The sequence below is a fragment of the Rhinolophus sinicus genome, linkage group LG03, assembly GCF_036562045.2.
Source record: "Rhinolophus sinicus isolate RSC01 linkage group LG03, ASM3656204v1, whole genome shotgun sequence".
Lineage (NCBI taxonomy): Eukaryota > Metazoa > Chordata > Mammalia > Chiroptera > Rhinolophidae > Rhinolophus > Rhinolophus sinicus.
Genome location: NC_133753.1, coordinates 48,524,841 through 48,596,929, shown reverse-complemented (window position 1 = coordinate 48,596,929; position 72,089 = coordinate 48,524,841).

Sequence of the window (72,089 nt, the reverse complement as noted above, 5' to 3'; positions counted from 1 at the left end):
TTGCTGCCAAGCAAAGGTCTGATGCCTCGGACGATGGTGATCTCCTATCCTTTAATTCCTATAATTACCATTCATTTGGCGATTACTGTCCAATTTTTGACAGTTCTACTTCACATTAAGTTTTTGGTTCATTTACATAATTGGGTCTTTAATTATTCCCTCCCAAATAGATTTTGTAAACTTCTTGAAGTCAAGGACTCAGTTAATATATCGTTGAATGAAATACTTAATGCACATTAGTCATCTACAGGGAACTGGGGGCGATACAGAGATAGTAGAGCACAAAACTATCATTAGTTCATCACTATGGAATGAAATAAAATACAGTGATAGTTGAGGAAGTCAAACCTGGGGGCCCCCACAGCAGTCTGAATGCCAAGCACAGTGCCAGGGTAGAGTGCGCCTTCTCTTAGGCAGAGCAATTACTGCTGCACGTCACGTTGGCTGGGCATCACCTCATTCCCAAAATACGTCGGAGCTGATAAGGAGCTGAGGTCAATTCAATAATCCAATGAGGATTCTTGCAAAATAGGGGTGACTGATTCGAAGAAATACATGTCTACTTAACAGCAGTCAATGGCATATAAAGCCAAAGAATGAATGAATTCCCAAAGCTTGAAAGCAAAATACTCGTATTTCAGAATCATTCTGAATAGTCCTGGCAGATTCTCAAAGTATAGTGGCTGCAAAACACTCATTTGGTATTTTAAGCATATTTTGTATGCTTAAATTTGTAAAATTGTGTAAAAGTTGAGGAAAAGATGCTGTTGTTAGTCAGGAAGTATACATGTGGAACATAAGTATTAAATCAGTATGTGTACCGTTTCCAAGAACTATGAGTAAGCAAAACATTTCTTGACTTCAACTGGATGTCAATTTTACCTAAATATATGCAGGGGATATTAATACTATACTTGTGTTTACTTTAACAACCACCAGGCCTGTGTGAAAATCAGCTTCACAGCCAAATAAAGTGACAAAAATGACAACTCCAAGAACATAGAAACCGCTTTTCAAGTCGTGCTTGTATTTTCTGTGTAATCTCCAGAAAAGAAGTCTTATACACTTGTACGCTGGCTGCCTACCCACTTTGCAAGTCCCCACGTAACACTTCAGGGAGGGGGCTTACTAAAATGCAAACATTCAAGTCAGAAAAATGCCTCTAGCATTCAAAACGTGTCCAGTGTTATAGCTATTACTAAGAAGTGGATAAGTCTCAGCCATAACTCAGAGCTCCACATTTCTGAGCAGAACTGCGACGTTTCAGAGCACCCACTCACACACTCCCCAAGTGGACAAAAGGATTGTTGGAGCTAGTCTCCTTATGAGTTCAGCTTCTATATGACTAAGTGATTTCACTGTGGCAAATGACTGGCTGATGATAACAAGGTAGGCCTGCCATCTCTGTGTCACCTCCAGGTCCTCATGCAATTGGGAGCTCAGTGGCAAATGTAAAGATACTAAAGACATGACCTGTACTTTATATTTGAGAAGAAAATTCACAAAGCACAAGAATTAAATGATAATTAAGGAAAACAAGAAAAACTGTTGAAATTATATGACACTTATTTAAGGATACCGCAGACAATAACTTCAAAGGGAATCCAGAGGATAGAGATTGCACTGTGGATGGGGTCACGAGGAGAAGCTTTAGGAAAAGTTGGGTCTTTAATTGGGAGTCCACTTAGCTTAACGTTTAAGAAAAAGGGTTCTGGAGCAACATACTCTGCTTTTCAAACCTGCTTCAAATCAAAGAGCTGTGTGTCCTCAAGACTATTATTTGTTCCTTCTAAGTTTCAGTTTTCTCACCTGTGAAATGGGAATCATAAGAGCATCTACCTTGACTCAGGGTTGACTCAGATAATGAGTGTGAAGCAGTGTCTGATATATGATAAGGGCTCAATTACTTATTAGCACAAAAAAATAAACAAGCAAAACAACTTGACCTTGAAAGATAGATTGTTCAGAAGTGGACAAAAGAGGGATGGATAATAATGCAGATGATGCTTGGTGGGAAACAGCTGAAGGCCGTCTGTTTCCTTACATCACTCACCTAAGGTCCTGGTTATTTACTATAAACCTCCAGGATGTAGGGGAATTTTGGAGAACAGTAATATCCATTTGGCCTTCTTGGAAACTGACAGGGAGGAAACCACATCTTTGTTTCCTGATTTTTCATTGAACACATTTTGAGCCTCGCACACCACCATCAGAAATCCCAAAATGAAAGGTCAAAATAACTTCCTGACCCAGAAAAGGGAGGGCAACACTGAATTTTCATGAAACCATGCTTAAGAGGCACTCTGACACTCAAAAGAGTTGTGTCCCTAACACATCATTGAGAAAGAGCTTTTCAATTAAGTGAAAACTTGAGCCGATCTAAATGTTTGGAATAGTGTAGACAGCCCACCCTCAGCCTACTCGTCCCCTGTACTTACACCAGCCCCACCCCGCATTATTTTCATATTATTTCATTTTCATATTGTTCAGGAACTAATGGGCTGAAATTTTGGCTCCACTGATGAGATGTTTGGCATTATAGAGCCGGAGCCAAGAAGTAGAAAACAACTCACTCAAGAAACACTCTAGCCAAGAAAGGGCAATAAATGGGCCATTTCACTATCATCCGTAATGACTCCCAAATCCCACATTTCTACATATGATCTGGCAATTACGGCTACAGATTGAGAATTGTAAAGCAATTTCTGCTGTTCCAGGTGCAAGCATAGTTGTTTAACTGCTGTTTCTAACTTAGGAAGAGGGAGTTTATTGGGCTTCTTCTCTATGGCCTCCCAAAATCCAGCTGCAAAATCTAGACTCCCTTGCAAAACAATTTTACACCTAAGTATAAAGATTCAAGAAAATATTTAGAGAAACAAAAAGAAAGCTAACTATTGAATAGCAGCTTTCAACGGAGGCAGGAAAGGGCCAGCCATGATGTCCTTCGGCTCCATGTTTCTGGAGGACACCTTTGGCTGTAGCACCAGATTGCCAGGTTGGCAGAAGTTCTCGGCAAGTGCTGCGCCTTTGCCTTCAGGGTGAGACCTGTCACACTTTTTCTTCTCTCACACCATGGGGTGGGAGGCCTGTCAGAGAATCTACAATCAACTCAAAAGTCAATTTTTATAATCACTTCTGTGCCGAATGGCCCACTTTCCCACTTGTGCTTGGGGACTTCATCATATTAAGAAAAGGAAGCAAAAGAAGCACGTTCTATTCAGCAACCAGATACATCTTGAGGCAATCTCTGTGAGAGAAGAGGGGCTCACAGACCAGCTTGCAACTCCCTAGCAACCACTATGACAAGTTCTTACAGGTCACCTTCAAGGAGAATACAAGGATAAGTGTCTCTCTTTTTAATCATGAGGTACAATTTTTAATACATAAAAGGTACATTGATACAGCACTACCACATTCCCATCTTAACAAATGCATTTTTAGTACAAAGCAACAATTAGACCAGGGTCAGGCCAACTCTTCAACCATAGTCAGTCAATCCAGTCCCTCATCATATCTCGCATGGACGATTGTATCCCTTACCCATCTGTCTCACCGTTTACCAGCATCTCATTATTCAGTTCACACCAATACCAGAGCTATCTAAGAGAAAATGTGAACATTTTAGTCTATATGTTTAAAAATTCTAGTAGTACCCCATAGCTCCGAGAGGAAAGCTAAACATGGTTTCATGAAAGACTCTACCCTCTATTGAGGCCGTATAACCCTGCCCTTTCTCCTTACCTACTCCACCTCAACAATCTTACAACAGCGATTTTTAAATTTTTTTATTAAAGTATAGTTGACACACAATATTATATTAGTTTCAGGTGTACAACATAATGATTCAACGTTTATATATCTTATGTGATCACCACAATAAATCTAGTAACCATCTGTCACCAAAATTATTATGACACTATTGACTATATTCCCCATGTTGCACATTACATCCTGTGACATTTATTTTATGGCTGGAAATTTGTACCTCTTATTCCCCTTCACCTTTTTCATCCTTCCCCTCTGACAACCATCATTTTGTTCTCTGTACTGATGAGTCTGTTTGTTTTGGTTTGTTTGTTAGGATTTTTTTTTTCTTTAGATTCCACATATAAATGAAACTGTATGATATTTCTCTTCCTCTTTCTGACTTATTTCACTTAGCATAATACCCTCTAGGACCACCCATGTTGTCACAAATGGCAAGATTTCACTCTTTTTTATGGCTATGTAATATCTCGTTGTATATACATACCACATCTTCTTTAGCCACACAATTATTTATGGACAACTAGGTTGCTTCCATAGCTTGGCTGTTGTAAATAATACTGCAATGCACATAAGGGTACATACTGACAATTAAGTTCGCGAACTTGTTGCAACGATGTTGCTAACCTTTTTTGATATCAGAGGGATTATTCACTATGAATTTTTACCAACTAGACAAACAGTTAACCAAGTTTACTATGTGGAAGTGCTGAAAAGGCTGCGTGAAAAAGTTAGACGACCTGAATTTTCGCCAAAAATTCATGGCTCTTGCATCACGACAATGCACCAGATCACACAGCACTGTCTGTGAGGGAGCTTTTAGCCAGTAAACAAATAACTGTATTGGAACACTCTCCCTACTCACCTGATCTGGTCCCCAATGACTTCTTTCTTTACCTGAAGATAAAGGAAATATTGAAAGGAAGACATTTTGATGACATTCAGGACATCAAGGGTAATACAACAACTCTGATGGCCATTCCAGAAAAAGAGTTCCAAAATTGCTTTTAAGGTGGACTCAGCACTGGCTTTGGTGCATAGCTTCCCAAGTGGAGTACTTTGAATGTGACCATAGTGACGTTCAGCAATGAGGTATGTAGCACTTTTTCTAGGATGAGTTCACGATCTTTATTGTCAGATCTCTTATACCTTTTTGAATTATTGTTTTTGTTTTCTTCAGATAAATACCCAGAAGTGTAATCACTGGGTCATATGGTAGTTCTATTTTTAATCTTTTGAGGAACCTCCATACTGTTTTCCATAGTGGCTGCACCAATTTAAAATCCCATCAACAATGCACAAGGATGTGTCACCACATCCTCGACAACACTTGTTATTTGTTGACTTTTTGGAAACAGCCATTCTAACAGGTGTGAGATGATATCTCATTGTGGTTTTAATTTGCACTTCCCTGATGATTAATGATATTGAACATCTTTTAATATGTTTCATGGCAGCTAGTTTGAACTTATAATTCTGGAAGATTCTTGACTCTTTAACACAGTTAGGTTTTTATAGATTCCATAACCCCTATTCTGCCTAGAGAGTTGGTATGCCTTTTCCAAAGATCACCTCCTTTGTGAAGCCTTCTCTGATGTGCGTTAGACCTAGAAGGACACTTTCTTCTTACTTTGTGCTCCTGGAGCTCTCATTACCCGTTTCTATCACAGGGGTCACCATGTACGACTTAAAAGACTGGCAATTCCGTAAAGGGAAAGAATGGATTTTACTCCCTTTTCTATCCCTGGCATATACTGAGCACTCTACAAATGGACAGTAGAAGAATGAAGGAGAGACAGTACATACTTGCTGTTTAAGAGGCCCTGGGCTTGTTTCTTCATTTTTCCCAGGGTCTACACTCATGTCATGGTCTCATGGATATGTGCCACTGACCCAAGCAGCTGGGCTGACAACTGGACTCAAGGTGCCACTGCCCCATCATTGAGATATCCAGAACATAGCTCCTTGAGGGTAGGGATTTGAGCCTAGAATGGTGCCTGGTTTATAGTAAGTGCTCACCACGTGGGAGAACAAAGGAAAATCAAGTGAGGACCAGTATTGTCTCTGTGTTGGGGAAATCATACGTAGGCTCAAGCTGAACTTCCCAACTAGGTATGTGTTTGCATATAGCATCACGTCACCGCTCAGATGTGGTGGCTCTGCTTCTAGATTTTGAAAGTGACCTACTTCTCCTAAAATATTTACCTGGTGTCCCTCTCAAGCTTCATCATCTGTGAAAATCCCCCTGTGTCAGACTGGTCCTTCCTTTTCTTAATCTCTCCCAGCATACCTTTTGCCAGTTAATTATAATCAGTTCTTTGTGTGTTTAAATCTTGTTTTCCCACCAGAGGAGGTGCCAATTTGGATACATCACTTTTTTTTGCATCCCATAGTGAGCAGCCCCAGTACCAAGCATAGTAGGTGCTTAAATAATTCTTACTAGATTGAAAGGTTGAGGATTTACAAGTCCTGGGGGGATTAAATGTGTGTGTGGTAACATAGCAGTTAGCAATAGAATTCCTCTTAGAAAGGAACTAACTACGCTGAGTAAAACACATTATTGGGCCATTTGAGAGTGAAACTGCAATGCCTCCAGAACAAAGTCGGAAGGAAGAAGCAGGACTGGAAGACAAGGGCAGAACAGGAAACTAATTGTTCTGCATGGAGAGTGGGAGGATTTGCTTTTACTGCTGAGAGAAAATGGGGAGTGGGAAAGGAGGAAGAGGCCCCAAGCAAGTGGGTAGAGCCTGGATCCCAGGTTGGTCAGGATGGCCTTTCAAGTACCAGCATGTGTTAATCAAGTCTTTCTGGTTTCCCTCCCACTAAATAAATGTTTTAGGTCTGTCTCCCACACAGAGGCCTGGTGCAAGGAATTTATTTGTGTGATTGTTCACTGATGGAAATCAATGAAAAGGTCGAGTACTGTATCCAGACCGTCACAGGCCAGAGCTGGATCCGCACATGTGAGCTATCAACTGAGGGAATTAACCTGAAGCAAGAGCTGAGAGGCAGGGAGGCAGGCAAAGCCATGAGCCTTCTCCTCTTCCTACCCTCATTCCCCAGATACTCACTACATGTGGGGTGAGGTTCAAACGAGCTTTAATAGGCTCTCACAGGGCAGATACTGAAGTTGACATGTGCATTGCACGTAGATTCTGGTCCATAAAGACCTATGGCTGCAATCAATATGGATGAGGACACTGAGGCCCAGAGGGTGGAGGCGACTAGGCCAAGATGGCTCAGCGCTTTGGTGAAGGAGCTGGGACGAGAGCTCGGGCTTTCTCCGGACATTATTCCATCTTCTACTCTGCGCGGTGCCTCTGTCCTTAAATTGACCATGGGGACCTAGAAACAGTGTCTGTCCAAGACTGTGGCATTTGCTGGACTTATAATTGGAGAAATTTAGGTTACTGTCCATGCCAGCAAAGGCTATTGTTTATCTAAAGGCTGGGATCACATCTGTGCTGATTGGCCATCCGGGAGAGCCATCTGTCATTCGGGGGAATCCTAAGGGGATCTGGCACAGGTGGGGAAGGTCCTGGGAATGGGCCGAATCAGGGGTGCTGCTAGTAGCCTCCAGGCCTCAATTACCGAGAGCCTCTTCACCTTGTGCCGTCTTTACATGTCTGTTTGAGGAGCCCAGGAAAGAGTTCCTCTCGGCTGCTGGGATCTCACATTTGCAGTTATGGAACACAGAGGATTTGTTTCCACCTGTCTCAGGATGCAGACCTGGGAGAGGTATCCCAAGGGAAGGTCCTCTCTTGGTGGCTGCTTTCTTTGTCCGTGTCCTTAATTCCCAGGTCATCAGAACGGCATAGTGGGGTCTGTGGATTTCATTTTGTTCTCCCTACCCATCGAGGGTTTTTTCCTGCCATTGACATTGCCCTGTAGGTACAGACAGATATAATGAAGCTGAAACTGTGGCTGAAACAAAGAGATGCTGCAAGTCAAGGCAGCCACAGCCTTAACCATTAGCTTACAGCCACCAGGTTTGAGCTGTCCCCAAAGAGTAAGAACCAGAGAGGTCACCGGCAGCTTCTCCACAGTGGTCTGAGAGGTCTGAGGAGAGGAACTGCCTGCCCTGAGTTGATTACAACAGCAACCCAGGGCAGAGAGAAAGAGCAATGAAAATGCTATGCATATACTGCAGACCGCTTTTGTCTCTTCTAACCACAAGCTCTAAACATTTGATAACAAGATCAAAACCGTAAATGTCTTTATCCCTGCTATTGTGTGAAAGATGGCTTCAAGAAAAGGGTTAAGGAGATTTGGTGGAGGTCAGCAAGCAAATCAGTAAATCCTAGAAATGATTCCGTCTCTCTGCTCTTCTCCAACTACTACCCCGCACTGTTTTCCGTTGCTGTTTAAACGTGAAGCTGTGTGAGCAAACAGCAAATGTCCCAGGTCCTTTCTTGTGAGAATGCAAACACAGGCTAAAAGCCATTTCCAGTTTTTGACTGGATAGAAATAACTTTTAGGCATTTTCTCTCCCCCCCACCTTTTTTTTAAATGATTGCCATGGTAAAGCTTTGAAGGGGGAGTGGGGATGTTTCTGAACCAGAATAGCTGCCCTGGGAGTAATTGATTTTTTTGTAGCAAGAAGCAGTCTGTGACTGACCTGTATCTCTTAGCTGCTTAATGACCTATTGCCAAGAAAATTTGGAGTTGGAAGAGTGTCGGAAGTACATGTTTGCTGACTTTTAGAAGATTGAGAAATTTAAAATGACCAAGGAAACCTACTCAAGGCTGCCCTTTGATTCTAATAGTGATAAAGGTCTTTATTCCAATGTCACCTATTTCATGAAGTCTTTCCTGGACACCTTCCCTCTCCCATTCCATATCCATTTCCTAACTTTGTTTTTTCTCTCTCCTTAACATTTATTACTACTTAACACATTATATATTCTACTTATTTATCACTGCCTAACATAGTGTATACTTATTTATCTTGTTCTTGACTTCCCCCTACTAGAATCTAAGCTTCATTATGGTGGAGATTTTTCTTGTTTTGTCCACTGTTTATCCCCAGGGCCTAGAACAGTGCCAGGCACAAGGACCTGCTCAAGTATGATTTATTGAATAAATGAATGAAAGAAAGAAGATCCAAGTGATAAATGACCAGAATGCTTACAAAAGAGGGATTGACCTCAAAGGCAGGGGAAATAAAAGCTAAGAAAAAATGAATGGGACTATACCAAACTAAAAAGCTCTTGAATAGCAAAAGAAACCATCAACAAAACAAAGAGGCAACCAACCGAATGTGAGAAGATATGTGCAAACAGTGCCTCCCATAAGGGGCTAATATCCAAAATAGATAAGGAACTCATACAGCTCAACAACAAAAAGACAAACAACCCAATTTAAAAAAATGGGCAAAGGACATGAACAGAAACTTCACTCAAAGAGACATACAAGTGATCAAAAGATATATGAAAAATTGCTCAACTTCACTAGCTATTAGAGAAATGAAAATCAAAACCACAATGAGATATCACCTCACACCTGTCAGCATAGCTATCATCAACAAGACAAATAATAACAAGTGTTGGAGAGTCTGTAGATAAAAAGGAACCTTCCTACACTGTTGGTAGGAATGCAGATTGGTGCAGCCGCTAAAGAAGGCAGTGTGGGGATTCCTCAAAAAATTAAGAATAGAATTACCATATGACCCAGCAACCCCTCTCCTGGGTATATATCCCCAAAATCTGAAAACATTCATCCATAAAGATATATGTGCTCCAATGTTCATTGCAGCTTTATCTACGGTGTCCAAAATATGGAAACAACCAAAGTGTCCTTTGATAGATGATTGGATAAAGAAGATGTGGTATATATACACACATGGAATACTATTTGGCGGTAAGAAAAAATGAAATAATGCCATTTGTGACAACATGAATGGACCTTGAGATTATTATGCTAAACAAAATAAGTCAGACAGAAAAAGTTAAGAACCATATGATTTTACTCTTATGTGGGATATAAAACTGAAAGCAACAAAGGAACACGACAAACAAACAAAGAAACAAAAACTCATAGACACAGACAACAGTTTAGTGGTTACCAGAGGGTAAGGGGGAGGGAAGGTGGTAGAAGAGGATAAAAGGGGTCAAATACATGATGATGGAAGGAGAACTGACTCTGGGTGGTTAACACACAATACATTATATAGATGATGTATTATAGAATTGTACACTTGAAACCTATATAATTTTACTAACCATTGTCACTCCAATAAATTTAATAGATAAAAAAATACTTTATATCAAAAAAATTTTTAATGCTGCTTACCTTTTCTTCTTCTCTTCAAAAATAGTACATTCATTTTGGTGCTACATATTAATAGGAACACTGATAACTTTGTGAAGACTGCTTTTCTAGGTGTTCTTTCTTTTTTTACCTCAAAAGTGATATATAATTTTTCTGACTATAAAATAATATGCACTCATGTTAAAATTCAAACACTAAAGAAGTGAGGTAGGAAGTGAAAGAAACCCCATAACTAATACCCTTCCAGCAAAAGATAACCACTGTTCATAGTTTGGTATATAGCCCTCAGCCTTTTTCTCTGTTTTTATATAAACAAGTCATTTATTATTCATATGAAACTAAAGTGATTCATAATGGGCATATTTCTATGCCAATAAGTATAGGCACAGCTCATTCATTTTTATAGTTGTATTTTGTTATAATGGAGAAGGGCAAGAGAAGTAAGAAGATTCCTGTCAAACAGTGTGAGGAATGCTCACTTACAAAAGTTAACCTGATTTCTTTTCTCTAGAACTGCTTGGAGCCTTTAATTATACACAGCGAGTATCCAAGAGGCTGATGTAGTAAGTAGCATGTGCCAATTATTAAATTACTGTGTCTCAGCTCTAAACCCATCCCTAACACTCGGTTTGCAGTGCTGGGACTACAACTCAGCAAACCTCTTTTCTGCTTTGCCACCTGGCCCTCTGAGATACTCTGCCACTAGGGGGCGCTGGGAAGAGTCAGGGAGGTTAGAGGAGGAAGTTCCTCTTTGTTTCCAGCCCGTTTCACTCCTTTAAGTGGCACCCTACCGGCACCCTACCAGCAATTCTTCGAGTTGGCAGCAGCAAGTACTTCTTGTAGCAGCCGCTGAATTCAGTTTGTTCTTTTTCCAACACTTGGAGCACCAGACTCACTGTACAGGAGATGCCAGCACCATCTGGCTAGCACCCACTCCTCAGAAGTCTGGATCTCTGACCTCCTCCCCCTCTGAGCTCAGAGACTAGCGACGGCCAAGCACCACCTCCTCTTCAGAGGTCTAAGTTTCAGCAAGTTGGTGCCCTTTCTACAAGCTTCTAGGATCTAATAAAACCCGCCCTATTAACACCTTGTATATTTAATAACCAGCCATAGGGGTATCACTGCTTCCTGCAGTTGCTACCTCTGTGATAACTAAGTAACTGAAAAGACAGAAGACTAACTTAATTTTATATCTATATTTATCCATTATATATATATACACACACACACACACACACACACACACACACACATATCTTTATATTAATGTCTTTCTGTTCAAATAATTGGTAGGTTCTGTCTCCTGACTGACCTCTGACTGGTATATGATGTTTATGGAGTTCATTCAACTCTGTCCCTTTCTTCAAGGGACAGTTTAGGGCTCCAGCCTTCTACCAAAGAGTCTTGGAGAAAGGCGGCTCTGAGCAGTCCTAGTAAGTTTTAGAGACATGACAGTTAAGAAAGGCTCAAATAGACTTGGTGAACCTCCCTGTAGAAATAAGGGACTTTACAGTAAAGGTAGAACTAAAATGCTACCAATTTTAACGTGCTACCATCATTTTTCAGCCACCAGATCTGGCATTAATAAAAAGACTTTGAAGAATCACCAAGATGCATATTGAAAGTTAACCCTAAGGGTTTTCGTTCAAGCCAAGGCTTGCAGATTTTGAACATTTAATCTTCATTTGAGTTCATTTGATCATTTCTTAAAGTCTTTTAGTCATTTCAGCTTACTCATTTATCATGTTCTTTTTCTCTTAGATTTGTGGATTGGGACACCTTTTCTTTAAAATACAGTACTCAACCCATCAAGCCATGAATATTCTCTTTTGAGAATATTCGTTTATGAAACGAATTAAATTCCCTTTCCTACAATAGTATTGATTCTTCCTGCCAAATTGTCCTTTAAAATACCCTTCACACTCATCTTTTCCTATTCCTTTCAGCAGCCACCAGTTTTACCTGTGTTCCTCCTCTCCTGCCTGGTTTGCTACAAGAACCTTTCCACGATTCTTTCAGCCTCCAGCTGCTCACTATTCCAGTTCATGCTCCATGTCATTACCTGACTGATGCACTGTGTTCAGTAATTCTTATGGCCCTTCAAAGGTCCCCGACTGCCTACATCTCTAACTTCTTAGCATTATGTTCAAGTTCTTCTCAATTTGACTTCGGCAGTTTGATCTCCAGCAACTCACTTTCTTGAAGCTAGTGCCCCAGTCAAACATGCTTACGCATTGTCCTTAAGTATTGCCCCATCAAGAATGCCCTACCTGATCTTACTCCCATCCAAATGTTATCAGATCTGCAAGGCCTAACTCAATGCCCTTCTCTAAGCCATCATTCCTTACCACTTCCGTATGCTGGTCTCTTCCTTCCCTGAACTCCTAGAACCTTTAGTGTTTTTACCCTTAATAGTACAAGCTACCATTAATCGAGCACCCACTCAATGACAGTACTTTCCTGAGTATGATCACTAATCCTCTTTATAACTCTCATCCTATTTTGGATGAAGAGATTGAGGCTCAGACTGGTTAATAGGTTCCTCAGGTCATGTAGTTTATAAAAAGGTGGTGTCAAAAGTAGGAGCTTCTTTCTGTAATGCGACTGAGCTGTTATCTATTGATCTTCAAGTCAGAAGACCCAGGTTTACCCCAGGTTCAGTCACTAACTGGCACTCAAATATTGCATGGATCACTTAACTTTTATTGACTCTATTTTCTCATCTCCAAGGCCCCTTCCATCACTAACATTAAGAGAGCCCGTTCACAAAGGGTCATGAATCCCATTATGCTCTTCTAGATGAGAGAAAAGACTGCAGACAATCCAGATTGGTGTTTGTATTGGGCTTTTTACTCCCAAGAAAGTTGAAATGTGGTGGGGTCGGGACACTAAGCAATTACTCTTTACAGGATGCTTGGAGGCATCTTGTCATATTGAATTAAGCATTTATCTTTATTTAGAAACTCTGGAAATTTTACAGGAAGGGTTAGGAGAAAGTTTAAATTCTCAACCTGCCAGAGAATCACAGATGAACAAAAGCTGTGAAGAGTTCCTTTCCTCCCCTCCCCCCTGACCCCCCCCATAACAGAGGGGTTTACCTTTCCACTTTATGTGCCTTATGGCAGAGCAGGTACACATCTCTTTTTTCAGAGGAGATTTTGTTCATCTACTGCCAAAGCAACCTGTGCTCAACCCCATGGAGAGTGCCGGGTAGCTGGAGAGCTGCAGCTTTTGTTCGAACATATGTCCTGACCCTTGAGCCCACAGGGTGAAATTACACAGCACCGACAGAGAGCTGTGCACACGGAAATAGGAAGCCAACAAAAAGACAGGGATGTTCAAATCTCACAATCACGGTTCAGTTGAATTCCTCAATATACCTGATGTGCATTGTGGAAAGAATGTGGACTCAGGAGTCAAGCAAACTGAATTTACAACCTGGCTCTTGTAGTCACCTCTCTGAATTTTGGTTTCTTCTTTTGTAAAATGAGGGTCAACTGCTTGCCATCCTGTATTGTTTTTAGAACTAGAGGAAACGATGAACGTAAAGCACCTACTCCAAGTAGATACTCAGCAAAGGTTACTTTCTCTCCCTGCCTGTACCTTAAATAGTTAACCAAATGCCAGCCACTAAACTATATTTCTAAATTCAAATTGAGGTGAGAGGCGGGAGGAATTTGGATGGCGTGTCTAAGAAAAAGCCCACACGAACACTCTCTATCCTACTTTGTATGTTTTCTCCTAATTTGAATATCCCATTTGTCAATCTTGCAAGAATGAAAAAAAAAAATCACTCATTGTTTGGGGGATTTCATGCTTTCCCTCCATCCTGCTTCTTGAGGTAAATCCTAAAACAGTCAGCGCAGCATTTCTCAACGCTGCTACCTCCAATCCCAGGAAGCCGGTTCTTCCAGCGCGCTTTTAAGTGCTCGCATGACTAATAAAGTGTGACATGGCTGAGATTTGCTAGGCTCCTCTTCAGGAGCATACATTCTAGCTGACAAAATATGGCTAAATTTAGCTGACTTTAGACAACAAGCGTCTTCCAAACAAAGAGGGCCTCAAAGGCAAAAATGAGCCATGACATGTCTCTGTCCTAACATGGATTTGCCCAGCCTCTCATCCGCGCCCTAGCCCTTGGCACAGAGACTCGTGGGCTTAGAAGCAGTGTCTGAATCCTGCCGATGGTGATAAGGTGGGCACTACGTAAGGTGTTTCTTTTGAGGCCTCTGACCCAAGGGTCCTTACCAAGGTGGGGAATAGCTGGGTGTGGCAGCTGCAAACCGAGAAGAATAATCTCAGTATTTGAGGCTTCTGTAGCATTGTCTGTGTGCTAATCTATGCTCTAACCACTGCGGTCTGCAGCCTCCAATCATAACACATCAGGCCTTAAAGAGAGCCTAGAGACTAACTTAACACCCCTATTTTGTGCATGGGACAACTAAGGCCCAGAAAGGGGAAGCAACTTGCCCAGGGTTGCACAGCCAATGGGTGGCCCCTTGAAAGCAGTAAGGCCGTGATCCTAAATCTCTGTCAACTTAAAAATGCTTCAAAGGGAAGAAAGTGTGGGAATCTGCTGGGACATATGGGAGGCACTTTGTGGAGGAGAATCATATGTTGCTGAAGCATTCTAAGAGCTAAAACTGTCTCCTTCCCAGTCCAAAGTTTGTGTAGCTGGATCCAAAACATTGTGAATGCATTTGGCGTAGATTACAAAGAAGACACTGACCTTGCTGTGGCAGGCAGGGGCACAGAGTGTGACAGGGGACATTCCCCGAGTTCAGCCAGAGACCCAACAGCGGCCAAGTAAGGACACCAATCGATTGTAGGCTCAGACTCAGAAGCTCAAAGGAAGAGAGCCATAGTCCCTGGGGGTGTCAACTATGGAGCACAGAAAGGAAATAGAATGGAGGCTTCCAGCCCATTGCTAGAATTCCAGATGTAAGCACATCTGCACGCAGGGCATTACCCGTTGGCACTTGCATCATTCCAAGCCCCTTCTGTGCTCTGCCAGTGTCTCAGGGAATGATGGCTGGGAACTGGATTTCCTCAACTCCTCTATTTCAGCAGGGTTGCTGCCATGGTTAAGGTTCTGCCTGTGAGATGTACTTAAATGAGTGTTGGAAGAGAAGGAAAGTTCTTTCTCCTCTGGCAGTGCTGGTGAACATATGGCTTTGGCCACATGTTATCAGTGGTATCCCTGCTCCCCTGACTGTCAGGGGTTGCGGGGCAGCTGTGACCATTGCCCATGGTGGTTTTCTGCAGTTTCTTGACCACTGGGAGGTGGTAATGACTTCTTGATTCTCAGAATCACAGCTTTGGTGATAAAGCTGGAAGCCAACGGCTGCCCCCTGGCTTTAACTTATGCAGCCAGTCCTTCTAAAACTTTCAAAAGCACTTAATTCTGTGTTTTAAGTCCTTTTCTCTTTGAAATATTTAGAGTGGTTTCTGTCCTCTCAACTAAAAACTGATTACCATACATTTAGTTACAATAAAAAATAATTTATTGAACACTTCCCAGGTGCCAGTATCATGTCATTCAATCTTCACTATCATACTGTAATAGTCTCATTTTACAGATGAAAAAAGAGAGGAATAGGTAAATAGGGTGACTTGCTTGGTTTCACCAAGTTAGCAAATGGCGAGCCAACATTGAACCCAGGCTATACGAATCCAGAATTTATACTCTTAGCCACTTTGCAGAACCGACCCCTTCACTGTGGAATTACTGTGCCTCAGAAGAGTCACACTTAAGGCCAGCATCCGGGAAAAGTTGAATCTCAAAGGAAAGAGAAAGGAATCAGGGTTCAAAGAGAGAGGTTATGAGAGCCATTCTTTCCCCTCCCCTCTTTTCCTGTCTTTTGTAGCTGATGAAATTCCACAAACATGTGCCAGACTGCCATGTACCTGACCCGCTACCTCCTGTGCCCTCTCTCCATAACTCCTTACCATAACCTGTGTGACAGGGAGTATTGCCTCATTTTGCGGATGAGGCCAGCTCACATCTCTTCTCTGAAGCCTTCTTTACTTGAGCACCCAATGGCTGAGCACCCAATGGCTGACCCAGTCGGAAGGGATGCTTCCTTTGTTCGACTGCCACTTGTGGCTGGCATCTCAATCCAATTTGAATTAGGATGAGTTGCATGTATGTGCATCTCTCCCCCTGGTTTGGAAGTGCCAGTTGTCAGGTGACACCTTTTATCCACACCACAGTAAGCCCCTGAAGAAGACCCCTGGCTCTTTAATGGGATCTCCATTTCAGTAGGACTCTGACCATTACCATTTGGTTTCACAATCCCCTTAGCTCCTCTTCAGGGCCTCATTTCCTATTACCTTGTCTGCTTCTGTAAGTTACTGTGCATGGCTGCTGACCACAACTCTGATTCGGCTCACTTAGCTCCTTTCACCTGACACCTGGCAATTGTCTGGTAAACACTAAATGAATCTGGAGCTATACTGGCAGATTGCCCTCACAATTCTCAAAGGTCTGACTTATCTTTTTCAGAAATATTTCTACCACTCACGTGGTGTGTTACTCCTCAAACCTCCCTCTGACTGCCAGACAGCCGTTAGGTTTCTCACCAACAGCACGGTGACCCATACATAGTAGAGATTCAGGAAATGTTAGTTCAATTGAAACAAAAGTTAATGTCCAGAATTTGGAAGAACCCCCAGAAATGATTTACCAAGATTGACAGATACCAAATAAGAAAGGTGTCATCTGCCATCTCAGAAGTAGGAGACAGGTTAAAGAAGATGAGGACCACCTAAAAGGTATTTGAGAAGGTGTTTGTCTATTTGATTAGGGAATTCAGACAAAACAGATTAGATAGGATCTAAAAGAAAGAAGGAAGATGCAGGAAAAAAAAAAGAAAAGAAAAAAACTGGAGGTAAGAACCACAAGGGGCTTTATGAAGCTGAAAGGCACACCCAGGGAAACAATTGTCAGGGGACGAATGTCAAGGAAAGGCTTTGTAGGGGAAAGAGAGTCATGGCGTGGTGGGGAGGGGCCGGGGACAGGAGAGGAGACAGCAAGCTTTCAGAAGATGGAATATAAAATAGGGAAGCAGGTCAAAAGTTTAGGAAACAGATTAAAAGGGAACAGAGATGAATAAAAAAGAAGAAAGATGATAGGAAGAGGGGAAGAAAGACAACTACAGATGCTACCAGACATTAAAAATGGCCAGGAAGATCACTGAAAAATCCTTCCTATGTGTAAAACGAGTTACATGCATACCGGGAGATGACTGTCACTGCTCTGAATTTTCAGGAACACCTCTGGCACTCACATGATATATTGGTCAAGCTATGCTAGGTAAGTGTCAATAACAAACAGCCTCCACGTCGCATTGGCTTATAACAATGAAGATTGACTTCTTGTTCACACTATAGGTCCACTGTGGTTCGATGATGCTCTACATCGTCCTCACTGAGGAACCCAGACCAAGGGGAGGGCAGGGTCCATCTCCCTGAGTCCATGAATACTAAGACAGGAAGAGAGAACACAGAAAATCATCCACTGACTCTTCGAGCTTCTGCTTGGGGATGAAGCATGTCATGTCCACTCACATTTCATGGGTCACCAGCAAGTCACATGTCTGTGACTAATATCAAAGGAGGGGGGAGTGTCATCCTACTGTGTACCAAAAAGAACTGGGACTATTTGATCAACAAAATTAATGACTGATGTGGTAAATTCCCAGGTTCTCTATTTCCAGCCTGGTATGTTCATAACCAGAATTTAAAGAGCCATAAAGTGGCAGAGCAAGAAGGGACCTGGCAAAGTATCTAGCCTAGGCTTCTGAATTTACTGGTAGGAAAACTGAACCTGAAGGAGATGAAGTGATTGATCAAAAACTACATTCCTGGTAGAATAGCCAGGTTCCTGATTCCCAGCATTCCACGCTGCCTGTACCACACCAAGGCATTTCTATTAGCCTAATATATATATATACTCATATGAACTACCAGATTCATTTCATTTTGGAACAGGTTTTTAATTACTTCTATAAGAAAAGCAAGGGTTTCTTGCCAAATATCTTGGTGCTGCCAAGTTATTTGTACCTCCAATAATGAATCCCAAACATATAAATAAATAGAAGGCAATTAAGAGTTTGAAATAAGAATTTGGGTAGTATTAGAAGGAAATGTTTGACCCTACACGTTTTGTATTTCTGTGAAACATAGAATTAGTTTTGGTCATTAGAAGAGGTATGCATAACTGTATATGTACACACACATATACACACACATACACTTGCATCTACGAGGTTAGACAATTAAGTTCGCGAACTCACCCTAGAAAATGTGCTATAGACCTCATTGCTGAATATCACTATGGTCACCTTCAAAGTACTCCCCTTGGGAAGCTATGCACTGACTCCAGTGCCTAGTGTACCCTTCAAAGCACTTTTGGAACTCTTTCTGGAATGGCCATCAGAGCTGTCATCATATTACCCTTGATGTCCTGAATGTCATCAAAATGTCTTCCTTTCAATATTTCCTTTATCTTCGGGTAAAGAAAGAAGTCACTGGCGGCTAGATCAGGTGAGTAGGGAGGGTATTCCAATACAGTTATTTGGTTACTGGCTATAAACTCCCTCACAGACAGTGCTGTGTGAGCTGGTGCATTGTCGTGATGCAAGAGCCATGAATTGTTGGTGAAAAGTTCAGGTCATCTAACTTTTTCACGCAGCCTTTCAGCACTTCCAAATAGTAAATTGGTTAATTATTTGTCCAGCTGGTACACATTCATAATGAATAATCCCTCTGATATCAAAAAAAGGTTAACTACAAGTTCACGAAGTTAATTGTCACAGCTCGCATGTAGAATATTTCCCAAAGGATGCCCAAGGAAGTAGTAACGATGGGAGGGGATCTGCAATCAAGAGACTTTCATTTTCCCATCTGCTCTATTGTATCATTTGGATTTTTCTACCATGTGTGTATTACTTTTTCAATAAAAATAGTTAATAAACAATAAAAGGAGTAAGATTTTTTAAAGTAACAGATGTCAAAAACTGCTAATGGGACTCTGCAGTATCTTTCACAGTAACATGAAGTAGAACAAGATGAGGAAAAAGACTAAGACAGAAGCAAGTGACAGCACTTACCAGCAGGCAGTACATTTTTTAGCAACTTGCAATACATTTTTGTCAGAAAAGCATAATTTAAATATCATTAGGCTGAGATCGTCAAGATCTGGGTTCAAGTCCCTCAAATGCACCGTGGTGTTTTGCTATTGCTTTGAGAGGAAACCACTTGAACTTCTCTGTGGTCCATATTTCCTATCTGTTAACAGCCCAGGATATGGGTTTCCACTATCGAGATCTACCTGTGCCCTGGCAACCTGGGTTTTATTGAAGAGTCAGCACATGCATGGAAATATCAAGGCCTTGGAAACAGACATGCTTTGGTTTGCATTCTACACCACCCACCTATTAACTGTGAGACCTTGAGCACATTACTTAATCTCTTTTCATTTTTGATAAGGCTGTGTAAATGTCTACCTTTAGAACTGCTGTAAAGATGAACTAAATGGCAATATAGAAAACTCCTGGTACTTGACGGCACTCAAAAATTTTAAATTCCTTTCTGAAACCATCTCAACAAACCAACTGAGATGATTCCACAGTTGAGAAGGATGTAAACTACCCATTTTTGGCAATTAATTCATTCCTTTATCGAGTCTATATTGACAGTAAACAAGCTTGGAACAACTCAGATAGAAGTGACAACCTTCTGGTGATCAGAATCTTTTATCCATGACACATCTGGTGCTTGTTCCTAGTCAATTCTTCTCTATAGTGTTATCTCAGCAAGGAATAGGCATCTTAACAAAGCAGCCAATCACAATATTAGCAATCATTTTACAGTTTATAAAGTGCTTTCATACGTACTATTCCATTAAATCCCCGAAACAAGTTGTGACTCATTCATCCATTTATTCAGTTATCTATTTGATAAATATTTATTGATCAGCTATTATGTGCCTGGCACAGCACAAGGTGCCAGAAATATATTGACAGACAAATAGAGCTACATTACCTGCCCTCAGAAATCCTACCATTTAATGAAAGGAGACACATTAACCAAATAGTCACACAGATAAATGACATATTACATCTGTGCTGAATGCTTTTCAGGTTGTGAGGACAGTATGTGCAAAGACCCTGTGACAGAGAGGGAATGGATCATACTATCAGGAAAAAGATTCTAAGGTAACACAGGTATAGCATGAAGTGACTGTAAGAAGACCCTGGGGGTGATTTGGGGTGAAGTAGGCTTTGCAGGGCCATGGAGAGATGTCCTTAGGAACTACAGACAATTAACATTTGCCAGGGGCTAAATTCAAAGAGTAGCGCTGACAAAGTGCACTAAAGAATATGCTGGCTGTAACCAGGTAGAGAAGTCGGTGGGGAACTGGCAGACATAGGTTAAATCATCTGTGCTTCCTAAGTGAAATTCAAAAGGCCCGAAGGAGTCATCCTGTTTGTGTCTCCTAAAAGTTCTCTGAGGGAAGAGAAAGGCAGCAAGAAAGGAAGGGTGGAGTTCATGAGCCTTATTTCAAACGTGGATCTAATGAGGCTACACAATGCTCGGAAGAAGATCGGTGACTTAGTGGCTTTTCTTTAATGAGAAATTCATGGGGAGAGGAGAGGGGGCTCTAGAAGAGGGTAAATGGGATCTAATATATGGTGATGGAAAGAGAACTGACTCTGGGTGGTGAACACACAATGTGAGATATACATAATGCATTACAGAACTGTACACCTGAAATCTATGTAACTTTACTAACAATTGTCACCCCAATAAACTTTAAAGAAAAAAATACACAACAACAAAAAAGAAATTCATGGTTTTAATACTTTCCTTAGTAGCCATATCTTTTCTCAGTTCTTTCTCCTAACCCACAGATGCCTACATTTATTATTGTTGATGGATTTTGGAAACTGTCCCAGCTCCCAGAAACCAGACAGTAAACTTAAGTGTGTCTGCAATTTTGTCAAGCATCTAGACATATGGGGTAGTCCACAAATTCAAGACCACTGAAATCTCTTTCAACATTTTCTCAGAGAGACTAAGCTATAAGTCTTGAGATAGTCATTAGAATACACAGTGGTTCTCAACTGTTAAAAAAGAGATAATGGGCCCAAAATGGAGTCACTTGTGTTAAAGCCCCACATCAGCAATCCAAGACTTAATATCTCACCTAATTACAGTTTCAAAGTTCCCCAGAAATATGACCTTTAAATCAGCCAACCTGGGATTTCCTGGTTAGCACGAGGAAGGAATCCATGGACAGAGCTCTTATTTAACCTTAGGAGGGTGATGGTGCCTGGAACAATGCATTCCTTACTAATCATTTCCCTTCCCCTCCTCCTTTCTGCCTTAAAAGCCCTTCCTGTAGACAGGAACTCCTGTCTACATGCTAGATGGGATGCTGCCCGATTCGTTAATCATTCCATAAAGCCAATCAGATAATTGAATTGTTCTTGGTTGATTTTTTGTCATTTAACACAACATGGTTACACATTAGAATCAGCTGATGACAGTTAGAAACAAAACGAAACAAAACTATGACTGGATTCCACCTAAGACCAACCAAGTCAGAACCTCTGAAGAGAAGACCAAGCTTCGGTGCATCCTTGGAGCCCGCAGGTTGTTCTGCTGGGCAGGCAGGGCGGAGAACCACTGCCACAAAGACAGCACATCTTGTTGGTTATGTGACTTTGGGAAAATCACCCCGTCTCTGGACCTCAGTGTTTTTATCTGTACGCTTGAGGAGCTCTTCCAGATGACCTCTGGCAGGCGTGGCAGTCTAGAACTCTAACCCCACTGTAGGAAGGCTGGCTGCATCCGTAGCGAGTCCCATCCCTGATTGGGTTCTGCTGTTTCCTACCTCGAGTGCCTCCCCCGACTTGGGACATGGCATCATGGAAAGAGCACTGGGCCAGGAGTCAGGAGGCCAGTTTTCCAGTCCACACACACAAAGTATTAGCTGACCAACTCAGAAAACATCGCTTGAACTCTTTAGACCTCATTTTGCCACATCTCTGTACCCAAGCAGGAAGCTGGACAGGGCGAATGCCTCCAGGCCCTTCCAGGTCTAACAGTCTGTGAGAGTCCCAGTCTCCATGAGTGAACTACATTTAAAGAAATGCAAATAAAAGCAGGCAGACCAGTGTTCCCTGGGGTGACTATTCTATGGGCTCTGAAGCTTTGCAATGATGTCATAGTGCAGTGGTCCTTCTGTACACGGTGCCGCGCTGACCCATGGCATGGGGTTTCAGTAGCAACCCCTGCCCAGCAACACTGAAGCAAACTGGGAGCAGCCAGAGCTACAGAACCCATTTTCATCTGCCCACCATTCTCCAAGGGGCTGGTGGCTACGGCTTCATAGAAGAAAAAAGAGTTGTTACTGCTGTTGGTAACACAAAGTCACCATCAGCAAGGAGAGGACAAGAGGAAGATCCCACATCAGTGGGAAGGTATGGCCCCATCTGATTGCCATCTGTTAGAATTTATGTGCTGAGGACTTCGCAACTCCCTTCTCTCACCTAAGCTCCATAGTCAACTGTCCCCAATAGCTGTGTAAAACAGGCATGACCATCTCATAACATTCAGTGTTAACCAAGATACATCCCTCTCTGCCTTGTACATTGAGACCAGTAAAAATCACATGCTGAAATATCTCACATGTTCCTCCTCCATCTCTAAGCCTTTCCCCATCGATTACACAAGCCTCCTAACTGCTCGTCTTGCTATAATAAGTACTCCCCCTCAATCTATCCTGGCTTAATGACTGCCTTAGGACATAGTTTAAATGTCACCCTGCCCTGAAAGAAATCACCCATTATTTCTTTTCATAACCCTCTTTTGTGTCTTCACAGCATTAACCACAGTCTGTTATTTCTTCTTCATTTGTGTTTTCACTTCCCTGCTGTCTGTCCTTCCACTGGAAAATCGGTGCCACAAGGATAAGGTGCTGGTCTATTTTGCTCATGTGAGGCCTCAACACTTAGCATAGTGCCTGGCACATGGTAAGCCCTCTATGAAGATTTGTTGAGGAGAAGGGAAAGAAAGGGAAGGGGAGGGGAGGGGAAGCAGGGGGAGAGAAGGGGAAGGGAGGGGAAAGAGGGGGGAGGGAGGAAGAAAGGAAGAGAGAGAGAGAGAGAGAGAGAGAGAGAGAGAGAGAGAGAGAGAGAGAGAGAGGCTTCTGTCAGCCAACATTACCGAGGCCTCCTAAGTACCAGGCACCAAGCTAGGCACCAGAACCTCCCAAATCAAATACGACATGGCCATGACCTGAAGGATCTCAATGGGCAGGGACAAGACATCCTTTCTGGTTCCTCTGCCTAGTTTAACTTAAACCTGATCACTGTTGATAAATGAAAATCCTATCCAAGTCGGCTTGCCTAAAGGCCAACTCAAGCAGCTCTGCAGAGACAAGGGACCTTCCTAGTGCCTTTCCCAGGCATAATGTCCGACGGGAGAGCAGCAGACGGCATGGTCATCAGGAGAACCTGGCCTAACCGCCAAGAGGCAGGAGGGAAGGTCCCACTGTGGAGGGGCCTCCAAAGCCCCTGGTACCAGACAACCTGGGCTACAGTCATTGACACAGAAGTATGCCCATTTCACAGCCCTGCGCAGAGTGCCCCTACATTCTCAGAAATACCTGCGATATCCCTTATAAAAGATCACTTGGATTTCCTGGATGGCTTGTCCCAATGGCCCAGAACACTGGCAGAAGTCCCAACTGTTTACAGGTTTAGGATTTTTCTACTTTTGGAAAAAATGCCTCCAAGTGTGCAGAGCACAGGGGACAGATGGACTGTCCCTCCAGCCTGTGACCCGCTCAGCTGTAATTGGAAGAGAAATAAGCTTCTAGCATAGCATTCCCTGTGAGCCTGAAAAGCAATATTCATGCTCCTTACCCAGGATGGCCTTTACGAAGGTCAGCATCTGCTTCCACAGTTATTCTCTCTCCCTGATCTCTTGCTAAGACAGAGACACATATCCCCAGGATGACCTAACCTCGCTCAGGGCTGAGCAGGGATCCTTCTGAGATTTAGAGAGTCTTTTATGAGCTTTTGGCTTGGTCTCCCTTTTTGGTTTTAAAACCAAATTACATCTATTACATTCCTCAATAGAAAGGCTCCGCTGGCCAGCAGGGAATAATAAATTTTATAAATTACCCAATTAATCGCAACAGCAAACAATTAAGCTGGTGGGGACAGTCAGCACTCTACCTTCTTTCTGGAGGAATGTTTTAAGCCGTACATAATGCTCTTGCTAGTTTTATTATTGATGTTGTTGTTAATGTTGCTTAAACTTCTTATCGGCCCCTAAAGATCGGCATTAACTGGGCTAATTCATAGTGAAATAAGTGATTTGAAATACATGGCCCTGAAAAGTCTATACTAGTAAAATTGCTCAAGTTTGTTTTATTCAGCTGGTGATATGTTTTTTCTGAAGGAAGATGACGTTGAATATCCTGAGGCACAATTATGAGCACCTATATTACTTACAGGATATCCTACGAACATAGTGCTAAACACTTCACAGGCGTTACCGCCTCTGGGGTCACAACCCTTCAAAACCTGGGACTCAGAGGATCTGAGACACACCTGTTCTGCCACCACAGCACCCTGCTCACCCGCACCCTCTGCTTCAGCTTTGCTTTAAGAACTGGAATTTGGAGGCCTGCTCTCATTTATCTGGGGATCAAACATCCATTCATCCTCAATGCCTATTCACTGCTTTGGAGGGTCAAGTGAAGCCCTGAACGGTGAGAATAGAAATCATAGTACTTACTTTTCGGCAGGGCTTAGATGTGCCAGGAGTTTTTACTCATATTTTCAATAATCATTACAAGGCTATATTACATGTTACATACAATCATACTCCTTTGAAAATTGCAAAGCTCAGGTTCAAAAAGCTTATTTAACTTGCTTGGGGCTGCAGAGTGGACCCAAACAGGCAATGGAGAATTTGACATTTGGGAAGATGTACTATGTGAAACAGGCCAAAGCAATTGGTTCCGGACTCAGGCTGCTCTTGATGAAAGGACACAGAGACCAGACACTGGCCAAGTGTATCAGAGTCAAGGGTTAGTTCTCTCTTTTAAGAGGCAGCCCTCTCCATAAATGCAGGTGATCTTGGCCTCATAAGATATATAAAATATTCCTTACTAAATATCAACTAATAAGGATCTCTCTAGAAGAATAGGAATCTTCAATATCTAAAAGAATGAATACTTAATAATTAGAAGTAAATAATGGAATAATGAAATAATTAAATTCTGGCCAACACTTATTTGCTTATTAACATTTTATTTCAAACAAGCATTGAGTGTATAGTGGGCTTGCAAATAGCAATAACTGTGCTGATAATTGTAATAACTGCCATTTATTAGCCAGCATTTTTATATATTATCTCATTTGACCCTTAACACAATCCAGTAAGTAAATATCCTCATCCCTGAGGCATCGTATACAAGTTGCCTATCTCAATATTCATTCTGTCCTTCCTTTTAGAAATCGAAACTTGATTTCCAACTGGATAGATTTTTTGCCCCGTCAGTTAAATGTGTTTTTCCAAGATAATGTTACATATATGTGTGGCTACTTAACTCAATTTGGCCAATGAAATGTCTAAGTAGTCATATGAGCCTTCTAGGAAATTTCCTTAGAGAGAGGGGACACACCTCCTTTTTGCCTCCTTCCTCTACCGTGCTTTTTAGAACATGCACGTGATGGCTGGAGCTCTACCTTCTATTTTGAACCATGTGGGTAATGGTTACTTCCTAAGCATGATCAAGTGGAGAGCTGTAAAGATTTGGAATCCCTCCCACCAGTAGACAACTAGATAAAGAAGTTGTGGGCCATAAAGAAGAATGAAATCTTACCATTTGCAACAACATGGATGGACCTAGAGGGCATTATACTAAGTGAAATACGTCAGACTGAGAAAGACAAATACCATATGATCTCACTTACATGTGGAATCCAAAGATCAAAATAAATGAATAAACAAACAAAGATGTGGATTCCCTGACCATTTTGTGGAGTTACTGTGCCATTGCTGAACCACCTACTCTGAACATCTTTTGTGTGTGTGTGTGTGTGTGTGTGTGTGTGTGTGTAAACATCATCTAAGCAGCATAATTTCAACAAAACCTATTCCTAACTGATATAATTCCATTTTGCCAATGATGAAAAAGAGGCTTAGAGAGGTTAAGAGACTACTTCTACTTCTGTGATAGATATGATACTAGATATGTAACATAAATCTATTTCACATTTGTCCTAGGAACAATGTCCTTGGACATTGCTGTTAGATTGGGGTCATATGGCTGAGTTCTGGCCAATGGAATACCAGTGAAAGTGATACATACCATTTCCAGGCAAGACTATAAAATCCCCTGCATTATCCTCCATGCTTCCTCTTCCGTTTGGTAGTGATCATCCATGCTAAAGACGTATAGAAGGACTATATAACTATATAACTGTGGGAAGCAGAATCTCCGGCCATCCCTACAGACCCACATGTGAAGACATAATAGAGAAATAAACCTTAGGCTGTTGAGGCACTGAGACTGTCTGCTTGTTACTGCGGTTGGTATTGATGATCCTTACTAATTAAATTTCATTCCACTAATAAGTAAAGGAGCCAGAATTTGATCTCTGGGGTTATATGCCTCTAAAAACTATGCCATGGTCCCTGTCTTGAAGGATTTCACAGTGTGTCATGGGAAGATGGATGAGTACATCGTTAGGTTCAATGGAGAGTTAGAATCCCATAACAGGAGTCTATGTAGTACACAGTGTGGCATGGAGATAGTGGTCAATTCTGAAAGTTTGAAAAAGTCTTGGCCAGGAATAGGAAAAGTGACATTACAGCAGAAGCTTAAAGCAAAGCCTCTGTCCTCCATTACCTTATAACCAGGCTAGGGAAGCAAAATAACTGCAAATGAAAGAGAAGGAATAGTGGGAGGCAGGGCAATGATTAAGAGAGAGAGAGAGACTAAAAGTCACCGATTCCGAGAGCTTGTCAAGAGCTAAGAAGAGAGTTGAGTGGAATCTGGAGGGGCCAGGGAAGACTTCCTGGAGGAGACGAACTCCAAGTAAGACCTGCAAGGGCAAATGGAATTCATGTTGGTAGAAGGAAGATACAGGAAACATTTCAAAGGAGAGAAACAGACAGAGAAAAGGCAACAGTGGAATTTCTCATTTAACAAAGATGAATTAAGCCTCTATAATGTGGCATAGAGCTTACCTGAAATTTGAAACACAAAGATAAATCAGATAAACTTCTTCTCCTGAAGGAGTCCGTGGTCTAGAAGGTGTGAGACTATCTATTGATCAGTAATCACCCTAAATGAAAAGTGCTCTCAGAAGCATATGCAAAGTACAGTGGGAGCATAGAGGACGGTAGAAGACCAGCAAGGGGGAGGATTTGGCCAGTCGGGTGGGAAGACTTTATGGGTCCGAAAGAAAGAGTAATACTTCTCCAGGCTGACAAGGTACAGGTAGAAAAAACTATTCCAAGCACAGAAATCAGCTTCTGCAAAGGGGGCAAGAAAAAATATGGTGCGTCCATGGATGGTAAGGCAAGTTATGCGACTGGAGTGGAGATTTGTGCTAACATGGAGCCATGGAAGGTGAGGCTAGATAGGCAGAGGCAATCAGAGATTTAAAAAATCCAGGAAGAGTTTACATGAAATACAATAATTATGGGATGCCCACAGTAAAAATTAGTCTTATATGGAGTATCTTTAGAAGTGTGCGTGGAATCCAGACTTCACTTTCCCATTTGGGGGCACACTGGAAGAGTAGATGCATTTTCAATTTGACTTAAACACTTGGAAGGGAAAGGGTCAGTCAAGTCGGAGTGCAGGGAGCACTTTCCATCTCAGATCTCAGCCAATGACGGTAAAGCAGAAAGCTAGCAGTGGAGACGTAGAGGTGAATAGAGGAGAGATGAGAAAAAGATGTAGACAGCAGAAGGAAGGGTCAGGAAAAGAGATACAGAAACTTTAATAGTGAAGGTGATTGAAGATGGAAATCCATGTAAGATCTCAAGGGACCACTTGGTTTCTCCTCATCTTCTTCCAAAAATATTGAATTTCTTACTGTACTACCTTTTCCCAAGTGTGTTTATGATTTATCCATGAACAATTATAAGTGAAAGACTGATTAAAAAAAAATGCCTGCTGTTCCAAAACCACTTTTAGGAAATTGAAAAATAAGCCACAGACTGGGAGAAAATATTTCCAACACTCTGATAAAGGGCTTTTATTCACAATATATAAAGAGTACTCAAAAGTCAATAATAAGAAAACAAATGACCCCATTAAAAATGGACAAAAGATTTGAACAGATGCTTCACCAGGAAACGGGTATGGATGGCAAATAAGCAAATAAAAAGATGTTAAATATCATTAGTCATCAGGGATATGCAAATTAAAAACACAAGATCACACTACACACTATTCTAAGTCAAAACAAACAAAAAAACCCAGTACCAAATGCCAGTGAGTATGCAGACCAAATGAGACTCGCACACATTGCTGGTAGGAATGCAAAAGGATACAGTCACTCTGGCAACTAGTGTGACAGTTTATTATAAAATTAAACATATGCATATGACCAACAATTCTGCTCCTAAGTATCATATAAGAGAAATGAAAATGTATGCCCACATAAAAATCTACATACAAATGTTTATGACAACTTTATTTATAATCACCAAAAACTGGAAGCAATTCAAATGTTTATCAACTGGTGAATGCATAAACCAACTGTGGGACATCCCACAATAACATACTATTCAGCAATAAAAAGGGACAAACTACTAGTACATGCAACAACATAAATAAATCTCAGCATTCTGCAAAGTGAAAGAAGCCAGACTCAAAGTTCTAAATACCCTGTGATTCCATATATATGGCATTCTGGAAGAGGCACAGCTAATCAAACAAGGAATATGATTCAGGAGTTGCCAGGGGCTGAAATAGGGGGAGAGGATTGACTACACAGAGGTCAGAGAGAACGTTTGGGATGACAGATAAAAATATTCTAGATCTTGGTGGTGGTTATGGTTGCACAACTGTTTATGTTGTTAACATTCACAGAACTGTTCACCTAATAAGGTGAATTTCATTTTATGTAAATCATACTCAGTTACCCTGACTTAAGGAAAACAACGCAAAAACAAAACAAAACAATGGTGCAGAGAAGTACTCTTTCCTTAAAGGTGGTGCTAGAGCTTGCAGCCATTGTCTCTGAAAGTGCAGTTCAAGCCTCTTCCCAAGTGACCACTGGCTGACTCTCCTTAGGTGTGGTCTTGAATGCAGTGTAACAGAGATCTTAGCACAGGCCTCCTTAACCCCTGGGAAACACAGCAGGGGGCTTCAGAATGTCCATATAGAAGGGACTGGGCATAGCAAACTGAATGAAAGAGGGGTCTCGGGGATGTATATTGAAGTTAGATTTCATAGCAAGTCCATTGTCCTTACTCAGGTTGACTAAGAGAGATCTATAAAAATAGCAAAACCTCCTGAGAAAGCTTTATTACTATAAAAAGGATTAAGAAATTGTCAGTTGTCCATTCCAAATTAGACTTTTTTAAATTTGGGGTGGCCTGGGGAGCAATAGCCACCCCAAGTCTCCCTCACTGCAAGCCAGCATTTGCTATTTTCACCTAAAGAAGAAACGAGCCACCCTCACCTGAAAAAGCAAAGATCTGACCTCATCTTCTGTCCTCATGCAAACTCCTCAAGGAAGGCAATCTCTTGAGGGGTGGGGGGGTCTCATACAGGAATGTGCCCAGCTTCAGGAACCACAAATATTTAAACACTTCGGTGCTGACCCAGACCATGAGGGGGCTCTGACAAAAAGCATGTCACCTGCTAGTGGGTTTCTCAGAAAACATTCCTCTCCCTCCTAAGACAGCTGAAGGAAATATTTCATAAATTAAAGTATGTGTTTCCCAAGGGGACCATTTCTTCATTTCATTTGATTATCCATGAGATTTTGAAGCACCATAGTTTAAAGGGCTTTCACTAGAATACATTTTTGAAGTCACATTGCTATGAAATCCCAAAGGGCCCTCAACTGCTTTACTTTGGTAGCACACCATGAGCAACTGGAATTAAAATGGAACCAGAGAAGATAACCCATGCAACGATAAAGCCGGCTGAAAGGTAAACATAAATAGGAACAAATCAGCCCCACAGAACATTCGCAGCTCCAGGAAAATATCAATTAAAAGTATTAGCTGCAAATATTTCCTGAGGAACTCACACTGAAATCCCACTGTGTCTTGCTTACTATTTACCTAGGTGTTTTAATTTATACCTAATGCAAAATGCTTTTCTTCATCGTTTTGGGTTCTCGTTTGCTTTATTCCTCTCTCGGCAGAATAATGACTAGATGTTTTAAAACATATGACTGTTTTGACAACTTAGAATAAAATAAGTGAGTTACTCTTTATCACTAAGGAACCCTATAATTTGGTAATTTGGCACTCAACTTCCTTCAATGAGAATTCAGCTTAGCTGAGCATCAACCACGTCTCAGATGTTGTGCTGGGGCCTGTGGTTAGTAAAACGAATAAAGGCACCATCCTGTTTTAAGGAGTTCATGGTCTAGGCGAGAGTGTGGGCATGCAAACAAATTGTTATACTTCGCAGTAAGTGATACAGCAAAGGTACAGTATCTAGGGCAGGAAATGAGTGCCCCTCTCTGTGAGGCCTCTTTGAAGCTGTCAACTGAGCCTGCCATTTGAAGGATGAACAGTCACTGCCCTAGTAAACAAGGTTGGAAGGGCATTCCAGGCAGAGGAAACAGCATGTAGGAAGGGTGAAAAGTGTTGACAGCATGATGCATTTCAGGGATCACAAGAACTTAGATATTGCAGGACTGACAAGTGCAAGGTGGAAGAGGAATATGAGAGAAGCAAACAGAGACCGGATCACAAAGAACTTTGCTGCGCCAAGGAGGTCAGACCTCACTGGTAGGAACGGGGGCACTGGGACAAAGGTTCTAAGAGGACAGATATAATCATATTTCTATCATGTAAAGATTACTTTGTCAGCAAAAGGAATCTCAGAGCCTGAATGAAAGCCCATGGCAGAGGGAACAGGTAGAAAAGGATTCATTGGAGAGATATCCAAGAGATAGAAACAGCAGCCCTTGGTGTCGGTGTGGTAGTGTGGGGTAAGGAGAGGCAGAAATTAGGGTGAGTCCCAAATTTCTAATTTCAGAGGCTAGGTGGTTAATAATTCCAGCCAAAGAGATGGAGAATACATACGAGAGACTAAGTCTGAGAGATACAGGGTGGAGGTGTGGAAGACGACTGCTCAGTTTTGAAAAAATTGAGTTTTCTTTCTAGGTAGAAATATGTGGGAAGTGGTTCTTAAAAGCCCATGAGGGGGAGATCACCCAAGGAGGAGCTGAGAAGAGTAAAAGACCAAGGTAGACCCTGGAGAATGCCACCAGAATGCTGCAGGCAAGCAGAGGAAGCAACTCCAGGCAAAGGTGCTAAGAACAAAGCAATGGGTCCAAACTAGGAAATTTTAGGCTCTTCCTACCTGACAGAGGAGCCCTGTCCTCAAACAAAATCTTAGCTGAAGCCCAGAATGTAAAACAGAAGTAGAGTTGGTCTACCTGAAGGAACCCCCAACCGTGTAGCCCACAGAACACAACTTGAAAAGCACAGGGCTGAATGATACCATGAGATTCAGGGAGCACAAACACTTCTTCTCAACAGCAGGAGGTTTGAGCTACAGATCTCCCCCCAAAAGTGAGTAAAGAAAATGAAAACTATATACTGTAGTTACAGCATTGCGAACAATGCAAGGCAAATCTGGGTTTTGGTTAATAGCATATACGATGAGTATGGACATAGAGCAAAGACTTATGGCACCAGAGGACCACCCCCAAATCCCCTCTTGAAGAAACAGAGGTCTAGGGTTAGGTAGCTGAGTAGTCAAGTTAGTTGTCCGAGGTCACAACCTAGAGAGTGGCTGGGTGAGGACCAAGCGTTCAGTTCAGGATTCTTATGACTTTATTCACTCCATTCCAATCGCCCCGGAAGTCAACTTGAAACTGAAACCCAAGCCTGAGGTTCAATTAGCAATCCTATCATAAGCTCTTAAGGGGTAGGGTAGGGGCTCTGGGTTTTGACTACAATAGCAGAGCTGGGGTCCCTGGAAGAGCCCATCCAGTGAATCCTGCTTGAATGGCATTTGGGAACCTGGGCTGCTCTTCTGAGGACAGGGTGCCTTTGACCGGGGAGGATATCTTCATTCAGCTTAGCAACCCAGATCAGTTCCTTAAACTGAGGAAGATGGCACTGGAGGAATATTAAGGCTTCTCTCTGTCAGATGACAAAGCCAGCGAGAAAAAGATCATAGATGATCCCCACAATAGCACTGTGGAATGTCACCCTTCCCTACAGTCAATGACTCATGAGAATATCTGTGCCAAGAGGGCAGAAGCAGACCACAGTGGCAGCTAGACCTCTAAGCAAGTGCAGGCGGTGGGAAGATGGCTGGAAATGGAGGTCCAGAACATGGCCCTCCTGTTGCGTTTCAGGCCATGTGACTTCTCACTGCTGAAATATCCTAGTAGGCGCCGGCCATAATCTAAAACCTCTTGGAAATGGGAAGCAAGCCTGAAAGATTTATTATCCACCAACCTCAAGGGTCAGTCTGAGACAGATACTGAAGAGGTACGAGGAAGGCGAGCAATTTGCCTTTTAATTTCTCTTGCTCTTCTGCGTGAGATTAACTTTCAGCTTGCTGCAGCACCATTGACCTCTGAGTTTGCTGCTGGCAAACCATGTTGGTGACTTATTGTTTGCTGTAGCTTTTCCACCATGAACAGCACCCCTCTTCCCTTGTAGGTACGCGTGTGTTTCTCTTTTATACCAGTGGAGTGAAGATGAAGTGTTTCCAGCTTGGTCTGACACAGAATCTCCCACTTAAAGAATTAGAATCTTGACACAGATTGTAGGGTAACAAGACACAGTAAGTATATAACTCAGTTTTGCACCCAAAGAAATCCAAGTCTCTTTCTTGTCCTGAGGCAGTGTCAGAGGTCATTCAAGTAGGCAGGTTAAAATGATCCAAAACATAATCTGGCTTGGGAGAAGAAAGTTCCATTGTTTATATTCCCAAGTATTATATGAGGATTTTGAGAATCAAATATAAAACAGAGGCTAGCTAAAGATTGCTCAACTTCCAAAAGTCCTAGCAAGTAACCCAAGTGAGTCGATGCCCTTCTAGTGCTGTTCTGGAATCCTGTTAGTGGAACAGAATGTCCCACAAGATTGCAGGAATGTCTACATCTGCAACCCAAGTACAAATAGTTGTTCAGTAGGAGTTGGTTTGGGGGGTGGAATTTGTGGAAATTGCTTGTTGGTGGCTTTTTAAGATAAAGATGAACTGAAAGCCAAAGGAAAATCTGTCAACCATGGGGACATGTCTCGGTGAGGGTCTCGGGTTTCAGTGATGGTCCACCAAGTAAACCTGGGAAAATGTAATGACAGAAAAAGATCAGGATTCAACTTCAGGCCAGTACACGACAGTATTCAGCATGATAAAGTACAGAGGCAACTATCAGAAACCAGGGTGTGGATGTGGGTTGAGTGTTAGGAAAAACCAAACAGATGGCGGAGGAAGCAATGACATTTGGGCTCTCTGCCTCATGATCCTTATCCAGTTGCCAGTTCTCAGGAGCAAGTGATACCAAGAGTGCCTGTGGACTGGACCAAGTGTCCCAACCAGGCCAAGCCACACTTCTGGACTTGGCCTCAACAAATCGCCCATATTGGCCAATCCATGTGGACAGAAGCCAGCCTCTCTACCTATCGGCTTCATCCGTGGAGACACTCATTAAAGTCCTACTTCAACTCACACAGGCTGTGTAGCAATAGCTAATCAAATATACATAATGAATATATTACATATAATATATATTTCCTCTAATTCTCCAATTTCATCTTCACTACAATATTATCACATGGGTATTTTTTTAACTCCATGTTACAGATGAAAAAAGAGGCTCAGAAGAGTCAGCTAATTCCCAGAGTTACACAACTAGCAGGCAGTCTTCAAACCCAGATTGGTCTAGCTCTAAGCCTGTGCTCTCTCCACTCTAGAAGGTGTGGGGACACAGTAACTAGCTTCGCACACATCTCCAGGGAACCACATTTCCAGTGTTCTTCTGGGACATGCCTATCAGCTCACTCTACTTGGCTCTCCCTTCCTGCCTTTCTAACCAGCCGCGATCCCCAACAAAGATCCACAGAAAGGTTATTAGGCTCCTGGTGGTGTGGGTGGCATTAAGGGTGGACCGCAGAGGATCCAGGACTCCTTTCTATTGAATATATGTCCCTGTATGTTGAGTCCCAATCTAGTTAAGTCCTGTATAAAGAATGAAGAAGAATTTAATGCGAGGGAGAAGGAGAGGGAGAGGGAGAGGGAGAGGGAGAGGGAGAGGGAGAGAGAGAGGTGTATATGAGGAAGCTAGCAAAAACATGCAGAAAATGGAGATACTCTAAGAAATCAGGCACAGAAAACTGAACGTGCTGGAGGAGAGGGCAAAATGTGTCTTTTTAAAATGTTTCTATCATTTTAGTGATTATCTAGCTTGATATACTATTTTTAATCAAATTTCATAAAAATGAGTAACTCATTTTATCCCATACACTCACTCTTCCATCCTATCTGGTGATTCCTTTAAATATAATTATACTTAGTTGTATATGAGTCTGCCTCCTTGAGGACAGGGCTGGCTTTTTTTTTTTTGAATTAAAGTTTATTGGGGTAACAATTGTTAGTAAAGTTACATTGTTTCAGGTGTACAATTCTGTAATACATCATCTATATATCATGTTGTGTATTTACCACCGAGAGTCAGTTCTCTTTCCATCACCATATATTTGATCCCTTTTACCCTCATCTACCCCTCCTCCCCCCTTACCCTCTGGTAACCACTAAACTGTTGTCTGTGTCTATGAGTTTTTGTTTCTTCATTTGTTTGTCTTGTTCCTTTGTTGGGTCAGGCCTGGTTAGTACTTGGAAGGACTGCCTTTTTAAATCTCCATTTCCCTTGGCCAGCCTGGGCTTCAAGCAGAGTTTGTCTCCAACACATGTATGTTCAGTATATGAACAATGGCTAAACGAGGGAATAAATGATTGGATTTTATCTGTGGGCTGAGTGGCCATATTTATACTTTCTTTTTAAATATAAAATTTAAATGATCTTTCTTTCCCTTAAAGGGAGACAGCTGCCTGGGAAATCCTGCTTGAGGCTAATTGCAGCATTTGCAGCTTGCTGGAAGGCCCCCTGGCTTTGGCGAGCCTGCACAGAGTCACTGTGGCTCTCTGGTCTCCTTTGATGACCCTTGCCTATCACTTGGTCTCCAGTTCTCCCTTCTACAGTAATGCGACAGTAGTCAGTCAGTTAATCACTCCAACTGTCTCCCCCACACCTACCCTGCCACCCCTTTCCCCTTACCTGGCTCCAAGAAGACCTCATTTTCTTGGAAATATGATAAATATCCCCATTCACCTATAAAGATTTCCTATGAGATGGTAAAATATGACACATTTGCACCCAGGGGCACAGAGATACCAAAACCCATCCTCACTTAAAAAAAAAATTAGTACAGAGGCTGCTGTAAAAACTACCAACACACACATCCCCCACTCACCTATACTTCATGATATATCTTCTCTCATTGCAGAACATTGCATACTTCTCTTATGCCTGCACACTGGTTTCTTTGGGAGAAGGAAAAGCCAGGATTTGAGCCCAGGAGAGAAGGGTTCAGGTAGAAGTTCCTGTGGGTTCCCTGGGGGCATAGAACTGTGAACACTGGTAAGGGCCGAGCTCAGCCCTGCTGTCAGCTTATTACGCTTAGAATCACTGCTTTGGACAGATGTCCCAGTGGTAAGAAGCATCCTGCTGAAATGCACACTACACTAAACTATGCACCTTTACCCATTTACTCATTGATTTGAGAGGCAGCAGAGAAAGCTGTTCAGAACATGGGCCAGGCTGCCTGGGTTCCAGTCTTGACTCAACTGCATACCAGCTATAACATTGGCTTAGCGTCTCTCAGTTTTCTTATCTGCAAAGTGGGGATGATGATGCTAGCAGTACCTACATTACCAGATGGTCATGAAGATCATAGATCAGGTAACTATAAAGGTAGTAGAACTATGAGTTGGCCATGTTGAAACTACTTTACCTCCTGGCAGTAAGAGCTACCAAAAATTTCTTGAGACCCGTCTCCAAGAAACTTAAATTCTTCAAAGAGAAATAAGATATGCACATTCACATCTAAAACATGCTGTCCAAAGTGATAAGTTCACTACAACAGAGGGACAAAGGAGACTTACGGGAGTTGTGAGAAGGAATCATTTTTTCCAAAGTGCTGGGTTAGGGAATAGGGAAAACTTTGAAGAAGGTGGCAATGGAACTGGGTCTTAAAAACTGATAGGAATTGGACATGTAGATATGGACAATGTGGGCATTCCACAAGAAGAAGTTTTATCATAAAGGCAAAGGTAGAAGAATCTGAGGTATGTGTGGGGAAGAAAACGGTTGGGTTGGTTAAGGCAGGCTAGCTTTTTAAAAATACCAATGCTTCAGACTCCACACCATTACCCTAGCCTGTGATTGACTTTATATCTGTTAGTGTCTGAGCATTAGGAAGGCAGTGGCTATGATGGCTGAAAACCAGGGCTGACTAGAGAGGTATTTAGGAGCCACAAGTGAAAGGTCTTGAGGGGTTGGTAAGAGAGAGAGGCGGTGTCCTGGAAGTCTTCCAAGGCTCAGGCTTAACTTATTAAAGACCAAGAGGGCCACCGAGTGAGACTCAGAGCAAAAATGGGAAATGCAGAGAACAGGGAATTGTGAGAAATCCCTTGACATTACGTAATAAATTCATCATCTACATTTTGATGAGAACCATCTATCTGTATAGAATTTACCGCACCTGAGGATGATGAGTACCACAGTGTTGCATATATTCTAGGGAACATTCCCTTTCTTGATTCTAAACATGCCTCTCAGTCTCCTGTCTGGCTCAGTTCTTTCCCTTCTGACACCCCAGTTACTCTTCACCAATCTCATAAATGGTTTCCTGGGTACATACAGCTGGGCTATGCAGGACACACCCTTGCCCATCTGCTCCCATCCCCTCCTGCATTTCCAGGCAACTGACACAACCCTTCTCTGTTTCGTCATTTTTAGTCAGCTTCCTGTCCCTTGAATCATTCCCATGTTCTTTCTCTGCATCTTCTGCAGCTCCATCTTATCTTTCTGGAGGTGTCAGGATCTGAAGTAACTAACATTCTAGTTGTGGGGACAGAGCCCCAGAAAGCAGTTTCCAGGCTCTCGGCCTCACATAGACAGGTGCTGGGTCAGGTAGTAAATGGCCATCAATGTGATTGGATGGCCATCAGCTGTGGCTAATTGGCCATCAGCTGTAACCAGTGAGCCATTGGCCACTAATATAACTGCTGTGGCTACGCTAGCAAAAGAGAAAAGAATGGGGGCTAGCAAGAAGATGGTGGCTGGGCTGGCAAGCGTGGATGGAGGTTTGCGGACAGTGTGGATCCAGCCTCCAGTGAGAGTATAGTGCCGCCAGCGAGAATATAGTGGTATGACTCCCCTACCTATGGCTCCGTGGGTGTTCTTTTTTGGCCTCACCATGTCCTGCGTTCTTGTGTGGGGAGCGGGAGCAGAGACCCCGCAGGCCTCCCTGCACGACAAATGGCTCAGCGAGCAGGGTCCCCCGCACGACAAATGGCGCAGCGAGCAGGCCTCCCCACATGACAAATGGCGCAGCGAGCAGGGCTTCCCTGCATGACACTAGTATCGCAGAAGTGGATTCTGTGTGATTCCACATACAACCGTGTTTCCCCCAAAATTGGACATACACCGAGTCTTATATTAATTTTTGCTCCAAAAGATGCGTTAGAGCTGATTGTCCAGCTAAGTCTTATTTTCAGGGAAACACGGAATCCCTGCTCCATCGGATAAAGGGTTGCTCCTTTCTCACTGAAACCCACCTCCTCACTGAAATCTGATTAGACCTCTGGATACATGAGCTTTCCCATCCGTTTAATATACATATGTATGTATGCACACATAGGTATAATAATTTGTTCCAAATTAAAATTAAGTAACTATCACACTCAAAATGCAAAGTATGACTCTTTCAGATTAAAAAGGCTTGTTTTGAACCAAGTAAAAAAGATGTCCTGTCTTGAAGACACAAGAGGCCTCTTTTGATTTCATTTTCCTTGGTCCCCATCTATCTGAACACTGTTTAGCAAATGAAATTCTGCAGAAGAGAAGGAGCTGGGATGGCATCGCCGACACCCTCAAAGAACACAGGAACATTTTTAGCACAAGCACCATCACACACGTTTTCCACCGCTTTCGATAAAATGACATGCACTGTACGAAAATGACACCTGCCATCTATTCTTAAGTACATCACAAAACACAGCGACTTTATACATAAATCTTTAACAGAGAAGGAACAGTGAGACACAACCTGAGCGTTCCTTTGTTTCCAGTCAGCCCTGGGTGTGATGGCCACGGGCGCAAGGTCAGAACCACACACGTCCCCGCAGGCCTCCTGCAAAGGAGACCAGGAGCCCCACACCCTTCCCTCACCCACCCACCCCACTGCTTTTAAACTTATTTTCTTCCTCATTTCAAAATTATCTAAAGACCAATTGGTTCCAGGCAGCTCTTTCTGTATATTAATTTTTAATTGCAGAAATAGCAATTAGAGGGCTGCATTGATTGCCAGTTCCCGTAATCTTTTTTAATTTGAGATAACAATCTATTCAAAAAATGAGTTTGTCCCTAAAATATCTTTTCTTAATGGCAATAATAACTGAAGTTATATACAAAACCAGCAGAGCCATCCACAGGGAAGGGGTCTAAATTATACATGGAATATTCTGCACCTGGTTTGTCAGCTATAACAATAACCTTACCCTATGAAAATGGTCAATTTCGTATGTTGTTTTATTAGCATCATTTTTGAAACAATCAGATCTCTGAAAAGAAGATGTTCATGGTAGGAGGGCTGCTTTTGCACGAAACCTAAGACACGTAAGAACAAAATTCTTATTTAGATCCTTGCTATGCACACTGGCAAGAAGAAGGTTATGAGGGAGAAAGGGGAATTAGAGGAATAGGCGTCCTGCTTGTGAGGAACTCCCTAGCAAGGGCCGAGCCAACAGAAAAGCAAGTTCAATACCCAGACCTGCAGATCTTGAGCTTTCCCCACATGCTCCTGGCAGTCAGGAATGAGGAGGTCTTCAGGGAAGTCTGCAACAAATAGGCCTCCATTTCCAGCCAGGTTCTGAACAATGGGAGAAACAGACGAGTTGAGATGGAGGCCAAATATCACCTTTGCTACTCACAGAAGCTAAACAAGAGATGATAGCTGAGGTAAGAGACCAGTGACACGCTAACGGAACCCTTGAAGTAGGAAGAATTTTTACCCATGTCATCTTGACAAGACAGCCTACCCGGGAAAGAATTGCATACAAAAGAGTACAGGCCCTCGACTGCTCTATAAAAAGGGATGGGGACCCTCACAAGAGAAAGAACAAAGATGTTGCTGAGCTGAGCATGCTTAATTTCTTTCCATATTTGCCAAACAGATAGGTCCACTCGACCTCCTCAGCGGAGAAAACAGAGAAGAGAGAAAAGGAGTGTGTATAGGGAAAATTAGTCCTCAAGGAAACCAAGATTGAGGATATGGGTTTTTCTCTAAAAAAGAGAGGGAATTGGGAACCCAGAAGAGGTAACTAAAAGTGACTTGCTCTCAGATGGATTATTTTTTTGGCTCTCTCATAATTTGTCTTAAAATGTAATAAGATTTCACAATCTGCTCCATAAGATTTCATGGAAAACGTTTTAGCCACATCGACGGAGGAATTTTATATTAGGGAAACCATTTGGAAAGTTCTCTGAAATTGAGCAGATCTGGGTTTGAATGCTGCCCTTGCAGTCTAAATAGGTTCTCTGTATCTCAACATTTTCATCTGAAAAATGGAGATAATGACTGTCCTTACTTAGCAAGACATCGGAAAATGATTAGAGAAAATAGGTCAGAGAAAAAGCTCTAGCATGTAGTGAGCATTCAATAAATGTTATGCAAATTTGTGTCCTGGACAACATTCCAGAAAGATTTTCGTGTTTATGCTATGGGTCTCACACCTCCTGGTCGCCCACTGAGAAGCCCGTGATTCACATTCTCCAGTGACAGAAGCTTTGTTTTTGCGCCTCAGCTGAATATTCCTTGCCTGCCTTCTGAGCTCCACACCCTCCTCCTTCAGCCACACCTCAGTGCTGTGATGTAAAGTGTTAGGTTTAGGAGTGGAGATGGAGAGGAGGAGAGAGATGTAAAGATGAACCCTCAAGAACTTCTGATCTGGCAAGAGTGAAAAAACCTACTATTCACAAGTGAAGTACAGGGTGCATGTAGTACAGATAGAAACTTATGGGCAATTGAATAGAACCCTGTGGCCCACCTGGCATCCTATTACCATATTGAGATACACTATATTAAGTAAACCTCAACTTGCACACCCAGCCCAAATGTCCACAGTGCTGAGGTTCAGAAACCCTGCTCTTACCCATAGGAAGGAGAACACACAATTGGGCCAGAGTAACTGGGGAAAGTTTGCAACCATGTGGCTGGCTCATTCTCTTGGCTTTTTCCTCTCCTGGTTCTCTAAGCCTCTTGAATTTTCTGAGTGGAAGGGCTAGATCCATGAATGGTGCCACAACGTAGGTCTTGGGCAGCTTCCCTTTGGTATTCCTCCAGTTTGGCAGGACCAGGTGGTTTTGGGAGAGGGGTCGGGGGTTGCAGAGGTAAGTTAGGCCATTTTGCTTTAGCACACAGGGTGGAGGACCCTCCACTCCTTTGTTTTATCTTTGTTCTCTTCTTGCCATCAGAGGGGTAAGACTTGAGAGACCCAGATATGGTGGGTGAAGGGAAAGAGGCTCAGGGGGTTACATTTATTCTGGTTCTTTAGCCAGAGGAACAACGGCTCTCAGTTTTCAGCTTCCCAGGGAAGAAGCCCACTTAGAGCTATGGTCATAACCAGTGTGCATTTTCCTGGAACGTCCCTTGGCAGATCTTCAACAAACTTCCAGCTGATAAGAAATTCAAAAACCCAGCCACCTCTCTCTTTCCCATCAGAAGAATAACTAAGCATAGCCATTACTATCACCACATTATAGATGGAAAAAACTGGGTCACAGAAAGGTTAATCAACCTGCCCATGGTCACACAGCTAGCATGGCATTGAGATTTATAACCAGGTTTGCCTGGTTACAAAACTTTGCTTATTTGTTTGAGAGACATACATACCCTTTGAAATTATAGCCATGTGTCACTAAATGACAGGGATACAGTCTGAGAAATGCGTCATTAGTCCATTTCGTCATTGTGGGAGCATCACAGAGTGCACTTACACAAACCTAGATAGATGTTCTAGCCTATTGCACACCTAGGCTATATGGTACAGCCTATTGCTCCTAGGCTACAAGCCTGTACAGTATTACTGTACTGGATACTGTAGGCTTTGTAACACAGTGGTATTTGTGCATTAAACATATCTAAATATAGAAAAGGTACCGTAAAAATACAGCACAAGAGATAAAAAATGGTCCACCTGTATAGGGCACTCAGCATGAATGGAAGCTGCTCTGGGAGAGTCAGTGAGTGAGCGCTGAGTGAGCGTGAAGGCTGAGGACATGACTGTCCCCTACTGGAGACCTTATAACACCGTCATATAAGCCCCCCCACCACTGCTTCCTTCTGACAGGGTCAGAAATAGAACATCAAAGCTGTCAATGCTGCTCCATACACAGGGATGTGGGCTGGATGATTGGAATGACCAAGAACTGGCTGGGTGAGGCCACAGATGACCGTAATGGTGCCTGTCAGGAGCGCGGGAGCGCGTGGAAGGCGGCTGAGGATCAGCAGGAATGAGAACTCAGGATGGAGACATAAAGGAACACAGCGATTGTCAAGGCAATGTGGTTTCAGTAACTGCATGTTGGAGCAGTGGTCAAATTAAGGAACTTTCTAGTATTCGATTGAAAAAAAGAGGGTGTTTAACATGGAGAAGGTGTAGAATTAAGGACTCAGAATTTGGACTTTGGAATTTTGTTTTTAGTTCCATTGATCTTATCTAGAACAAAGGGCTCTCTCTAGCCTTGAGTTGATGGAAGAAATAAAGCTTATCTACGCTTTACATCATTATGACCTGCAGGTATTTCCACAGACAGGGACAGGCTGGCTCCACACCACCACAGAAGCTCCTACTAAAGTGGCTGTGGCCCTGAATACTTGCTAAGGTAGCTCCTGTGGACCCGCGTCCTTGCACAGATCTTAGATTCTCAACAGAGAATTTACAGCAACGTCCGTCCTCTGAAGACCACAAGCTAGATTTGGGAGGGGTGTAGCGCCTTCTGAATATGTAGCACTGGGGTGGGGATGGGGGACAGACTCCTCTGTGGCTGAAACAGGTCAGTGGCTGACTGACTGGGATGTAATCTGTGCACTCAAAACTGAGGGGCTGTGAGTGAGAGGGAATCCATTGCCAAGCCTTACAAATATCGCTCCAACCAAAAAAAAAAAAAAAACTCCTCCTGAATCACACATTTCCATTTCTTACGGAAAATTCACTTCCAATATAATCTCCTGGGACCATCGTCACATATGTGGTCCATCAGTCACCAAAACATCATTAAGCAGCACATGCCTGTGATCCAAAGGGGCACGTCTTCCTGTACGTCCCTTAGTTCCCTGAGACACAAGCTGGGCTGAACAAACCTTGGCCTGGACCCAGTCTCATAAGCTTTCTGTTCTTCTTTGAAGTGTAACAACTCTCTGAGCTTTCCAATTTCTAAGTGAAGGCAAAAAATGAAAGACAGGCTGGGTGATTTATGTAAAGTGATAATGTGAGCCCATCTCCTTGCAGCCATCATTTTAGTCTGCAATAAAAACGGCTGGTCTGACACCCTCCACTTCCTGAATATCCAAAAGTCCTAACTGCTTGGACTCTCAGACATAAAGTTCTCTGTTAATGGACCTGTCAATTTCTTAAAGTGAGCAGTTTTTCATAACCCTGCATAAAACTGGAAAAAAAATTTAAAAGAACAGAGTTTAACACGAAAATACAGGTATCATTTATTGAGCATGAACTAAAAGCAGCAGAAAAAGAAACTGATAGAAGAATAGTGGTTAGTGCCTGAAAACAGAAGATTGCCTAAGCAGAGGGTTTTTTTTTTTTTACCTACTTAACAGAGCACCTATTTTTAGCAACTTAAAAAAATAACACATTTATTAAGTATTAAACTTAAAAGTAAAAAGTTTTATGTTCTCCTAATAACTATCGAGCACCCTTCTTATGATAGATTTACTGACTTCAATTTAGACTCTAAGAGGTCAGATTCACGTCCCATAAAACATATAGGGAACACATTACTGAGCAAATATCTAGTAATAGATTATATAAATATCTATGTCATGTTAAAATTTCAGTTATGAACTATGTTCTTTTCTTGAGCCATTTTAATTCATGAAATTATTTACAAGTTTACAGACACCAAGAAACAAACTGGATATACTGTTATGAAAATGTTTTTCCAAATATGGAACTAATAAGAATAGAATTCATCTAGTGACCAACATACAATTATAAAGAATGTTTTAAGTGCTTCATTAATGGCAGCTGTTCACAAGATAAATGGAAGTTTTCAATGATTTTTTTATTAATCCTCTACAAATGTAGCTAATTTAGGAAGGTTATCCTTCTATACATCGATCTATTATCATTTTCCCCAGTTTTGAGTCTGTCCAAATACAATTCAGAGGTTATGTTCAAGCAAAATCTGAGATTACAGAGGTTCACCTCACTATCATGGGTTTGTATCTTTTTTAAGAGATAGCACAATATAATAAACATTCGTTGGAGTTCCAGTCCGTAGAGATGGGTTAGGGTCTCATCCTACCACAATCAAGCTGTGTGACCTTGGGTGAACCACTGAACCTCAAGGAGTCTGTTTCTTATATGGAAGTGGATTTACTAATCTGTGCCCTACTTACCTCGTAGGGTTGTTATAAGGACATGTGAGATAGTTGTATGTAAATACTTTGTCCACTGAATGAAAGTGAATATGCATATCATTATGAGAAATATAATTATGTTTTTGGAGAACATCTTGTTGACCAAGAAACAGTGATCCAGGGCAAAAGTATTCTTCAGTGAGAAAGCATATTGTTTGACATGCCTAAGACTCTCTCCTAAGATTGTGAAGATGTTTTGAACACTGTAAAGCACTATCAAAATGGTATATAATAACAACAATAGCAAGAACAATCTAGCAAGGGGTGATTACTGAATCATGAACATAGAAAAATATACAAGGCATCCAATTAAATGTGAATTTCAGATAAACAATGATTTTTTTCTTTTTTACCATGTGTGTGCCCAAAATATTTCATGGAACATACTTATACTAAAAAATTATTTATTTGTTTTACTTGACATCCAAATTTAACTGGGCATCCTGTTTTTGTTTGATTTGGTTTGGTTTGGTTGGGTTTGGTTGGAGGCTAAATCTGGCAATCCTAAGGTAGAAGGGCTCTGAAAATTCTTTATGTCACTTTCCCAAGCATGACAAACCATCATGATCATTGGGAGTGTTTACTTCTTGCTTCATCCTTTGTTTTGCTCATCTCAAATATTAAGGGCTTCCAAGATGCCCCCTCTTCTGACCACATCTAGGTCTCCTAGCACCTGCATTACCGCAAACCACTAGAACATTATTATTCTCCAATATATTCAATTGTGAATTTTTATTACCAATTAAGCAATGAATTAACTGAGGGAAGAAACATTCATTTTGATCACTCAATGCCTGGTTCAATGCCTGGAACATAGTAGGTAACCAGAAAATGTTTTATGAATTAAAAATCACCGTCTTTTTCTCACTCCATGCTCTCATTATCAGAAACCTCACTCATGTCTGCTACTTACATGATCAAGAACCAATGGACAAGTCAACCATCCATGTCTCTGATCGGGTCTTCTCCACTGACCTTCACATTATGTTTTGCAACAAACTATTGGCTGTCTCTACCTAGATTCTCATGAGCACCTCAAATGCAACATAACCAAGGCCGAACACTTCTCCTTCCCCTTAAAGCTACTTCTCTGTCTTAGTGCTGTATCCTATAACCCAGGCCAGAAAATCAGAGTCCTTCTAGGCTACTTCCACTCTCTGACTTCCCTCATCACCAAATCCTTCCTGTCAAAAAGTTCTGAGGAACTTTTGGAAAAGAAAGTTCTGATTCAACTGGTTTGGCCTGTGATGAGGGAATGGGTATTTTTTAAAAAACACTCCATTTGATTCAGTGTATTTAGGAACCAAGGTCCTATAGAATATGGCAGGAGAACTAGAAACAGCTTCTCTGTATAGGTTACTAATTCTTGCTGAAAAATGAAAATACCTTCATCTATTTTGTATTCATAATTTTGAGAGCCTTATTAGCTTTTGACGTGAAATGCTATTTTCATTTGTGCATGTAGATTTTTAGGGTTCTTTGGATTCCTAGGTACAATTTGGGATTAACTCCCCCAACATACTTCAGGAGCACATTTCTTATTTTAGAATGAAAGTTGTTATAAAAACTTTAATATAAAAATTCATGTTATAAATAGCACTTCTTTGGTAAAAGTCTTCTCACCTGTCTTCTAAAAGCACTATTAATTAGAAACAAAGGGAATAAGAAAAATGCTATATTACTTGGAATAATTCATATATACAGATGTGTGTGTACACATGCACACATGTACACACGTATACATAATACATACACATACGTACACATAAACATTAGGACAGTTTGTGAGCTATGAATTTATAGATGCCCCAACTTATCCACAATCATTCTTGGAATATGCTTCAAGCCCAAAATATGCTCAAAACCCAGAATGGAGCTTAATTGTAAATATTCAAAAACACTCCCAATTTGCTATCCCTCTAGATAGCAAACCATGTACCTCTCATCCCGCATCCTCTCACACAAAAATGATAACTGAAAAATCTTACAATGAGTGAAAAAAATGTTGTTGTTTTTCCTAAACTTTTAAAATAAAATGGTTTGCCCAGGGCAAGACCTTTTTTACCGTCTTAGCTGAGAGCAAATTTCCCTAGACAAATTGGCTGGTTGCTTTTTGAATTCTCCCCAGCTGAAATCGAGGCACTCCTATTATTGATATTATCGGGCCATACTTTTCTTTTAATCCACATATTTTGTTTCACTGGAAGAAAATTAGATTATATTGGGTTGTGTACAACACAGAGCTTCAAAACATTCACCCTGTCAAAATAATTTCCTAATTAGTTGTACAACATACTTTTTCAAGACAGAACTTGTCAGAAAAACATCCTGCAGTGGAGAGCTTAAGTGAATTCATTCTCAGGATTTTAATAAGACTACACTTTGCCTCCTATACGGAGGATGGGGGGAGAGAGGGAAGTAATTGTCTGGCAATTCTTTGCTTCCTTGGAGACACACTTCAAGGGGAAAAAAGTTTCAGCTACTTTTATAAAGAAATTCCTTACATTTTTGTTTAGAACATAAAAAATACATTAGTTTACTATATGTTGGGTTGGTGACAAAACTTATAGAATAAGGTATTGAAAGAGAAAATAAACCTTCCTTCTCAAAAATAATACCATCCATGAGTTGGTATAAAATGAACAGGTTGAGTACAAGTATCCAATTAAGGAACACATCTTGTTGTACCTGCAACTGATATAACAACATTTTACTACTCAGTCTGTAAATACTTTAAAGACATTGCTTTATTCATATCAAGCATAATCTATCAAAGTGTTTTGGGTTTAGAAAACAGAAGATTTGGATTTTCAACCTCACTTAGTCATGACATTTATCAGTGATATTAAGAAAACCAGGTAAGTTTCCCAGACCTATTTTTATTCATCTGTAAAAGGGGAATAGTAAATGGACCCTACCTGATTTGCAAGGTTATTATGACGAGTAAATGTCATAACTGTGGGCATGCTTTGAAAACTCAAAAGCAGCATATAGCAGCTGCCACTTACTTTCTAGGCATCTCTTCTGGGCCAGGCACCATTTTAGATGCTTTATATTTAATCCTTATTTTAAAAAGTCTGAGCAAGGAATTCTGCCTCACTTAAAAGCTGTGGATAAATTGAAGCTCAAAGAAGTTAAACAACTTGCCGTCAATCGAACATCTAAGAAACAGGAGAACTGAGATTTGAACTTGCGTCCATGGGACCCATTGCCTGCCACTGCCACTGCCCCTTTCCGTCCTTTCTCACTCCCTTCTCCTATTCTTAGCCCTCGAAAGTTCTTGTCTAGGCTTTGGTCGAGGGTAGAGAGTAGAGAAAAGAGCCTGGGACAAAGCCCTTGGCGAGCACACAGCAGCGGGTGACCGACACGTCTTGCTCCAAAACATTAGTACCTTGGAGCACTGCCAATCGCCAGCATGAAGACCAAACTGGAATAGGGTTTGGGCTCAGCTACTCAACCCTAATTCAAAGAAAAGTTGTATAGTGGGACCGTAGGGTTCAGGCTCAGTGTTTCCAAGACCACAGATGGCATAGTTAAAAACAGAGGTCGTTCTTTCCCTCATCCATCCAGTGTGGTGGCCATGTGCTAATGATATGTCCTCCCTATCAATGTAAATATTAATGAGCACCTGCTTTATACAAGGAGCTCTGAAAAGTACCCAAAGGGATACCCAGGAGTGTAGGGCATGGTTCCTATCTTCACAGAGGGGGGAAAAAAAATCAAAATAAACACATGAGAAATAAAATGGCCCTACATGATTAAATTGTTCAAGAGAACAGCCAAAAGCCATCACGGGGCAGTACATAAAGAACTGCCGTTGGTGTAGTTCATAAAATAAAGTGTTGTGAGAAGTCGGCGGGGTGGGGTGAGGTGGGGTCTTTCAGGCCAAGAGGGTCGGGAAGTGCTTTAAGGAGAAGATCAAATGAATCCTTTAGGGCATTTTAGGTATTTTCATTTCCTCCCACCTTAAGCAGAGCATTTACTCTTTACTCCTTACAATATGTCCTAAAACCCACTTACTGGCCAAAGCTCCTCGTGATGTGTAAAGAAGCGCTATAAGCACGCGAGGCCAGTGGGTCACTAACACCGATTTTGTTGAGGACCAGAGATCCTGATTGCAAAGCACTGCGCAGGCTGTTGCAGAACAGATGGGACAGTGGAGAGAAGACTTCCTGGGTGCAAGAGAATAACATGTGCAAAAGCAGAGAGGAAGGTAACAGTAACATGTCATCATGAGACTGAAGGTAAGGTCACCTGGCAGGAAGACAAGTTGTAGAGAGGAACGATGAGAGGTGAGACTGGGAGGAGTTAGAATTTCATCGTATGGGCAACAGGGAATCACTGAAGTTAGGAGCTCAGCATGGTCAGAGATAACTTTGCAAATGAATTTATGGACAGTGTTCAAGAGAGAGTTGGTCCCCAGGACAGTAAAGAAAAACAACTCAGGTGAGAGATATTGAAGGTCTGGGCAACGGGTGTGGTTGGAGTGGAGTGAGGTTGTTAGAGAAGAGAATAGTGTAAGTCACCACATTTGATGAATGACTGGCTATGAGGGAAGAGGAAAGAGTAAGGAAGGCAGCATTAAGTCATTCAGCAAGTATTTATAGAGTGCCCTCTATGTGCCAGGCATTGTTCTAGACATTTGGGGTTTGTCAGTGAAAAATCAAGGTCCTTGTCCTCACGTAGCCTGTATCGGAGCAGGGAAAGACAGGGTAAACAATAGGCATAGTAAATAAATCAAGTACATTATATGCTAGAAGTTGATACATGGCAAGCAGGATAAGAGAGATCGGGAGGGCCAGGAATAGAAAGGGGCAAGTTTCATGGAGAAGTGGCATTTGAGCAAAGGTCTAAAGGTGAGAGAAATAGCTGTGCAGATAGCTCCAAGCAGAGGGGCAGGCAGTACAAATGGCCTAGAAGTTTCTGACATGCTCAAAAAACATCAGGAAGGCCAGTGCATCTGGAGCAGAAAGAATGAGGACAAGGGTAATAGGAGAAGAAGAAACAGGTGGTGGGAAGGGTTTGTATCATGCAACACCTAATGGGTCATTGTAAGGACTTTGTCTTTTACTCTGAGATGGAGATCTACTGAAGAGCTTTGATCAGAGCAGTGACATGACGTGATTTATGTTTTAAAAGGATCACTCTAGCTGCTATAGTAAGAAGAATCTGCAGGGGGCAAGTGCAAAAGGAGGCAGCAAGGAGATCTGAGTGTAACTCAAGAGAGAAAGCTTGGATGCTCACACGAGAATGGCAGTAATAGAAGTAGGGAATAAGAGGTCGTGTTCTAGATAAACTTTTTACAATAGGGCTAACAGATTATACCCTGAATTGGATGTAGGGTGTGAGAGAAGGAGGAGTTAAGGATGGCTGTATTAAGAGTGAGGTATCTGGACCTTCAGTTGGAAATTTCTAGAAGGCAAGTGGATATAAACCTCTATACTTTTGGAGAGAAGTCTCTACTGGAGACATGTTTGAGAATTCTTGACATGTATTTGGTATTTAAAGCCATAAGACTGAATGAGGAAAGGAGTGAAGATAAAGGGAAGAAGACAAATGGCTGAGCCTTGGGGTACCCCAAAATTAAGAAGTTGGAAATAAGGAAAAGTCAGCAAAGGGTAGTGAACTTGGAAGCCAAGTCAAAAAAAAAAAAAAAAAGTAGGAGGGATAATCAACCACATCAAACGCACTGATAGGCCAAGCAAGGAAAGGATCAAGAATTGATCACTGGCTTTATGAACGTGGGGTCATGGGTGTGTATTGGTGCAGTTTGATGGTGTATTGGGACACAAATCCCATTGCAATAGTTGAAGAGGGAATGAGAGAAGAGAAATTTGAGGTAGCAAATGCATACAATCTTACAAAGAATTTTGTTAAAAGGGGGAACAAAAAAAGGGGTCAGTAGTCAGCATAAGTGAGGTGCAGAGGTTTTCTTAAGGTAAGAGAAATAACAGCATGCTTATAGGTTTATGAGAATTACCCAATACAGAGAAGAAAATTCCCAGAGCAAAATCCTTGCATAATCAAAGAAGGATTAGGCTGTAGCAGACACAGAGGAGGAGGATGGGCTGCAGGTAGGAGCACTGATGCTTCATTCCGTTAACAGGTGGGAAGGCTGAACCTAGAGGTCATAAGACGGTTTCATCAGGAAGGCTGATGGTGCCTGGTTTTAGCAAAGGGAAGGGGCAATGTTAAGGAACTCAGTTTCAGACAATTTTCATTTAATGTTTTTTCGTATGTAGGAAATGTATTGAAATTCTCTACTTCGTCACTTCCTGAGGTTTGAGTTATTTGGGTTGGCCCAGACCAAGCTGAGGTTCTCTCAAACAACTGGAAGCCCCTGGGGGAAGTTCTGAGTGGCCCTTACTGTCCTACTCCATAGCATTTAGCTGTATTTATTATTTTATCCTTTGGTAGCCAAAAGAACATGTCATATAAATTCTGTTCTAATGTAATTCCATTGTCTCTAAACCATGACCCAACTTAGTCCCCAAGTGAACTTGCAGGCAGTTACTGGCTGCCTAAACTTCCCCCTAAGCCATAGTCATCGGTTATAATCAAGTTGACACATTCATTGGCAGCTATTCTGCCACTTTATCATCTTCATCATGGAACACCAGGCATTCATTCCTTCCACAAATATTTATACAGTGCCCACTCAGGGGCAGTCCATTTGCTAGTTCCTGGGGGAACAATGGACAAGGCACAGATGTGGTCCTCAGCAAGTAAAGTTGAGGGGGGTGGAGTACAGCTAAGCAATTAATTCCCTGTGTTAGGAGGTAAGACATTCGGAGAATAATGGCAACATCTTGGGACAGTAGGTATGCACACACTGGGGAATAAGAAGCATTACAATGGCAAATGCATACGCAATTCACAAACTCACATTACATATTTTTAAGTTCCCTCCTGGAAAGTGAACCTGAGTAATTCCACGAATTTGGAAAAACTCATGCTACTACTGACCATTGGCTTATGACTTCACTAGTAATTTACATACCTATTTACCGAGCATTAACTAAGCACAGAGACTAGTACACATGCCCAACCTGGTACACTGAGAATATCCCGATGAGAAGGGTGGAATTCCTGCCCTCATGAAGAAAGGTCATCATTTCTACACTTCTCTCTATAGGCCCATCTCCCTGCCACTGGGAGTTTAGAGTTTCCATCGCCACTGTATCTAGCTCACATTCTTTCATAGCTAGCTAGCTAGCTGCAGGCGAATGAAAAGGAAATAGGTGGAGAAAGCAATGTTCTCCTCTTTCCATCTTTGCTTATCAAAATCCTACTCAACCTTCATGGGCCAAATCAAATACCAACTCCTCAGTAAGGTCTTTCCTAGACACCCAAAGTGACCTTTATCTTGTTTAAGCCAAAGCTCCTTGTATGTGTGTGTGTGTGTGTATTGGGGGGGGGGGGTGTCATATGGTTTTTATGCATCGACTCTAAAATTACATATTTTGTTTCATTTATATGTCCCTTGCTAAAGTCCGAATTACTAAATGCCAACTTTCTGATTTACTTTTCTGTTTCTAATTTACTTTTCCATCTGACAAAGGCTTAATTCAAGGATTTATATATACTAGGTAGTTAATGAACATTTACTGAGTGAACAAAAACATCACTTGCCCAAGGCCTTCCAACCACTTCTTTCCTCTCTCATATCTCTCTCATTTCTTCCTCTGCCCTAGTAAATGCAGGTATTTTCAAAAATATTTTTGTATACTACCTTTTACTTTTTCTGACTATAGAAGTTCTATTTTCATTCATTGGATAAAAAGGAAAATAGAAAAGAATAAAAACACACATAATCCCAGAGTATCAGCACTTGTCTAACATCTTAGTGAATTTCCTTTTGGTCTGTGTATATTCAGGTTTCAAACAAAATTGCCATCAGATTCTTAATAAAGTTTTGTATTATAGCTCAGAGATGATATTACAGCAAGGGTGTCAATGACAAGAAATTTCAGGCTAAAACAACAATAAGTTAGCGAAGGAGGCCGTCCTCGAGGATTCTTGGATTAAACTGGAAATACGGTTCCATCTGTTATCCCACAATCTACTGATGTCATTGTATCTCTTGGGACCTCAGGGGTTGTTCATCTATAAAATTGGAAGCACCTGAAAGACCCTTGTGTCCCTTCACTTCTAATGTTGCATGAGAATTTAATTCATTTTATGCGAGGAAATGACTTGTACTCCTGTTGGAAGTACTCGGAAATCTTGAGGCTATCGATAAATAACCTCCTCTCATAGATGAAACGCTGAAACTCAAAGAGGAAAAGTTCCTGACAGAATTCAGCATCAATTCACTGTGATCTAACTCCACGTCTGCCCATTTTTTTCTTGGTATTGGGATTTTTCTCAACCAGAACCAGAACCAATGAGGTCATCTCTATGGAAAAAGGGGATCATCAATGCTGAATCAACTTCCAGACCATCTGTGGTGATGTTTCCCAGCCCTAAGACAGACATTGATTCAAGAAATGAAGTGAGGCACAGTCTTTTGAAAGGAGCTTAGATTCTGATTGAAAAGGCAGACTTGTCTTACGCCATTACCACAAGCTGTCCGTGGTGATGTACTAGTCAAGAGCCAATAAGCATTGCAGGACAGGGCTTGTACAAGCTGTCAAGGCCAGGTGGAAGGGGTAAAGCCAATGACTGGTGGGAAAGTCAGGAGGTTTGGAAGCCAGGAAAGAGCAGGTGGGGTGCTGAAGCCTCAGGAGCGTGGCAGGAGCTCTAGGCAACAAGCATGAGCAGGTGTAGGAAACCAGAACAGCCAATAGAAGACATCAAAGTCCCCACTCAACATGTAAGACATGGGCTTCTTTGCCAGTCTGGGTTCCAAAGCCTGTGAGTAAGCAGCCAAAGTGTACTCATTAGGGTAGACAGATTGTTTTGGGCCAAAGTGCTGGCACTTCTTTTGAAAAGTCTGTGCTCCTGAGACCCCTACCTGCACGTATCTTTAACCCCCAATTCCAGGACCTGCGTCACAACATGATGGCACTAAAGAGATGGCCTAAATTTAGGCCAGATGGTTTTGGGTAAGAGACTCTACTTATTAGCCTCATATTCAGACCCCTTACTGTAGCCACCTCTTCAGACCCCATGTGATGGACTTCAACAATATCTACAGAGACACCGTAGGGCAAAAATGGAAAATATCCTATGTTCTTTTGAAAGGAGCTCATTGGTTAAATTAACCGAGTTACAGTTTCTTTTTTTATTTAAATTAAAGTTTATTGGGTGACAATTGTTAGTAAAGTTACATAGATTTCTAAATTCATTTTCAAATATATCACCAAACTGAGGGGTCAGGAAACCATAATTTTGGTCACTCAGGTCCCAGAGTTCTGAAACTCAGTGTCTTTCTATATAAATTAAGAGAAATGGATTGGATCTCAAACTGCATCTTTTAAAATAATGTTTTTGTTTTTTTTTGTTTTTTTTTTATTAAATTTATTGGGGTGACAATTGTTAGTAAAATTACATAGATTTCAGGTGTACAATTCTGTATTACGTCATCTATAAATCCCATTGTGTGTTCACCACCCAGAGTCAGTTCTCCTTCCATCACCATATATTTGATCCCCTTTACCCTCATCTCCCACCCCCCACCCCCCGCCCCCGTTACCCTCTGGCAACCACGAAACTATTGTCTGTGTCTATGAGTTTCTGTTTCTCATTTGTTTGTCTTGTTCTTTTGTTGTTTTTGGTTTATATACCACATATCAGTGAAATCACATGGTTCTCTGTTTTTTCTGTCTGACTTGTTTCGCTCAGCATTACTCTCTCAAGATCCATCCATGTTGTCACAAATGTTCCTATATCATCTTTTCTTACTGCCGAATAGTATTCCATTGTGTGTATATACCACAACTTCTTTATCCATTCATCTATCGAAGGACATTTTGGTTGTTTCCATGTCTTGGCCACCGTAAACAAAGCTGCAATGAACATTGGAGCACACGTGTCTTTGAAATAATTTTAGATATAGAAACGTTGCAAAGATAGTAAGTATAAAGAGTTCCCGTCCCCCTGGTTTCCTATAATGTAACAGAGGATGACAAAAAAAATGTGTACACATTTTAAGAAAGGAAAAAACGGTATTAAAATTGTAACACTCAATATATAACAATAACAAAAGATGAATACAAGTCAAGTATATACCTTTTTTTGACACCCCTGGTATATAACCATGATACATTTGTCAAAACTAAAAAAATTAACATTGGGATATCACTATTAACTAAAACACAGATTTTATTGATATTTCACAAGACTACACTTTGATTGTAAATTACTATTGTTTTAAAATATGAAGGCATCTGATTTTTTTTTTTTGTTATTCATTTTTGATATAATTTTTAAGGGCCTATTTTGGGATGGAGGAGGTCTGGTGGTAATGTAGTCATACTTTGGGAACATGCTCAGGAAAAATTCTGCAATGGGGAATAGATGTCAATCAGAGCTTCTAGGTTGGAGACCCAAAGACAAAAGATTTGACTAGTAGGGACTGGGCCCATATCTTTTGGGTAAGAAATGAGTATGTGCAATGGTTTTATATTTCACTCCAATGATTTCAATCTTCTAGCCCCACCCACTGAAATCTTAAAATAGAGCAGGGACTTTTTCTGAAACAGTTGAAAACCGTATGATTTCACTCATATGTGGGATACAAAACTGAAAGCAACTAATGAATAAGACAAACAAGCAAAAACTCATAGACACAGACAACAATTTGGTGGCTACCGAGGGTAAGGGCGGCAGGGAGAGTGATACGAAGAGGATAAAGGGGGTCAAATATATGGTGATGGAAGGAGAACTGACTCTGGGTGGTGAGCAAATATATGCAATATATAAATGATGTATTATAAATTGCACACTTGAAACCTATACAATCTTACTCACCAATGTCACCAAATACATTTAATAAAAATTTAAAAATAAATTTTAAAAAATAGAGCAGGGAACCCTTGCTCCTGACATAGCAGAACTCATTACATAAATACTTGACAATTCATTCTTTTCAACTCAGTTGTGTTTTCCTACTTAACAAGGATCTGGTCTGGATTAAGATGATAAAATATACACCAGGGCCTCTGATTTAAATATGCTCCCTGGAGCATCACCATAATTACTATGAGATAATTGACCTTATGATTTTAATCAATTTCGTATTTTCCTTTTTGCTAATGTTCTCATTCTTTCCATTTCTTGAGAAATTAAGTATTGATAATTCTGAAAGGGATTCTCTTCAAGTGAGTCCATTCTTAGAGCAAATCTGTTAACATATAAAGTTTAATAACAACAATTTATTGAAGGTTTAGGAAGGCTTCTGGTAAGCATGCAAGTAAAAGAAATGTGAGCGGCATTGTACTGACAAATTTATACATATTAGCTGCTTTATTCCATTATTATCATTATGCCAATGTTGTTCCCATCTTACAGATGAGGAAACTGAGAATTATGGAGATAATTTGTCCAACTCGCACAGCCATGGCAAATGATGGAGTCCGGAGCCCACCTTCTTAACCTCTGCATAATACAGGCTGCTGTTCTCAGAATGTTTGCACACTAGTTGTACAGCCAAGATTAACACATGACACAATGAAAGGGACATTGTTGCTGTTATCAAAAGGATGTGTAATCGTACTCTAACCTATACACAGCTGCCTAGCATTGTTTGTTTAATTGTTCTTTGGTGACACGGTAGACAGGAACCATCAAGTTCCCCCCACCCCTCACCCCCAAGTTTTAAACTGGCACACAGTTACTCCAGTTAATTAATGTTTCCATCTCTTTCAACTCCACTGGTGGGAATACCAAGTCCATATACCAATTGTAACAACAAAAGATAAAGGGGATGCAGGTAACCAAGAGAGGGAGACATGACAAGTTACATTTTTCCAAATCTGAGTAACAACACAAGCTCATGTCACAGGATTGGCTCAAAAGGCAGAGAATGCTTCTTGGGGGTGGTGGTGGGGATTCTTTCAAAAGTTTCCTTTTCAAAGAGATCAAAATGTCTAGGGACAAATCCCATTCTCTCTTTCCCAATCCATCCTTTTTTCCTGAGAAAATATTTTTAGAAAAATAAATACATCTGGACAGTTTACAAAGTCCTCAGAGGCTGAAAAACTAGCTATAACAGGACTGTACTTGACACATTTGTCTTCAGGCTAAGTTACTTCATTCAAGGTTTTAATGTTTAAATAAACTGCTGCCCAAATCAATAATCTACAAAATCATTCACTCATGGAGAGGTCTTTAGTCCTTCTGCCCCATTTAAGGCTGATTTGTACGGCGAATGAATGCATTTTATTATATTTCACACAGTCTGCTCCGAGCACTCCTGAAAGAGTGGTGAGTATATTTTAACTGAAGAAACAAAGAAAAATCTCTTAGTATGGTACCACAAGCAGTACTTAGTACAACGAAGTGACTGAATATGCTCTGGGAAAATGTGATGGGCAGACATCTGGGAAACATCTTCTGTTCCCTGTCCCTTGCAGGCAAAGCAGCGAGGTGGTCATGCACGCAGACGTTGAAACTGGCTGGAGTGACTCAATTTAAATCCCAGCTCTGCTAACTTCTCACCGTGAGTCTTTAGGCAAGCTGTTTAACCTCTCGTTACCCCATTTCCCTTATCTATAGAGATAATACAACACTTACTTCATAGGTCACATAGTTGATATACAAATGTTAGCCATTATTATTAATATTAACAGACTTCTAGGGAAGAATTTTACAGCACTTCCATCCCTAAAAAACTGTCATTTCTGAGGCTCACCATGTCCTAGCTAACCCCTCCTTGAGGGAGAACTGCATGGTCCCCTTCAGAAACAGCTCTGCATAGAGCTTTCTTCTTGCTTCTACATAGACCAGATGGTAACTCCCATTGTAAATCCCAGCCATACCCAAATTCAAAATCACACTTTTTCAGAAAATCAGATTTTGTATTATCCTGGTAAAGAATCATTACTGTGAAACAAACAAGGATCCCATGAAACTTAGATTATAGTGGGGAAAATAATTCACAAAAAAGTAAACAGATAAACCTATAGCATGTCTGGAATGACAGAGGTGCTATTTTAGATGGGAATCAGGGATGGCCTCTCTGACAAGGTGGCATTAGAGAAATGATGGCAGTGAGGGAGCAATCCAAACAGAGACAAAAGCAAGTTCAAAGGTCCCAAGGGGGAGGTATACCTGAAGAGTTCTAGGAATGGCAGAGAACCTAAAATAGCTGTCATTCAGGGAGCAATGAGGAGAGTTGTAAGGAATGGGGTCAGAGAGAGTGGTGGGGCTTGGCTACCTAGGGGCTTGTAGGCCCTGGGAAAGACTTTGACTCTTACAGTGGGGAACAATTGGAGGGTTCTCAGCAGAGAACCAACTGATCTGACTTACATTTTAGAAGGCTACTCTGGATGCTGGTAGAGAAAAGATCGTTAGGGCTCACTGGCAGAAAAAAGCAGAGGGACCAGAGACAAAGTGACAACAATGAGTAATGGTCATCTACAATGATGGTGGCTTGGGCTGTGATGGAGGCAAAGAAAAATGTTAGATTCAGCTTGTATTTCAGAGAAAGACAAAGGATTTATTGATGTACTGGACCTGTGTGTGTATGGAAGGGATATGTGAGAGAAACAGGAGTCACTCAAAACTTTTGTAACATTGAATAAGATGGGGCTGACAACACGAGGAGTCTCTCTTAGCCATCACCAAGACTATCAGTGTGCTATTTTTCCAGAACCATTTTTTCCCCACAAAAGAATTGTAGTTTTGAATCATTTCACAAGAGATTCTAGGCTGAGTACAGAATATCAAAACCACATCACCACCTGAGAATTGTATTCATTCACTAGCTAAAGGGTCATTGATTCAACAAACATTTATTCATGGATACTATATGTAGGGTACTGTCCTAGGTGCTGAAGACACCGTGATTAAATAATACCTTCTGTCTGCTCAGGTAAAGTAACTGCCCCTTAGCAAAATTTCCGATTCCTCCATACCACAGCCCTTGGTGTTGGCTGAGAGGTGTTAAAAGTGCAAATATTAAGTGTGGAAATTATGAGGACACAGCTACATACAGTTTCCTGAGTTCCCCCTATAAAGATCCTTCTGATTTTACTGCTCAATGACTGCACATTCTGCCACCTCTTCCTCATTAGAGTGGAAAATCTTGGTAATTTTTAACTGAGTCAACTCAACTTAATTCCTGGAAAACCTGCCCTTAGTTTCACCTGCTCCTCGCAGGGCTGAGTCCACTCATCCCACTTGGTGACCTGCTCCATTATAGCACGTATCACTCTATGTTTCAATCATATCTATCTTCCCTGATGCACTGCAAACATCTTCACAGAGACCATAGCTTCGTTTTTATGTTTGAATTGCCTAGAACAGGACATGGTATGTAATAAGCACTCAATAAATATATGTTGAAAAGAGTACATTTTATCAGAGTATAGCCATGCCCATTTGTTTATGTTTTGTTCATGGATGCTTTCTCAATAAGACAGCAGATCTGAGTAGTTTTGACAGAGATAGTATCTACTGCAAAGCCTAAAATATTTACTACATGGCCCTTTATATAAAAGAATTGGAGATCTTTGATCTAGTCCTACACTTCCCCACCTGTGAAGGAACAACTTACCTAGGAAATAAGATAAAGACACCCACTAACTGGAAGGGGTGAGGTCTGGAAATTAGGGCAGGCAGAGGGACAGTCAGCAACCTGGGACTCACACAATTGCCTTTGCAAGCATAAAAACACCAATGATACCCAATGAGGTAGGCCACAGCTATGTGACCCCTGACTCACCTACGGGACTCTGGGCCTCACTAGGCAAAAAGATGGATGATACCGAGATAATTCCTGTCCGCCATAAATAATTTTTCAACTAGAGACACAGCCTTCTGACACACAGCCTCTAAATTTGGCATTCACTCTATACCCCCAGGCTGTCGCACGTCCACGCTGGCAAAGGAAAAATAAATTTCTCCCTTTGGCTAGGAAATTTGAAACAACTTACACACAGAATCTGACAAACCCACCTCAGCCCCAAGTGTTAGAAAAGTATAGAACTACTTTAATTCAGACAAGCACAGGGAGAAAAATCACTACAAACAGGCAACTCTTCTGCAGTTCACAAAATGAGGAACCATACTGAGAAATGAAAGCCAACATCTTCCTATGAAAATTACTGCAAAAAAAAAAATTTAAAACTTTCTAACTAAATTTTCAACATATATCAAGAGGTTACTGTGTTTATAAAACTAGAACAGGTAGTCACAGAGAGGAAAGGAAAAACTGCATTGAGGTGAAAAATGCCATTGCTAAATGAATAAATGCAACCAAGTCAGTAAACGGTGTTATAATGCCATGGAAACCCTGGCCTCCCTGAAGACAAAGATCCTTCTGGTTTGCAGAAGTTTTAAGATGTTGTAAGCATCAAGGTACACAGAGGCACCTAGAGAGCAGAAAAGGCAGTTCTATAGGGTCAGCCCCAAGGAGTAAATTGGCACAAACACATATAGTTTATGCCTTGACCCACAGAGTAATATCTTTCCCAATTTCCAACCATTTTAGCTCCATCTCTTTTTCCACGTCCACAGAAATTGGAACATCAACAAGTAAAGCAGGCAGGGAGGGTACCTGGGTATTTACTTGGGCAGGCATATTCCGTTTGATGTTTTTCACCCTCCTGCACCTTGCCATACATAGTACTTGCTACACTGCACTCCGAACGACCCACACGGATCTGACTGCTTGTGATGTCATAGTATCCAAACCTTTTATTATGTACATGCATATAAAACATACACATTAGGTAAGACAAGTGCCACTGTTAGGGAAATACAGTATATCATGTGCAGGATGGGAAGTGAATGATTAAAGGAGCTCAATGATTCTGGCCCAACTAGACCCCAGGCCGGTGGTTCTTAAAGTAGGCTCCCCAGACAGATCTGCATCACCTAGAAAGTTGTCGAATACACAAATTATTAAACCTTACCTCAGACCGACTAAATCGGAAACTGTGGGGAGGGGGGACCCAATTTTTGTTTTAAGAAGCCCTCCAAGTAATTCTGCTGCACACTAAAGTTTGAGCACTACTGCCACCATCACACACCAAAAATAGGCTAATAAAAGACCTTATGGCAGGGGTTCTCAACCTTGGTTGCGTATTAGCATGACCTGGGGAGCGTTAAACATTTTCTCAGCCCTCTGATCCCTAAAATTGAATCTCTTGGAGTGGATTCAGACGATTCGAATCAGTTACAACCAAGTTTGAGAACTACTGTTTCCTAAGCAAAAATGAATCCCAAAGGCAAGTAATGGCACCATGGTAGAAATGCAAATTCATGGCATTGAAGAAGGAATTAACAGAGACAGGAACCAAACTCAAGCAATAAGTTAGGATTTGAACTGTGCCAAAGAAATACAGCAAAATAGCTGTAAACTTACCTGACCTGGGGAGAAAATGGAGGAAAACAGGCTGACAGCCCTCTGCATGTCTCTGAACCTTATATTGGGTGCACCGGGGAGAACACCTGAAAGCAATGAAGAAAAAAGACAGACATGGAAAACAAATCCAGGAAACACAACACATTTGTGGTTCCCAAAGTTGTCTGCACATTAGAATCACCTGAGAACTTTAACCGCTCCTGATATCTGTGTTCCACTCCCAGAGAAGATGAATAATTAGAAAATAATTAGATTAAATGTGACCTGAGCTTTGGAAGGTTTTTTTTAATTAAAATTTATTGGGGTGACAATTGTTAGTAAAGTTACATAGGTTTCAGGTGTACAATTCTGTAATAGTTTTAAAATATCGCCACGTGAATTTCATATGTAAACAAGTTTGGGAACCACTACCAAAACATTTGAAAAAGGTATTCTAGAAGAATATAAACCAAGGACATAAGAGAAAAGAAAAAAATAGAAGAAACAGTAGAAGAAAATGTTCCCAAGATGAAGAAAAACTTCTGCCTTATCATCAGAAGGGCTCCCTGATGTTTAGACAGAACAAGTTAAAAGAAACCTTGTACACTCAGCTATTGCCTTGTAAACTGCTGAAGTTTAAGGACAAAGAAAATATCATAGAAGAAACTAGGCAGGGGAAAGAATCATGTTAATATGCAAACAAAAAGAAAAAGGAGCAATGGCTACGCAATTACACAGAGAGTAACTTATAAATAGTAACCTGAACACAACAACCAAATTCTCGTTCATGTGCAAAGGAAACCAATGATATTATCTGCATGTACAGAATTAGAAAAGAATTACCAGGAGAAGAATAAAATTGAGAAGTCAAGCATGAGGGAGTTTGGGTACAAAAGAATTGGTGGTGAGTGATGCAACCCCTAAACCAACGGGTTCTTAAACCTGACTGCACATTGGAATCTCTGGGAAGCTTCTAAGAGCTCCACTGCCTTGTTGCTATGCCCAAATATATGGACTTAATTGGTCTACAGTGAGCCCCCCAAAAGTATTTTTAAGTAGTTCCCCAGGTGATTCTAATATGTAGCTGTGGTTGAGAATTACTATACTAAAACAGAGTTAATTAAATAATGATCATTAATAACCATTATTGAAAGATGTGTAATGAAAATAATTTAATAACAACCTGGCTCTAAACTTCCTCATTATATTTACTTCTTCCTTGAGGGAAAAACAATTAAGGGAATGTATTATTGCACAGTTTCAACAGCTCTGCCTGAGGGAGATTCTCAGTGCGCACAAGCACCAAGCCTGGCTGTGTACATACACACATCCATCAGCTGTGAGGGAATGCCTGCCCTCTGCTCCCAGGTGAGCTTCCAAGTCCAGCTGAGATGAGGAAGTGGGGATGTAGGGAAGTGCTGGAGCTCAGGAGAGAGGCCAGGAATCTCCCAATGCCATCTGTGCTTTCATTTGAGTTAGTCTAGGTCTGTGAAGGGAACAGTATCCCTTACATTACCATCCATGAGTAATGCCTTAACTCCAGTACAGCACACCTGAGAAGGGTAGGGGCAGAAGTAAATAAGTAACAGAAAAGAGATGTTTCATCAAAGGGGTGCATTGACTTTTAGATAGAACAAGTTAAGAAAGATAAATTAGGAGAGAACAAAGGAGAGAGGGAACATATACATGCAATTCTTTTTGTTTTCAATTTTGAAATCAGGGAAAAAAATATTTGTGGTGGTTCAAAGTTACTTAGCGAGTATACACCAGGGTTTCTCAACCTCAGCACTAGTGACACTTTGGACCAGATAACTTTTTGTTGTGGGGGCTATCACATGCATTGCAGGATGTCTAGCAGTATCTCTGTTCTCTATAAACTAGCTGCCAGGAGCACAGCGCTCCCCTCAGTTGTGGCAACCAAAAATGTCTCCAGACATTGCCACGTATCTCAAAGGGATCAAAATCACCTCTAGGGGAAAACCACTGGTATAAATAAAATTTCAATATGACTTCAGAAAAGCCAGAGATTCATTTTCATCTTCCCAAGTTTGTGTTAAATATGATCCTGTATCTGTACATTTCATTCTTGACATTGTTAATTAGAGATAAAAAGACTGGTTCAAAATATTCTGGAATAATTTAAAGGTAACCACTACTAGAAAGAAAACAGACTTCATTTCATCTAAATCACTTAAAATAAAATAAGAAAAACAACAAGGCCTATTTGTCAAGTGACAGAAATTATTAAAAGCAAGGTGACAGAAGACCAAGAGTAACCAGTAAAAATAAATGTGAATGGGATAAATTTTCTTGTTAAAAGCCAAAGACCTGCAGATTAGGGCCCAAATCACAAATTCACTTGTGCATAAAAATTAAGTTAGAATTAAAGGATTATGAAAAATTGACTTGGCAAAGCAAACCATAAGGAAACAAGAGCAGTGATAGTATTGTCAGATAGAGTTGAAGTAAAAGCTTAAAGTGTCATGGACCCAAAAGGTTTATTCAATAGTTAATAAAGTTAAAATTGTCTTCAACTCGGAAGACAGTAGAATAACGAGCTATTGCTATTTTCTTCTTTCTGTGTTGCTGTAATTCCTAACTTACGCTCCTTGAAGGCAGCAGCTGTATTGTATTTATTGTGTATTCACAGTACCACTGTATCTGCCAAGGAAATCACCCTCATTTATAAATTTCTGTTGGCTCAGTGAATATGTTAACATAATCCATTGACCCTGATGGAGTTAAATGATTCAGTGTCATGGGCCTCCATTTCTTCATCTATAAAATGAGACGTCTAAGCTCTCCCACCTCTCTCTATACAGTGATATTTTTATCTCCCCCCACCTTTTGAAATGCCAGTTGCCTAAATTATGCCTCAAAATTAGTGTTAAGCTTCAGGGACATGCAGACATTAAGAATCTCCCACATTAAGCAGTTTATATTGAGAAACTAGTTATTAATCCAAAATGCTATAAAACTCATATTCAAGCAAAACTATAAGGTAGTGTTGCTATGAGAACAGTCATGTCAGGTGGGATTACATTTTGACAGCTGTCTTCAGCCTCATATCTTTCAGAGAGAGCATTGCCTTAAAATGGTAGGCAAGCTCTTTGAGATTAGCCACGCTCAGTTTTTCAGTTTGCTATCCCTGTGCCTGACGCATAGTAGGTGCTCAGTAAATGAGTGTTGGTGGTGAATCAAATAAAGGCCCCATAATTTTATTTCCTGGATGGGCCCCTTACAATGCCATTCCTTTCCTCGAAATTTCTCAATAGCTTTGAGAAGGGTGTTTAAAAAATATAACCTATATTTGGACAAGGGGATTATGACGATGCATGGAATAGTCATAATCCCACTCAATTTGTCACCACTCAGCAAGGACTGCTGCACAGAGGAAACCACAGGGGGAAAAAAATTAAGACATTCACCCCCAGCAGCTGAGTGAAGTATGCACCCATCTCTCACCTATTCTTTCTGTTCCCTGCTCCTCAAAATTAAATAACACAAAGGAGAAACTATCAGTCTAACAAGATCTTATTTAATGGTCCAGACTGCCTCAAATCCATATTGATCAAGTTTCAATTTGAAGCGGGAGCCGACAGCAATAAGTGTGACCAATATGAGGCCTTTATTCAAATATCTCATCTGCTGACAAACAAAGCAAGACAAACAATATTCTAACACTGCACATTAACACGAGGTTGATGAGAAAAACCTTATTTCTTTTCTAAAAAACATAAGCTGCTTTTCAGATCTGTAACCAAGTATTTACTCTTGTGATAGATTTGAACATTTTTAAGAAAAGGTATTTTGAGGCAGAAAACAGGAAATCACTAAGACTTGCCTAAAGCCCTTACTAATTTAGCTGCAAGATTTACCATCGTTGTTTCTATGTTGTTGTTGTTTTCTTAATGCAGCTCTAAAAATCCCTTTTGTGGAAGTGAATATGAATTTTTACATTTAGTCAATCGATGAGGGACCCTTATGTGCCTCGCATTGTGCAGAGTGCTGAAGCGTCGCAAAGGAATGCATGACGTAGCCCTGTTATACATACAGACTGTAGGAATGCACAATCCTGGGTGGGCAGCGGAAATGCATATATAAAAATGATTAAGATATAAAATAAGACAATGTAGCATTAAAAGTCAAAATCAATAATGCAAATGAAGACCTTAGAAAGATAATTACGTAGTTTAAACTTAAAGAAAGATTTGGCGATGACAGACCACTGCCACTTAACAGTTGCCTTAAGCAAATTTCCGACCTCTTTGTGTACCTATATTTCCTTAGCCATAAAACAAGGAAAGTGATACATCTACAGCAAGAGGCTGTTGTGGGGAATAGGTGTCAAGAACACAGCCAGCTATTGGACTGTAAAGAAGGTAGGATCTGAGTGCATCTACACAAGCCAAAAAACTTAGGAGAGGAGATATGGCTTGTAAAATGGCAGAATCGGCTAAGTGGAGAGAAGGTGAGCTTGAGCAAGTCATTTACCTTTCCTGGGTCTCAGTTTCTTCAGCAAAGTATGTAATGCAGTAAGGGTTTCAGCATGCTACTTGATTATCTAAGGGTTTCAGTATACTGCCAGAACTTAGTGGTTTAAAACAACATTTATTTTGCTCACTAGCTGCAATTTTGGGCAGTGCGTGGTGGGGACAGCTGTCTCTCTTCCCCTCAGCATCAGCCAGGGCAGCTTGAAGCCTGGGGGCAGAATCATCTGAAGGCTAGCTCACTCACATGTTTAGTGGTCCATGCTGGCTGGGATCTTACGTAGCTGGAGCTAGTGGTTGGAGCATCTACATGTTGCCTCTCCATATAGCTCATGCTTCTTCACAGCTGGTGGCTGGTTTCCAAAGATAAACATTCAAAGAGTGAAAAATTGTACCCTTTTTTTAATGACTGAGCCTCATAAGTCACATAGCATCACTTCCCCCACATTCTATTGGTTGGAGCCCATGCAGGATTATAGGGAGGGGAAATTGATGTCAGTCATAGACTGGGAGTGGCAAGGATCTAAAAAAGCATGTGAGATATCCAAAATATACAAGGAATTCATACAACTAAATAACAACAAAAAGTAATCTGATCAAACAATGGGCAGAAGATATGAAAAGACATTCCTCCAAAGAAGACATACAGATGGCCAACAAACATGATAAGATGCTCAACATCAGTAATCATCAGGGAAATGCAAATCAAAACCACAATGAGATATCACCTCACTCCAGTCAGAACGGCTATTATCAGAAAGTCAACAAGTAAAGTGTTGGCGAGGACATGGAAAAAAGGGAAACCATGTGCACTGTTGGTGGGATTGTAAATTGGTGCAACCACTATAGAAAACAGTATGGAAATTCCTCAAAAAACTAAAAATGGAACACCATATGACCTAGCAATTACACTTCTGGGTATTTATAGGGAAAAAAAACAAAAATACTAGTTTAAAAAGATATATGCACCCCTATATTCATTACAACATTATTTATGATAGCCAAGATATGGAAGCAACCAAGGTGTCCACGGATAAAGAAGATGTGGTGTTCATACACACACACACACACACAAATGGAATATGATGCTGCAATAAAAATGAATGACATCTTGCCATTTGCAACAACCTAGATAAACCTACAGGGTATTGTGCTAAATGAAATAAGTCAGACAGAGAAAAACAAATACCATATGGTTTTGCTTATATGTGGAATCTAAAAAAAAACCACACAAATCAATAAATAAAACAAAACAAACAGACTCATAGAAATAGAGACCAAAGTGATGGCTGCCAGAGGGGAGGGTGAGAGAACAATGAGTAAAAAAAGTAAAGGAGACTATAGTCTGTAATATTGTGGTAAGTTTGTATGGTGACAGATGATTAGTAGAATTAGTGGGGTGATCCCATTGTAAGGTCTAAAAATATTGAATCACAATATTGCACATCTGAAACCAATATAACTAATATAATATTGTATACCTACTATATTTAAATTTTAAAAAATGATTAAAATTAGAAGAACTTATAACACCAGAAATATTACTGCAGCTATTTTTTAGGAAATGTTTGTAGTCATTAGTAATGGTAACAGTAGTGGTATTAGAAAGGGGAAACTTGATGCAAGATGTCAAAAATTAACAAGGCATACACACGGCAAATAGGCATTTATTATGGACACAATATAAATAAGACATAGTCAAGGAACATTTGATCACACAATTGTAACACAGTATGTTAAATTCTAGAACAAAGAACATGAAAAGTGTAAAGAAAAGGAAAGCTTCTTGGAGATGGGGGGAAGTTTCAGTGACAAGGTCAATTTTAAAATTGACTCTGATAAGATCTAAATCAGAGAGGAAAGGAAGTGAGACCAAGAGGGAACTGATAGATTTGGAGAAAAGGGAGCGGTCAAGGAATGGAGGGTCTTAATCAGGTCGGGGATCTCAAAGTAGGGAATAGGGAATAAAACAGTGAAAGGATAGGAGGCAACTTTGGAGGAAAAGCAACAACAGAAAATAATGGCAGAGGACGAAGTTGGGATTTTATATTGTGAGCAACTGGAATTCACTATTGTGAAGATTCTGAAAACGAGAGTGGAATGATTTATGAAGCTTAGTAGGCAGAAAGGATTGAAGTGGAGAAAACACATGTCATAGACAATCTTTTGATACCTACGAGCTATTTGTCAATGTCCCAGGCCACATAATTGGCATTTCGTTTTATTGCTTTTGCTAAACACATCATTGGCTCATTTATAATAGCTAAAAATGATAAACCACAGTATTTTAAAACATGGAAATGATTAGGTATATTTTTGGCATATTTGTTCTTTGGGACATTATCATGAAGTTATTAAAATCATATTTTTGAAGTCTTTGCAAACTGAGAAAACACTTAAAATTTCAAGTGAAGAAAAGCAGGACATAAAATTTTGTAACTAAATTTTACTCTACACTTTTCATGTTCTCTGTTCTCTGTATATAGTACATATGTGCATGTATATGCATATACATATGTATGTACTTTCAAGTATACATGTACTTACATATTTGAGTACATGGAAAACTACCATAAGAAAATATCTCAGAATATAACAGTGATGTTCTTGATTGGTTTCCATACAGATTTTTTATTCTTTTGTTTTTATGTATTTTTAATAATGTACGCATATTGATTTAATGATTGAGTACAAAAAATTAACCTAAAACACCATGCTCGTTTTCCAAATGCCACCTCCTCAGGAAGACTCTGATACCTGATTCCTCTTCCTTCCCCCTCACCTCCACACCACCGTACCACAAGTATGTATTCTGTTTTTCAAAGCCCATTAGAACTGCTCGTCCTTCTCATGCCGCATAATCATATTTGGCATTCTCGGTCGCCCACACAAGAACATAAATCCCACAACAGGGGGCTAAGGCTGCAATCCTATTTCAGTGCCTTAACATAGTTGGTGCTACATAGTACAGAACTGAATCAGGTTCAAGGTACATTGGCAATTGTGTAAGACAGAGCACAAGTTATTCAAGCAATAAGGCGTAACTGACAGTTCCATAAAGGGGAAAGTGAAGACCATTTTGCAGTGACCAGTAACCACCAATTTAAATGATGACAATAATAATCCTGAGGACACTGGCATCTGCCGTCTTATTTGACTTTTCTAGGGGCTCTGTAAGGGATAGATATTCTTATCCACAAGAATAAATAAAATGTATCCTTATGTGACTGGCACTGAATAGGTGAGTAAATGGTAATTGTTTAATTATTTTGTGTGATTTGGTCAAAGTCACAGAACTTAGTAGTCAAAGTGCTGGGGCTGGAACTTTTTAGCCTAATTTCCTACTTTTCCACTCTGCCACAATCAGACCTGGCAAGGAATCGTCCTCTCCTAAGGATTCCTGGAGCTGAGATGCCCCAGCAGCTAACAAGGGGACACAGCCTCTTCGTTATCTTATGCTTTTAATCCAATGAGTCAGTCACTTCTCCAGTGACCCTGATCGTCATATGGTTCCAGAAAAAAACATTTTGAAAACTGAAGAATATTATAATGCATTTAGTATCATCAGCCCATAAACTTTCCAATAACAAATGTAATTCTTCCTGATATTAATGCATCCATCATGGCCATTATCCTGATAATAGCATTCTTTACTGAAAGCCAACTATATGTTCTACCAGGTAACCTGTATGGATTACCGCATTTAATTATTAGAGAAACCCTATGAGGTATGAATTAGCATCTCCATTTTTGACATGTACATCAAGACTCAGGTTGCTCAACTAAGTTGTCCAAAGTTTCCAAGCTAGTAAATAACACAGCTATGTCTGTCTGGCTGCAAAGATCATGCTTGCTGAACTTTGTTATATAGCAGGTAATCAACAAATAGACTATAGTAGTGCCCATATAGTAGGTGATTAATAAATACTGTATAGTCATGACCACATAGTAGTTGACTAATAAATGCAGGCTGAGGTGAAATAACTGTAACCTTCCTGTCATCCCTGATCTTGCCACCTTCAGGTAGGGTGAATGAGAAGGGTGAGAAAGGTGAAAGCTGTTCTTGTCCATCGAAACTGTCCTATTTAGTCACATCCTACCAAAGAGTCAAAATAAGCATTAAAACCCAGAAAAGACACAGTCAATCCAAGCCTACCTTAAACTCAATTCCTCCCCAGGCCCGCCCTCAAGGTGGAGAATACACATCACCACTCCTATTTGCAGGCCTTGACCTTCCATGTTCCTCCCTTTACTGCCATTTTGCAGGTGCCCTTTTGGCACGTTGGCAGTCACTGCAAGTACATCAACAAAAGGTAAGTAAACACATTTAGAATGAACAAGTTGCCGAGGGCACAAGGTCAGGAGCTGTGCATCCACCAGCCTTGAGGCAACAGGAGCAAAAATGGGTATTGCCGAGGGGAGAAGAAACCTGTGATTTTCAGAAGCTCAACTTGGTTGGTGGATGTGGCAATCCCTTTTCTTTTGGGAGGTAGTAGGCAGAATAATCTCACTGCTCCCCAAAGCTGAAAGTTTGGGTTTTCTTCTTTTGTGCAAGCTGCAGTGCTGTTTCTACCACCTGCCAAGGGCCAGCTGCCAGCTCCTTTGGGAGGCATTGTTTTGTTCTGAAGCAGGGGTGGAGGGAAGATGGAGCAACTCTGGCTCTTTTCTTTCCAGAGAGCATTTTGTTCCTTCAGCTGTCAAGAAGTCTTTGTACAGACAGGTCTTTATTCCCAGGGAAGAAGAACTGGAGACAGGCATTAGACATTTGCCAATTCTTGATCACTTTCCTCACCCTTTATACTTTGTTCTCTTGAAATTTGTTTAGACCATGTCTTTTTTCTTTGAGGCTTTGAGGCCTTTTTCAAAATAAGGTTTATCTACAGTAAGGATATAAACTAGGAACAGAAAAGAGGAAACCTGAGTCAAAGGAGGCAGCAGCAGTACATATTTTAAATGTAAAGATAAGCAAAGCTGCTATGATTAGGCTTTAAAAATTAAGGTTTGTAACTAAAGCATGAAAAATTGTCTCTGAGATTTCTGCCAGCTAGGACAGGAAGGAAAACATGGAAGGAGTTTGATGTTAAATGGCCACATCGGGCATCTGTGCATACCTGCCTCAAAAGTGTCCAGCCTACAGTCATTAAAGCTGCATTCTGTGGAGTAGGACTCGGCTGCCTGAGGAGCCATTCGTGCAGGCATCAGAGATGGCAGATTCAAAACTGTTTTCTCTGTGGGATCTTGGCTCAGCCAAAGAAGAGGTAGGCAATCTTCTATTTGGGATCCGCAGTTCTCTTTAAAGGGTATTAATAACCCAGCCCCCTTTTCAGTTGGCTGTTACAGTGAGTAGCACCACACTTAACTAGAAGCATACAAGAACTACACTCTGCATTTTTGTTAAGGCGAATGATCTCAAGCTTTTAACCATGCTGTATCTATCAAGTTTATTGAGGAAAGGAATATTTATGGGGGTGGGGGGTGCTATAACTCAAAAGATTTCTCATTTATCTTCTCCCAGATATACAATATCTACCATGGAATTAAGTCAGATCAGCTTGGAAGTGAATGCCTTCTTCTCAACACCCTCCCAGGGCCTTCTATGTATTGGTTAAACAATTTTACTGAGTTTCCTCCTCATGTAATGCCATCATCCTGTGAGGAAAGCTAGTCAAAAAATAGCCCCATTAAACCCATTGCTGTATCTACCTACAGATCTAGAGGCAGTCCCTCCAGAGAAGCCTTGAGAAACATGTGGCTCTGGCACCAGGAAGAGGTGCCCTTCTCCTGAGTAACTAGCATACTCTCATATTTTGGATACAGTTTGGTAGGACTCATCTGATTTTCCTTGTAGAATTAGCTGATTTAAAACTCAGAGTTGAATCTGGGCCCCAAGTAAGCAAGTGTGTGGGACTTCATCCTGCCAATACTTGAATAAGCCTCAATGCTGAGTCCGTGGATGAGGTTACTGGAGTTCTCACTTTACCTCACCTTTTCTAATGTGTCTAATTTTGCAAAGTTTTCTTTATTCCATTAAGCTGTCTTTAGCTCTTTCTGGAACAAGGTGGGATATAATAAATACACATTAAAAGAAAGGAAGAAACATTCTAATTCCTCAGGGAGACAAAGGTTTTTGCTGGCGCTAAGTTCTGAAAGACATATCTGAAATGGGGGCATGACTTAGAGGCTACTGAATGATCAAATGGACAGGAACCTCAGTGATAATATTAGGACAAGTACAGAAACTGTGTTTGTACCTTTGTCATTTTTAAAAAATAAGTCTTTGACAAAAATTAAAGACCTGAGAAGTTTCTCAGTGTCCATCAACCGCAAAATGGATCAATAAATCATGATACATCCCACAAGGGAAAACTATACAGTAATGACAGTGAATGATTTGCAGCTAAATGCACCAATATAAATAACTCTCACAAAAGTAATGTTTAGGTAAAGAAAGCAGACACAAAAGAGTATACACACACACACACACACACACACACACACACACACACGGGTGATTCTATTTACAGAAAGTTCAAGGTCAGACAGAGCATCTATGGTATGGAAACATTGGATAATTTCTTCCCCTGGTAATGCTAGTTCTTGGAATGGGGCACAAAGGGGGCTTCTGAGATGCTACTCCTGGTTTGTTTGATCTGGATGGTTATTTGAATACATTCACCTTCTGAAAATTAATCAAACTGAACATGTATGACATGAGCACTTCCTTGATATACTGTACTTCAATAGTTTAAAACGAAACAAATGAAAACAGACCAGGACCTACACTAAGTGAGAGTACGTTGAAAACCAGCCTCAGCCTTGGAATCGGCCATAAATCTGATTTCAGCTTCAGCCTCCGAAAGTACAAATAACCAAATGCCTACATCAAAATCATGTCTGGCTTCCCGAACTTATGC